General features: G+C 44.7%; 2 protein-coding genes across 6 annotated transcripts; one reads left to right on the forward strand and one right to left on the reverse strand.

Annotated features, from left to right (window-relative positions):
* Nucleotides 1–4067: 4067 nt before the first annotated feature.
* TMEM217 (transmembrane protein 217) lies at nt 4068–10131 on the reverse strand. 4 transcript variants are annotated; one of them, XM_081914506.1, is made up of 3 exons: nt 9994–10131; nt 9455–9554; nt 4068–4994 (listed from the first exon to the last, which is right to left on the reverse strand). In XM_081914506.1, the coding sequence occupies exons 2-3, from the start codon at nt 9455–9457 to the stop codon at nt 4401–4403; spliced, it is 597 nt and encodes a 198-aa protein (XP_081770632.1). In that variant the 5' UTR covers nt 9458–9554; nt 9994–10131; the 3' UTR covers nt 4068–4400. The 4 variants fall into 4 exon arrangements, with proteins under 4 accessions (XP_081770632.1, XP_081770633.1, XP_081770634.1 ...); XM_081914507.1 differs by lacking the exon at nt 9994–10131 and adding an exon at nt 9672–9965; XM_081914508.1 differs by lacking the exon at nt 9994–10131 and having other exon boundaries at nt 9455–9664.
* A 344-nt stretch (nt 10132–10475) lies between these two features.
* On the forward strand, nt 10476–50676 carry TBC1D22B (TBC1 domain family member 22B). 2 transcript variants are annotated; one of them, XM_081916156.1, is made up of 13 exons: nt 10476–10742; nt 14124–14180; nt 17846–18147; nt 19792–19971; nt 21029–21099; nt 21763–21891; nt 22452–22517; nt 26834–26948; nt 45793–45899; nt 47023–47098; nt 47582–47709; nt 47960–48055; nt 48585–50676. In XM_081916156.1, the coding sequence occupies exons 1-13, from the start codon at nt 10687–10689 to the stop codon at nt 48711–48713; spliced, it is 1512 nt and encodes a 503-aa protein (XP_081772282.1). In that variant the 5' UTR covers nt 10476–10686; the 3' UTR covers nt 48714–50676. The 2 variants fall into 2 exon arrangements, with proteins under 2 accessions (XP_081772282.1, XP_081772281.1); XM_081916155.1 differs by lacking the exon at nt 10476–10742 and adding an exon at nt 12529–12608.
* The last annotated feature ends 20579 nt before the right edge of the window (nt 50677–71255 follow it).

Raw genomic sequence — 71255 nt, forward strand, 5'->3', positions numbered from 1 at the left:
TTTGCTACAAATCTGTAGGCTGAGCTGGAGTGGGTGGGTGGGAGCAGGCTAGTACCCAGACAGACCCAGTTTTAAAATCATCACCCCACAATGCAAACAGCATGCATGCATTTGAATTCCTTCATGTTTCTTCTTGCCAGCCAGCTGCAGTGTTTCAAACTGCCAGATCAGTTTCAGTTGTTGCAGCCTGTTCACATAGACAGAACACTCCAGTGAGGCCAGCTACCTGTTCTCTCCAACTCTGTCCATCATGGCTGAACATTTTTGTAGGGCAAAAAGCCCAGAATAAAATTTAAGATTTTAACTGATGCAAAAGATAGAGGGGGCTTTGCCCTGCCAGACTTAAGACTCTATTATGAATCAGCAGCTTTTTGCTGGTTGAAACACTGGTTACTTCTTGAAGACACAGACATTTTGGATTTGGAGGGGTATGATAATAACTTTGGTTGGCATGCATATCTATGGTACGACAAGGCAAAGGTGTATAAAAGTTTTAAAAACCATATTGTCAGGAAAGCATTATATAATGTTTGGACTCGATATAAAGACTTGTTGGAAAGTAAAACTCCCAGGTGGTTGTCACCAATGGAAGCTAAGGCAGTGAAAAAACTTAATATGGATTCTAAATGGCCAAAATACTGTGAAATCCTAGAACAAGATGGTGAGAAGCTTAAACTTCAGAGTTATGAGAAATTAAAGTTCAAAGTTCGAGATTGGTTACATTACCATCAGATAAATGAGACATTTAAGCAAGACAGGAAAATAGGATTTCAGAAGGAGAGGTCAAAGTTAGAAACAGAATTGTTAGAACCCAATACTAAGAATTTGTCAAGAATGTATAACTTGCTGTTGAAATGGAATACACAGGATGAAACGGTGAAATCAGCTATGATTAAATGGGCACAAGATATCGGTCATGATATTATGTTTGCTGACTGGGAACAGTTATGGACCACTGGTGTTAAGTTTACGGCATGTAATGCCTTAAAAGAAAACATAATGAAAATGATTTACAGGTGGTACATGACCCCAGTCAAGCTTGCAAAAATTTACCATTTGCCCAATAATAAATGCTGGAAATGTAATGAGACTGAAGGTACCTTTTACCACCTTTGGTGGACCTGCCCAAAGATTAAAGCCTTTTGGGAAATGATCTATAATGAAATTAAGAAAGTCCTTAAGTGGACTTTTCCTAAAAAACCTGAGGCATTTCTTCTGGGCATGGTTGGCCAATTGGTGTCAAAGAAGGACAGAACCTTTTTTATGTATGCTACCACAGCAGCAAGAATTCTTCTGGCAAAGTATTGGAAGATGCAAGAACTACCTACTCTGGAAGAATGGCAGACAAAGGTGACAGACTTCATGGGATTGGCAGAGATGACCGGCAGAATCCGCGACCAGGGGAAAGAGACAGTGGAAGAGGATTGGAAGAAATTTAAAATGTATCTTAAAAATTGTTGTAAAATTTAGGAGTGTTAAGATGTCAAGGGGTAAGAAGCAGAGAATTACAGCTGTAACTAATAAGTTTAAGGAAATTTAATGAAAGGGAACTAATAGATAAACTGACTAATGGGTTGCTAAAGAACTGCAAAATAAGGATGCAGCGAAAGGGAGGTATGGGGAAGTCGGAGGAAAGAAGGTGTATGAAAATAAGATTATGATTTAAATGTTTTGTATTTTTCTGTTTTGTGTTTTGTTTATTTCTTATTATGTGTTTGAAAAATGAATAAAAATTATTTTTTTAAAAAAAAGAACATTTTTGTAGGGGCAGGGATTGATTGGATGAATCCAGGTATTGGTTAATGTTTCATTATGAGAGGGAGTTATGCCCACCACCCAAGGAAAGGTCGTGGTAAGGCTTGAACTTGAAGAAACAAGGGTTTTAAGAAAACTACTATTCAGTCTCTAATAGTCCCTTCTTGAGCAAGGTGGCTGACAGGGCGGCCACTGGCAGGTGCAGTTATGCTTGGACAAAGCAATTATCTAGATTCATTTCAATCTGGCTTCAGCCTCCTTTTACCACTAAAACACCCGGTTCCCCCGACTAATGACAGAACATCAGGAGACAATTGGGACCATAGCCTTGTTGGTTCTCCCCAGTCTCTCAAGACTTTTGACACCATTGACCATGGTCTCCTTCTGAACCCGGGGGGGATGGAAGGTGCAGGCATTGTATTACAGTGGTTTAACCCCTACCTGCAAAGTCATGACCAGAAAGTAGTACTAGGGGGGTCCTACAAGGTCCATTTTATGTCCTATGCTATCAGACACCTATCTGAAACCTCATCATCATCATTTTATTTGTATGCCGCCTTTCCATAGTTGAAACTATGCTCAAGGTGGCTTACAACATGACAAGATTTACAGAATTAGAAAGATAACAGAAGTCATAAACAATAAATAAAGCACATCAAAAAGTACACAACCAAATGTAAACAATTTCCACATAAATTGTAAGATCTAAAACTAAAGATACAACAATAATATCAATAACAGCAACAGCTCTCTCAACCCCCTGTAAACAATACTCCAGCCCAAGAATCTGTTCAACGGCTTCAGCTTTTGTAGTTGGAGTCAGTCAGCACTCCACTCTCCCAGGCTAGATGGGAAAGGGCCAGCAAAGCAAGGTGCAGGTCTTCCAGTTGAGAGCTGTGTTGTCTAGGCATTTGTAGTACGGTGCCATCAGTGTGCAAATGACACAGTTGTACCTCTCTGTCTCGTTTTGATGTAAAGGAACCTTCCACAACCTGATCATTGGCTGTGCTTGATGGGGCTAAGGCGCGTTGTAGTGCCTCTGGCCTTTGTATAGTAGGCAACATTCAAGTCATGCACAATTCAGAGGTTTCTATACCCTCTTCTCCATCCAGGTAAGTAAGAAGCATTACTGCAGTTCAAGGACACATTCCAGCCAGGTGAGAACACACAAGGAGTGAATGGAGTAGGGCCAGTGAGGAGTGGGGCCTGGGAAGGGATGTGGTCTGGTGACAATCCTGGAGGACTGCAGTTGGCCCCCCAGGCCTGAGATTTCCTAGCCATACACTAGAGAGTAGTAACTAATAGAGACTAATAGAGAAACATGTCCCTTGTGGTTATATTTTTGTTTTTTGAATTATGCTCTAATTTCCACAACTATTAAGATGAATTATTTGGGTATGAAACCAAGTTGAACTGTCACCTTCCTATTTTTCAGTGCCAATTACAATATTGTTTTTTTAAACTGTTGCTAAAATGTTGCCAAATAAAACGGCAGTTGTGAAGAGGCAAGTGGACCTGACTGCCCAAAAACATCATTTGATAACAAAACCATGTCTATGAAAAAGATGGGGGAAATCTGTACCTCCAGACATTGCACCACTGTTCTGCTCCTTCCCCAGCCACACACACACAAATCCGCTTTGGTTAAGGAAATGAAAGAAGCTCAAGAAAAACAACTACTTGACTTACACCAAACTTTGCCAAAGTGTGTTTGCTGAAAAACGTGACTGTGGGATTGTGAGGTAGGCATTGCCAGGGAAGGTGTGTGTGTGTGTGTGTGTGTGTGTGTGTGTGACTGCTCTATCCTTCCTCTTCCTGCCACTTTCTCCCTGAACTCTCCCTAGGCTGACTTTTCTGCCTCACCAGGTTTCTTTTCAATCTTGGGACCAGCTAAAATCAAGCCAGCTACTGGGAAAGAGTTGTGAGTGGTTAAGCACTACCAACTGCTTTCCCCCTGCAAAGTCCCCACCTCTGCATTTGTATTATGGTATTTAGTAACCTTGAGGCAGTGTGTCATTCTGGCCAAAGAAAGGGAGCAAACACTACTTTAAAAATAATAATCTAGCAATAAATAATCTTCACTGTGACATTTCACATCCAAGCACATATGTTATTAGAGACATCAGCTTTTTCCACGGAATTTCATGATCCCAGTTTTCCACAGCCATATCATTGTGATTATAGGAGTTAGAAAGGAAACTATTGCCTTGCCCAAATATTCTGATGATACAGTTCACATGTCTTCATAACTCAATCGGGCAAAACAAGATTGTGTGTATGGGGGGGGGGAGGGGGAATAATCCAAAATACAATGGAGAGGAAATATATGTTTATTAAGGACATCAGGTCAATCCAATAAGGTAATAAGAATTTTTTTAAAAAAAAAAAGTCAAACCACATGCAGCACCACTTAGAATGCATGAATTTATACACCAGATTTGCAACTCTGGCAAGACAAACCCATGTTTTGCGGCCCTGCTGAGTGTTTGACAATCCCTCTGTTCTTGCAGTTCCAGGCAGGCAACAATAACCAGAGGCTTTTAAAGCTCCCAGTGGCCAGCAATACAAGGTTGATGAACTGTACTCATCTTGCTATGTCCCAAGCATTGCAAGCCTGCTAGTTTGCACAAATTACCTGACAACTCTTATTGAACTCTCCTAGCATTGATACCCAGCCTAAACCTGGGAGGCTCTGACACACGTCTTGATATCCGCCTTGTCTTCAGTGACATCCTCCCTGTGCTTCTGCCTTCAATAAGCATCAGAAGATATGTTATGATAAAGAGAAGCCAAAAGCAGTCTGTGGGGATTCTGGTAGCCAATCCAAACCATTCCAAGTCACTTATTGAATAAAGAGCTGCCCTTGCTGTTAGAACTACGAGAACAATGTTGGCTAGATCATAGAAGATGAGCCAAACAATGTAGATAAACAATCCTACAGTGTCTCGCCTCTGGATGGATAAGAGGAAGTAGAAACATATAGGATAAGTTATAACAGCCAAGCCGATTGCAGTGTAATAGTAATATGGGATGACCCACATCATTCCAATTGAATAATTTTCTTCCTGATGCAGTTGTATCAGAGTTAGGGAGCGATTTAGGTGACCAGCCTCAAAGATCAGGTACATATTGGTTGTCAGAATCATATAGACACCAGCTAGAAGAGATCCTGCTTTTGGAGCTACACCACAGATACCACCTGCAAACAGGATGATCATCTTCTCACTTCCAAAAATCCCCTGAAAGGCAATTAAACTGAATTAGTAGTGCAGGATATGGAAAATGTTTCCAGAACTCTCTGAGAAAGCTTAAAGATATGTTTAAACTAGAGATGAATACAAAACATCAGAGTAGGAGAGAATGCAAATATATTGATGCACACCTAGGTTGCTTCCAGACTGTCCTGTCTTGTGGGTGGAATTCAATTGTTTACCAGAAATACATGTTACAAAATTTAAGTACATTATGCACTCTTTGTCAACAAATCCACTTACACACTCACCCCTTTTGCTGTAAGGAAAGTGATGGGAACTTGTGGGATAATAGCAGTTGCTTAACACAATATTGTATAACCTTCCAGCAAAGAAATCAGAATGAATGTGCAACGAACAGTGGATGTTTTATAACTGCCTCACAAAAATTGTGCAAACAAATCAGGATGAAGGCTCAGTAAGCAGGTCACATGAAGGTGACCTTGGATGCACAAGCAACAGCAACATATGAAATTGCATGTTTGCAGCATGACTTCAAGAATCCAAAAGAGTGCATAGATATCTGCAGAGGCAGAACCATCCCACCAAGTGTTATGTAGCACCTCTAAAAATATCCAGCTATTGCTATGATAGCCTGCAACTCAGAAATAAGTTTTGATTTTGGCCTGGAGAGGTCTTCCTTACAGAAAGTCAGGCTCACATATTCCAAACCAGCCCAGTTGTAACAGCGCCTCTAAAATGTATTGTTTCCTTTCAGTGTAAATCTCTGCCATTCTTTCCTTATCATTTGTAAATCAGAAGTAAGTAAAAGACCAAATCAAACTAAGCTATTGGCACCCAGCTATCAAACCTCCCACTCTCTCCTCAAATTAGGAAGCAATAAATTCCAATAGTCTGAGGCTTTTGCTTGAAAAGTCCAAAAGATATGTCAAACTCCATCTCACCAGAGCAGAGGAATAGATGCATTTCTTGAAATCATTTTGCAAACTTTTTAAAAACAAGCTCTTCCTGGCTGACATTTCTTTTTTTTAACACCCATTCACAGTGTTAGAAATTGAGATATGAAAGCTAGGAGCTAAATGGTACCTTAAACCTAGATTATGGGCACAACAATGGAATGTCTAGGTGCACTTTTTTATAACAAGAATACAAAGCTGAAAATGAACAGCAGCTAAAATATTATGCTCATTTTTCATGTGGTTTAGTCCTTCCCCTGCCCACCCACCCTCCTAATATTGTAAGAGCGTCTCTTCTCCAGTCTTCAGAGAATAGCTGGAAGTGGGGAGGCAGAAAAAGGTCGTCCTTTCCTTCTACTCTGCAGTTTTAATCTGAAATCTCAGACACAGTACTGCACCCAGAACTCAGAAACTGATCACAATAATGAAATTCCCTGTTGCAAAATGGTATAATGGCCTAGAACAATGGGAGTTTCAAACACTGCCAATTCACTATCAGGAAGAGAGAATTTGTTTCTATGCTAATTTTTGAGACTAACTCAGGCATAACAGGTGATGCTTTTCATTTTACTAGCTAGGAATCCTTTGGGTACTAAAGGGATCTCACCTCATTGTCAAGGAATTTTCTGATAGACTCCCCCCACCTACCCACTTTTCCTTTCCCCCTATCCCCTTTGTTGCGTGGCGAGTTCCCGCCCCCCGCCAGGATAAATAAAGACACGAGACACCAAATTTAAGGTTAATTGGGCGAATTAGGCCACAACTTTATTGAATTCAGGAATGAGAGGCATTGGCATAGGCATTGGTCCTAACGACTATCCGGCTCCAGCCCATTTGCTGGAGACACGGGGAAGGGTTAACCTTATATCGGGGGAGACTCCCGTGAGGCACGTCGACTAGGAGCTCCCCCGGGTCACCGCTCTGGGGCGTGCCTTTGGCCCACACCTCCATAGGCTTCGGACAGGGCCACGCCCCCCGGGGTCCTTTAACGGACCACCCTTCGCTCGCTGGGGGGAGGTGATGGCGTTCCTCCCCCCCCACACATCCTCTTAACCCCTTCTTACCAATGCCTACCGCCAAATGCCGAGAAGTTGTGACGAGTTGCTACGAGGTAGGCGAAAAACCAAAAGGCCAGAAATTGCCAATTGGGAAAAATTCCTACCATGCCCCTTGCGGCGACAGACCGAAGTCCATAGCAAAGTCAAAGACCTACCTAAGCCTACTTAAAGGGAGGGAGGGTGGGAAAACGTGAGGGCGAGCCGGCGAAAAGAGGGCGAGCCCCCTCCGTGCCGGCTCTAAATAGGGCAAACCACGCCCCCCCAAACAGCCAGTGAATGGCTGGCTGGGGGGGGGGGGCTGGCCCGGCCGGGATTCCCCTGCTCTCGCGGGGGCTGGGACCAGCCCCCGCTCATGTGGGGTGGGCGTGAAGCCCGCAACCCCACCTCCTGGGCAGGCCAGAAGTGGCTTTGCTGAAGAGGTACTCTTGCTTTCAACACACTGAACCTCAGGCTCACAAAATAAGGAAAGGAATTAAACTTTAGAAAGAAAGCCCATCAGCTGTCCAACACCTCCCTCCCCTTCTACCTTACACTTTGAAAACCAATCAGATTCCTCTTTCTTGGGGATACCAGTCTCTCCTTTCCCCCTTTGTCACGCTAATTTCTTCCTCCCTAATTTTCTCACCCCAAAAGCTCAGATCTCTCTATGCTTAGTAATCTGAGCCACTGTCCCAAAGTCTTCCATTTTTCTTCTGATTTTCACCTAAAACTCCCCCAAAGCCCTTCCCAATCATTCCTCTGACCCCCCCTTTCTCTTCTGCAAATAAACAGCTCTAGCCAGCTCCCACCCCCACATTCTATTACAACCTTAACCTCTTCAGCCAACAACCCCCCCCCCCCGCAACTCTCCTTGCCTGACCACATCATAGTTTGATAGTTTTCCTATGTGGTCCTAGGAATACTTCTAAGAATAACTCTTGCGTGATTTTAACTTTCCCAAGCCTCATTCTATTCTTGGTGTGCTGTTTATTGATTTTGTTTAAAATGTTTAGTAAATGTGCTGTTTCCTTTCTGAGGCAATTAGTTAATTCCCTTTTGATATAATAAAATTGACTTTTGATTTATCTCTGTTGCCTGTATTAACTCCTGGGATACCAAACTCTTGAGTGTATCCAGGTCACAACCTCAATAGATTCCTAGAAGTGTCAGGTTTAATTTTCCTCTTTCTTCTGTGTGATTTTTAATTCTCTTCTCTATTTCTGTAAATCTAGGTTCTAATTGTTTTACTGAATTTGACAGACTTACTGTTTTATTGATAATCTCCTTGTCTCTTTCCTTCAATGAATTTGTTATAACGTATTCTACAGCAATCCATTTTCCTCTATAGTTTTTAAAATAGTTTTGTGCTTTTAAAAATAATCACCTTCAAATTCTTTAGTAAAAAATGTTTTAATTGTTCTAGTATTGAGCATGCCACTTACTCTATTTTAAAATCTGTTTTACCCATTTTGAAAGCCTGCATTTCCCCCAGTCTTAAAATGTGCTTCCATCTCATTTGTACATTTTCTGCTTTCTTTTCCAGCACAATTGATTATAATATCCAGAAAAGTAACTAATGCAAGCTTGCTGTTATCATTTAGTTATCAGCAAAGAATGTTGAACCCAATAAAAGTTAGAAAGGGAGAAGAAAAAAGGTAAAAGGGGGGGGGGAGGGAGAAGAAATCACTAAGAAATTCATTAGTCAAATAGGAATTAATTATTAATTATTTAAGCAATTTCATTACTATATTGTTCTTAACAGACTGAAATCTTACTGTTTCTAAGAAGAAGTTCTGGCAGAAAAATAAAAAGGGGACGAGCACAAGGAATACAGCTGAAGAAATGAAAAGGTGCCAGACACTGTGACAGGATTCTTTTGACCTCTGGTGGTGACTGATGCTCTCTTTAGTTCAATTCATTGAACCTTATTTTCTAAATGGTTGGTTATGTGTTACTGCCTTATTATTATTATTATTAGTCCTTAAAAATAGTGTTGCAGTTGCACAGAACAGCTATCAATCACTCTCAGTGGTGCAGCTAGGACTGTGTCTCAAGGCTGAGGTTCAGTGCCCTGCAGTCCGGCCCAGTCCCACTGTGCTCAGTGGCAGATTGCTAGTGTGGTGACAGACAGGCCTTGTATAATCATCCTTTATTTTTCATTTTTAAAAGCACATTTTATGGCCACAGGATAGGCCATGTACATGTTTTGAGGTTAATGGGAGATACAGTTCAAAACATTTGAATGGCTTGTGGTTGCAAAGCACAGAATAGCAGCATTGATGGGGAAGAAGATAAATGCTAAAAATGTGTTTCCCAATTGAAGTAATACACATGACTGAATTGTGGCAATGTGGTCACCACTTCCCTCTCTGACAAGCAGTAGAAGTGCAATGGATGAAGAGCACAAGGGAGCAGGTATGTTCTGTACTTGCTCTGTACTTGTATTGATGTTAACTGCTGCCAAAGGTAAATCATCCTGCACATTTCTTCTCACCATTTTGAGTCTGTTCACTTGATCTCTTGTGACCCCAGTTGTTTATCTCTTCCAAGGATTACTGCTGCATCAGAAAACAATGCCACTTATAGCAAGCTTCCTGTGAATAAACATTAGAGGAGTAACACACTTGGAATATCTGTATGCTGATACCTTATCTGTCCAAGTGGATAGACAGCTGCCTCCCGCCTCAAGTAAATAAATACAAATACTTAACTAAAAATAGAAATTGTAGAAAGATTTTGACAGATTTTTCGGGGCACTTGGGGGCAAAAGGAAGTAATTTAAAACAACTTGTCATTGAGACATTTCATTCCGAATCTGCTAGACAGAGCCAGGCAGATGACAGGTTGCCCCTCAGCAACATAAATCCTGACTGTGCCCACGACATTAAAGGAATGAACATGCCAAAGTTAAATAAGTTCTTGCATTCTCTCTCTCTATTGAATAAGCCGGACTCATTTTGATCTGATGGGTGTTCTGTTCGCACCAATGTGCAGTTTAAAATCTATCCTTGTGAAGAACAGCATAATACCTACATTAAAAGGGAGGGCAATCTGAGGGCTTCTGAGGAGTTTCAGGTAGGAGCTGAAGGTGACTTTGCTGAAGAAAGCACATAAAAGTAGCGCCTCTGCAAAAATTGTCCTCTTTTTAATGGAAGATTCGAACCATCAGTCTCCCAATAATTAATGAAGACTGCCTAGATTTGAAAGTGTTGTTTATTATTTTCCTCCCTGAGAGAGGGGGCAGCCCCCAGCCTGCCTTGGTTTCCCTCACTGGCTTTCCGCTCCCGCTTCTCCGCGAGGACCGCCACTTTTGACAGTTAAACCGCCTCCCGCTTCGACCAAACTGCACGTGGCTCCCCCCGCCCCCTCGCCGCAGCCTTCCTCCTCCCCCGCCCCCTCCTCTGTGCAGCACTAGGTGAATCGCCCCGCCTCTCGCGCGTTGCGCGCGGCTCCTGGTCCCGCCCTCCCTTTGGCGGCGCCCCCCACCTCGCTTCACGTTGCTTTAGGAATCTGACTCAGGATTGGACAGCTAGGGGGACTCTGGCTCAGGCAACCAATGGCTGGGCCCCGCCCGCCCGACTCCAAGATGTCGGCGCTGAGGCCTGGCAACGGGGCTCCCGGAGGGAGGCGGTGAAGCGGCCTCGGCCGGAGGCTTTGGGCCCCACCGCTCCGGCTCGTCCCCTCCCTCCCGGAGCCGGCGGGGTGCTCGGCCTCTGCCCCCCAGCCATGGCCGCGGAAAGCAGCAAGCAGTTCTGGAAGCGGAGCGCGAAGCTGCCGGGCAGGTGAGCGGCCGCATGAGGCTCAGTCTCCGGGGTGGGCGCCCACCAAGCAGCCGTGCCCCGGGAAGGCGGGAGCCGGTTGGCGGCGCCGGTTCCAGCGGGTGCTTCCCCGCCGCCATTCATCGCAGGGAGGTGCTTCGTGGGGGCTTGCGGCTCTCGTCCTGAAGCCGGTTAGCAGCCTCCCCGCATCTAGAGGGAGCAGGGCAATTGGGGAGAGGACCTCTGTGGGTCCCCCGATGCCCGTGAGGTGAAGCTCGGGATTGCGGTCGCGCCACGATTGCTCTCCGCTGCGACGCCGGCTGGCCCGGTTAGTCAGCAGCAGCTGCAGTCAGAAGCCCATCGCCAGCCGGAGAGGCGAGGCTGGCGATCGTGGGGCAAATGGGCTTTGCTAGGCTCCCATGTTCCTAAACCATTCCGTGGGGAATGACGAGACTCGCGGGTGCCTCCGTCCTCCCTTGTCCCGGGGCCGTTTGTATTTCGGAGCCAGCCAGGTTGCTCAGCGGACAGGTGCATTGGGTTGCTACTTTGCCCAGGAGCAGAAGTCACTTCCTCATTTGCATAGGTTAATCGGCGTGGGTCCGTATGGGCTTCCTTATCGTGCTGGCGCTTACTGCCGCTAAACGCTCTGATAGGAGTGAACTTCAAAACCGGGTGGCGAAGAGAATTAACCAGGCTTTAAAAAGCAAACACCAGCTAATTACGCCTCTTGCAACTCGGCAACTGAGAATCTTTGCTTTGTTATACCAAGAAAACTCTCTTGAGAACTTCAGGACACACAAGGCTGGCTTTCTAAATATGAAAGCAGAAGTCCTAGACTTCATATTCCGGAGACGATTTCTCCTTAATGTGCCCACCCCCAAAGCTGGTGAACAGGGAGTTTGCAGTGCTTAAAGTGGCAGGATGCTTCCCATATTTATCGCTTTTAGCATTGTTTGGGGATGTGTGTGATTTGGTTAAAATGGATGAAGTTAGAGGTAAGGTGTGTGGATTTTATAAAAGCCCCCCCCCCCCAATTCTTCCATAGTTTAAACCATGGTGGTCTGTGCATTCTTTTGATAAGTCTATCAGTGATGGCTATAACTTATCTCCTGTATCTGAGGGACCATGCGTCATATTCTACTTGTTTTGGAAGACAAATGCTAGAGTATCTTTGCCCTCTTGTCCTGTGAGAGCCAGTATGGTGTAGTGGTTAAGAGTGATAGACTCGTAATCTGGGGAACCGGGTTCGTGTCTCCACTCCTCCACATGCAGCTGCTGGGTGACCTTGGGCCAGTCACACTTCTTTGAAGTCTCTCAGCCTTACTCACCTCAGAGTGTTTGTTGTGGGGGAGGAAGGGAAAGGAGAATGTTAGCCGCTTTGAGACTCCTTCGGGTAGTGATAAAGCGGAATATCAAATCCAAACTCCTCCTCTTCTTCCTTGGGCTTCCCATAGGCATCTGATTGGCCACCAGGAACAGAATGCAGGACTAGATAGGTCTGACCCTGAAAGGCTCATATGTTTCTCTTTAGCACCGCTCCAATCACTTTATTATTTGGAAACATGGCTGCTGGGGAAACTGTTGTTGGTGGAGGGTTCTGGCTATTGTTGGACAGGGTCAAGCTGGGATGATCTGCTATCAGCCTTGAAGAGAGATTTCACATCCCACCCATGTGCAAACTCTTATACTTTTAATACTAATTATATTGGAATACATTCTTTCTCTATATACTTAGTGTTCAATTCTGATTAGGTTTCCTTCCTCACTCATTAAGAAGGCACTTGAAAGCTTGAGGAAACTCTGCACAATTGTTTGACCACTCTGAATGAGATTGAGCGATAACTTTCCTCTTTTGATGATTCAGGAGCATGTGCCCCTGAAGAAAGTGAGGTAAGACCTAAGAGGTGATCTTGGCCTCAGGTTTGGGATAAAGGCTGTATAATTCATGAGGCTGTTGCATTAGACTTCAAGCTTTCTAGAATACCAAGGTTCACAACCAGAGTTAAGTGCAAAAGTTATACACTTGGGATTAAATAACTCTGAGCTAAGGAATTTGTTTGGAATACCATCCTTCCACACAAAAATCCACTTGTGGTTACCCCCCACCCCACCCTTCAGCAGTGCAATGCAGAATCATTTTGCTGTTCCCATTGTTAAACAATTGGGAGTCATAAATCCTTGCTGATCTACTTCAGATCTCTCAGTAGATCCTAATTTATCTTCTGCTCACCCCTGTGTTACATTGTTCGCATGCTCTCTAACCTCATATTGACCGTGCTGTCCCAAGCCAGTTCACCACCGCGAGGCCTCTGGAATGCTTAGCTGGCTTTAAATCCTGCCAGGCTAGTTAATTCTCTGTTTCTCCCTCTAATGTCATCCATCTCTCCGCCTGTCAAACTCTACCAACTTTCTGGGGTAGTTTGGATGTGTGGGAAAAGTACAGCTAAAGGTCTTATAATATGTACTTGGGAAGAAAAAAAATAACATTATTTCTGCAAGTGTGCTGGTGCCTCACTATCTTAACTTTCTTATCTCATTGCCACATCCTGCTTGCTCACTTGTGTGTTTCTGCCTCTCTAAATCAAGATGTTGTTTCCATCTATAGCTAATTTAAACAGTGAAGTTGACTAAACCTGGTAAACCGGTTTTGGGAAAAGAAATGATCCAACTTGAACTTCAGCCCAACCAATGAACTTAAGCTTTATTCACTGATGTGTACGTTGCCTGCCAGTCAATAGGCTGCTGTGATAGCTCAGGCCAATGGAAGGGGGAGGTGGGTGCACATACTGTTTTATTTAAATAGCCTGTAGCCCACGTCTTGCCCTCTACCTATTTCTGTGTTCTGAAGCACATGTAGCTAGAAGATGAGTGAAATGAGGGCTAAGTCCTGGGGCCCCTTCCACATAGCTTTCCCCCCAGCTCAGTTGTCTGAATTGTTTGTTAGGAGTACAGTTTTCCTAACCTGTGCAAGTAAAGTTGTCCTTGTGACCAATAGCTCTTACGACCCGTTCTTCACCCCATGTGTTGTATAATCCATGCTGAAAAGAACAAGCACTAAGCTTGTATGTAGTCATGTGGTTTGGCCTCTGTTAAGTCTGCAAAGAATGATGGAGATATTTTGACCGGGGCCAGAGGGCAGAGGAAACTCTCAAAGAACTGCTTATTGAAATGGGAAATCTTTCTCATGTGTGTTCTTTGGACTGGCCAAAGGGGATGCCAAGAAAAGAATTAGGAGGGTGGGTTGTCAACATTGCTTTTGCTTTTCTAGGTAGCAGATTGTGTTTGTTCCTGTGGTTTTGATACCTGGGAGTTATTGACATTGCTTGTATGCCGCCCTTGATACATTCACTGCTGAGGCTAGAATACTTGCTCACAAATCACTTGAGTCTCTTATTTCCCCTTCAGCATTCAACCTGTCTATGGAGCTCAGCATCCTCCACTGGATCCTCGGCTTACTAAAAAGTGAGTAGCTTCCCTGGTTCTCAGACCTTTAGCACTCATCACCACATAGTGCTGCTTTGCCCTGGGAAGAAGTCTGTTTTGCCCGTCCAGTTATTTTGCTCTCTCCTGTGGATTACCAGCCTCCAAGGTTTAGTTGGTGATCACAGGAGCTATTGCAAAAAGAGAAAAGTGGGATGGAGAGAAACGGAGCAGCACCAAAAATGCTGAAAGTGAAATTTAATGGCTTAACATACACCATAGCTGTCAAGTGTCCCTTATTTGAAGGGACAGTCCCTTATTCCAGCGCCATGTACCGCTGCTGTCCCTTATTGATGGATGTCCCTTAAATGATGTCCCTTAAATTTCAAAGGAAGCAGCTCCTCTCCCTCCCTCCCTGCCGGCCAGGGAGGAGGGAGGCTCCAACTGTGTTGCTTTGCTGTGTTGCTCAACTAATAAGTCTAAGAATGACTGGGGGGTGGAGCTTCCATGCCTTGTGTGTGGCTAGTTAATGCAAGCTGAGGGAGTTTTTGAATGCTGGACGCCATTTTGTTGCACGTGCTGCTGCAAACTTTGCAGTGCAAAGCCAGGCCAGGGAGCCATTTTAAGTTGAGGCTGCGTAGGCCTTGTGGTCCGTGTGATTCAGATTCTATTCAGTTGAACCTCTGGTTACAAAGTTGTTTGGACAGTGTTCTTGAAGCTACCCAGCCAGAGTTTGACCAGACTGCAGGAGGACAGGAAGACTGGAGTGCCTGGAACAGGTGAGGCTGCAGGTCCCTTATTTTGGCTGCTGGTCCCTTATTTTCAAGGCTGCTGGTTCCTTATTTTCAAATCTGTAAGTTGACAGCTATGACATACACTGCTGTGTTGTTGGAATTTTGCTAAGTTTTACTTACAGTAGACCCACTGAAATTAACAGACTTAGTCAGGAGAAGACAAGGCTAAGGAGTAAACCCTATACAAATCTGGAGTGGAGTTCCCAAGACAGTTGGATGGCACCTTGTACTCCTTCCAGCCAAGCTGGTGTCAAACATATTGCTCTGCGGAGTCTTGTTATCTGGGCAGCCCAGGATCTCCATACGCATTGCCCAGGCTTGTACCCCAGGAAGGTCACTTAGGTGCTGAAAATGCAGCGGTTTGACGTCACCCGTGGAAGTGCACTCCATTGTCTCTTGAGACAGAAGGATGCCAACAACAAGTCATGTTCTCTAATTTCAGTTGGTTTACTCTGATGAAAACTTAATTGACTACCACCTAGTGTGTGTGAGCTAAACACAGGCTGTGGGACCAAGAATTACAAATGACACGATGTCCTTTGTGAACTAAAACTCTTAAGGAAGAACTTTTTAGAGTAGGAGGACTTGCAAGTATTGCCTCAATGAGGGATGTTTTGTTTAAATGCCTTGGATGCTATTTGGACCAATAAATTCCCCATCAGGCACCAATTTGAGCTTTACCTGTTTTTTGGTCCTTGAGTACTGGGCATGTAATGAGTTGGTGGCTCCATTATTAAGTCACTATGGGAAGGCATTCCCATCACAATTGTTGCTGTTATATCCCAAGGGATTCATGAGTCATGGAGTCTAACCTCCTTGTCAGTCTCTACAGGGGATTCCCCAAGGGGGAAAAGGAGGGCAAAGACTTTAATGCTGCTCTCCAAGCTATGCAGAGCTACCCCAGTTTATGTGTTGCTTGTCTTTATACATAAGCAATTGTGGCAGTTTACGATTATAAATCTAACATGTGCCTTCCCCTGTGCCGAACATCTCGCTCTCGTCATGCTATTGTGGAGTTTGTAAATACATTGTTCCCTAAATCACAATGTTTGCTAATACTGATGCATTTTGATAGCGGTTTTCAACTGTTGACTATCACAATCCTATATTCATTCAAATCAATGACACTCTAGCCCAGTCTGTTTGTTTTTGAAGGGGGCCATTGCAAGATGAATATAAAATTATAGAACAACTTTGGAGTCATTTGTCTATTATAGATTCTTCTTAGTTAGTGCCAGTTAAGATGGAGGGATATCTTGGGAGTGAAGACCACTTCTCTGGGTATCTTGGCTAAAAACCTTTGATGAGAATATGCTAGATTAATTGAGTCTGATCTTAAATTTCTGTTGTTTTAAAGAGTGTATCCCCTTCCTACCTTGGGAGGTGGAGAAGGGGTTTTTGCAATCTGCCAGTGAAGCCCTGTTCCAGGTGCCATCTCTTTCAGACATTAGATTGTTGTCAGCTAGGAGCAGAGTTTATTCTGGGATGGTCCCTGAATTCTGGAACACACTCTCCCTTGAGGCCTTGTTTTTAATTTGACTGCTGTTGATTTTAGTGATCAGCTAGGGTAGGCTTAGTATTGTTGCATCTGAGTTCATTCAAGCCTCTTACGCAAATAGATTTTGTCCTGATTTACTACTTCCCAATGTGACTAAAATCCCCTTCATCAGAAACATTACTTTATGAAAGTTTTACCATTTTCAAAGCATATCTCATGGGTCTGAAGATCTCACTGCTCTTTCTGCGTTTGAATGTATGGCTTATACTCATTAATCTCTTTTCAGTGCCTATTTGGACTGACTATATAAATCTATAAATTTAAATTAGTGTTAATGAAACATTCTTAATGTCAGCTTCTGCTGATGATATTTTATTATTTTGGATACATTTGCAAATAAAAATTTTAAGAAAATGTGTAATTTGGATGTAAGTGGTCCCCTTCAACAAAGACATCTTCAAGCAATAGCATTAGTTTTTCTGTATTACCTTTGTCAAGAACATGCTGTTCTTGACCAGGCTTTCTGAAGTAGTTTTGAGACATTTCCATTTTCTTTGTTCTCAGCTTCTCTCTTGGTCTCCTTAACCTTGCTGGAGTTCATGTGCTTTCTGAGTTTCTTGTTCGGACATGAACTTTCTCTTTATAGCACAAGGACTTTGACTCATTTGACTGAGAACAAAGCAAATGCAGCTTATGAGAGAATAGTTGTGCCTGATTATGCCTCTCCTCTATGTATATGTTAACCTGATAGCAAAGCAGTATGTTATTGTGGCTACTTTCAAATTGTATGCCTGCATTTTTACTGTTCTCCAGGATTCCATATGTGCTCCCTGAAATTGAATCCAGTCTCCTCCTTCGCTTTGCTTGCAATACTTCAGACTGGCAACCTTTCTTCATCGAGGCATTTGGCAGAAGCATTTCTCCTCACTGTCCCATGTGCCAAGACTGCAAAGCTCACTGGTTCAGACATTGAACTTTGCACTTGGTGGAGAGCTTATAGGAAGACTTTCCATTCCTTCTCTTTACCCTGACCAGACGAGAAAGGAACTGTACCATGGAATGGAGAAGTGGCCATTTCCTGCAGAGGAAATGGAATCAAGTACAGTGGTACCTTGGGTTAAGTACTTAATTCGTTCCGGAGGTCCGTACTTAACCTGAAACTGTTCTTAACATGAAGCACCACTTTAGCTAATGGGGCCTCCTGCTGCCGCCGCACGATTTCTGTTCTTATCCTGAAGCAAAGTTCTTAACCTGAAGCACTATTTCTGGGTTAGAGTTCGTAACCTGAAGCGTATGTAGCCTGAAGCGTATGTAACCCGAGGTACCACTGTAGGGCAAATTAGGTTATAGGCAGGGGAAGGTGAGATGCAGAGCTTGACCACATTGCATTAATGCCAGCTTCCTTTATTTTGTAGCTTCATCAAGGAACGGTCAAAGATCAGCGCGCTACCCATGAAGAATAAGAAGGCCAGCAGTTTTCACGAGTTTGCCCGCGACACCAGTGACGCCTGGGACATTGGGGACGATGAAGATGAGGACTTCCCATCTTTCCAGACTTTGAACTCTAAGGTGGCCAAGGCCACAGCAGCCCAGGTGCTGGAGAACCACAGCAGGCTACGTGTGAAACCCGAGTGGCCCCAGGTGGCTCTGAATGAAGCACCAACCAATTGTAAGGTCATCAAGTCCAATAGTGAGGCCCAGCTGTCCAGAGCGCCTGGTAAGGGCCCCCTGGCCTTTTTACCCTATGTGATCTTGTCAAAGCTGTGTGGGTTCTACAGGTCTGCACAAGGGTCACTTTGGGAGTCAAGTGCAGAACTGAGCATTCTGAGGATCTTGAATTCTAGCCAAGGAATGTGGATGATCTCTCTCTCATGGCTGAAAAAATAGATTTGAATATGCGTGGTCAATTCCTGTTGACACCTTGAAAGCTGGTGAGGGGTTGAGTTAGTGCTTTATGGAGCTCCCTGTTTGCCTCATTTTAGCAGGAGCAGAATAAATTAATGCTGATAATATGTGACTTCTCTTGATTTTCATAACTCTCATTAGTGGACACTGTTGTTGGTTGGTTGCTGGGATAGGTGAATCCTTCGTCTGATCTAGTAGCATCCTTCTTATTCAGCTAGTAGAAATTTGCTTTCGTTGGCACAGACTATATAGGTTACCTTGGTGTAGTTTTACAACACATATACCTTTGCAGAGTATGCACAGATCTGGTATACTTCCATGGGATAAAAGCCTAGTGTCCTGTCAAATCAGGCCCACTATTGGGCACAGTCCTTGTGCTACTCTTTTTGCAAGTGATTGGGAAAGCTTTCTATGAGTAAGCCTTCTTAGTTAACAACGAACCAATCTGAATAGGGTTTACTGGATGGGAGTGGGTGGGACCTAGAGGTTTGCAGTGAGGACTTTGGAACAGGCATGCAAGACATACTCAAAATAGTTTAGATAATAAGGACCAGACCTTTTTGTGATGGTGCTAGTGGAGTAAGCAAAGCATACTCTACTTTTTAGCTCTGAGAATGAGCCTTCCTATCACAGAACCACCACCAGATGGCTCCAGAGTCCATGTCTCACCTCCAGTTATCTGCTGGAAACTAACTGGCCACTTGGCATGGAGGTGTCAATGGAATTTAGGATAGTAAACTGCCTTTGTGTTTTTCTGCTTCCTCCCATATGTGTTGAGTTGTCTGTCCAGCATGTTAGAAGAGGAAGGAAGGAAGGAGAGCATGAAAATTGGAGGAAAAGGATTGACCTTGAGGAGATGATGGATGGAGAGCAGTGAGAGCCTAGCTGTGTTTATTGTTGGAGGACAGGTCAGATGAATCTTTGCCTCAGTAATTATGCAACAAAAATGGTCTGAGAGCCATTCATGCAAACCACGGAGTGATGCCTATTCTGGATAATGTGGCGTTTTCTATTCACCACTGTTTGTTAGCCCAGAAAAAGTGAGCAGGACTCCTGGATCACTACTGCCCTGTGCTGCTAAAGCATTGTTCCAATGGAACTGAAAGTCCAAATATTCAATTAATGGTAGGAAATTCTACCCAGGGATTCCTTCTGTTCCACAGAAGCAGAGTAGTTTCCCAGCAGGAGTGCATGAGTTTATATTTCCTGCTTGTTGAGGTTGCATTTGTATCTTTTTAATAATAGCGTGGCAGGAAAAAAATTCAGTTGGTGGAACTTCTGTCCCCATTCAGTGATGGGGGAGAAACTTCACAGGTGTGGAGCCTTTCTTTGTCGTGCATGTTTGTGAAGGTGTGCAGACCTTTTTGGGAATGGTAGTAGATTCTGGAAGCTCCAGACAGTGCTTGCCGCTGCCCAGTATGCTCATGGCCTGATGGACCTCTTTAAACTCTTTTAGAGGATGCCTGTGTGCGCAACCCCCTCCACAAACAGCAATCCCTCCCACTCCGACCCATCATTCCGCTTGTTGCTCGCATCTCTGACCAAAATGCTTCAGGGGCTCCTCCCATGACGGTGCGTGAGAAAACTCGCTTGGAGAAATTCCGGCAGCTTCTGTCTAGCCACAACACAGATCTAGGTGAGTCCAGGCAATAAACTCAGAGGGTCCTGTTAGTTTCAGGGATACCACCAGAGGGAAGAGAAGTGTGCTCCCTGTTTGGTTCCTTTCTCTTGTTTAGAAGTAGTTTTGCATTGAAACTGTACTCAGTAACTTGGATAAGTGTGACACATGTCTTGTTTTGTTGAGTGGATAATAAGCACTGCCTAAATTGGGAAGTCATCCCAGGCATTGCGGAATAAAAAGGTAAAGGGGCCCCTGACCATTAGGTCCAGTCATGGCTGACTCTGGGGTTGTGGCACTCATCTTGCTTTATTGGCCGAGGGAGCCGGTGTACAGCTTCCTGGTCATGTGGCCAGCATGACTAAGCCGCTTCCAGAGCAGCGCACGGAAACACCGTTTATCTTCCTGCCGGAGCGTACCTATTTATCTACTTGCACTTTGTGCTTTCGAACTGCTAGGTTGGCAGGAGCAGGGACTGAGTAATGGGAGCTCACCCCGTCGCGGGGATTCGAACCACCTACCTTCTGATCGGCGAGTCCTAGGCTCTGTGGTTTAACCCACAGCGCCACCCGTAAATACAGCTCCCATAATCTGTATGGCTAGTTGTCAAGGATTATGGGAGTTAGGTATCATGGCATCTGCAGGGCACCGTATTGGCTGCCCCGGTTTAAAGAGTGGAGTGCGACTCTGAATCAATGGAATATATATATATATAACTTTTCCAGTGCTCCAGGCTGCTTATGCCATGTATTTAGGCCACAATTCTACACCCCTTTATCTGGGAGAAAGCTGTATTGTAATCAATGAGACTTACTTCTGGGTAGACACATGGAATTGCAGTGCAAGTTACATAAATGTTTGATAAAAATACAATTAAAAACCTATAATTACAAAAAAAGCAAAAGAAAAAAGGAATCATAGACACCATCACCATAGAAACCTACATATCTAGCAAAAAAGTCTTTCTCGTGGTTCTGGAACCTGCCAAGCTGACAGGAGTTGCTTTTCCTCCCTAGTGTAGAAATGCCAGCCAAGATACTGTGTGTGAATAAACTTAACTGCTCTCCATTTGCAGATGAATTGAGGAAATGCAGCTGGCCTGGGGTCCCCAGAGAGGTCCGGCCTGTGACGTGGCGACTTCTATCAGTGAGTGCTGCTTCTCTAAGTTGGGGCAACTTGCGTACATTTTCAATCTATAGAATACATATAAACGACAGAGCTGGATTCTAGGGAAACATGTCAGCTATACTAGGCCCCGGTTGAGTTCTTCAGGTCTTTTTCAGCCTAGGCACCTGGGATCCTTTAACTGGAGAGGAACGTCTCCCTCCCATAAACATGAGAGAATATTACCTTTTAAAAACATCAAAGCAATGGAGACAATGCCTGTACATTGTGCTGGTTATACCTGGAAAAAACAAACATGCTGCTGGATTCCAGAAAGCCGCTTCTGCAAAAAGTGAGATACGATGATTGGCTTCAGAAACTTTTTTTTTTTTGTAGCAGCAAGTGTTAAAACTAAGGTTGTTGGATTCCATGCAAGGTAGCCTTGAATGTCCCTAAGAGTGATGGGGGGATTCTGGCAGGTGCCACTTCTTCCACCACACTTGGATGGAAGGACTTGCCTTTGCTTAACCTTTTATGACATTTTTACAGGGCTCCAACTTTTCTTGTACTGAATCCTGCACTCCTGGTTAGAACAGTTCTCCTGCAAACTACTTTCAGGCATTCATGTGTGTAGGGAAGTTGAGGACTTTGAGCACAGCAGAGGAAAAGGAGACTTGCCTTGACAGGCTTTTCTTTCTCCTACAGGGTTACCTCCCTGCCAGCATGGAGCGGAGGAAGCTGACTTTGCAGCGCAAACGAGAAGAGTATTTTGGTTTCATTGAGCAGTATTACGACTCCAGAAATGAGGAGCACCATCAAGATACATACCGGCAGGTACCCAGCCCCCTACTTCCTGCTGCCTGCCCTTTCTTTCACTTAGCATTAGGATTCCATGGCACAGGGCTTAGTCATTCCACTAACAGTGGCAACAGTGTGCTTTTTACCTGTAACCTCGTCTCTTACCGTGGCAGACCCATCCTACACAAAACAGTGTTTGTGGGTGTTAGTGGTCAGAAGTGAGCAGATGTTAACTCTTGACCTGCCAAGAGATCCTAGAGAAAAAATACTTTTAAAATTTACCCAGGTATTTGAAGTGGCCTTTAAAAGGTGTTCTGCTTTCAAGCATTCCAGATACTCTGCTTTGTGTTCTAAATGCAGCCTCTGTTGAAAGGATTTTGGATGATAGGCTAGCATGTTCTTTTTTATTAAAGAAGGAGGAGCAAAACAGTTCTTCGGGATTTCTGAATGAGTCAATATCATCTCTTTCATCTTAAGTCATAGTTCTGCTTTGGCTTGAGCCAGAGAAATATTGCCTCTAGTGCTGCAATTGTGCTGATCAGCTTGGCAACCATTAATGTTCTCTGATACATATATATTTTACAATTGTCTTTCAGATCCATATAGACATTCCACGGACGAACCCCCTCATCCCTCTGTTCCAGCAGCCACTAGTACAGGAGGTAAAAGGGGCCTTTTCTTTTTAGCTTTCCTGCAGTATGAGTTGCCAGCCTGTGTTAATGGGCAGGAAGTTTCTCCTCCCCCCCACCCCAAATATCTAGCATTTCCCCCCAGAGTCAGCTGCTTTCTGCTGCATGCATGGGCTTTTCTAAAAAAGAAAGTCATAGCTGATTTCAACCTCAGCAGTGAAATTTTTGTACATTTCATTCCAAAAGCAGAGTTGCCACCCATTTCTTAATTTGGTATCTTGTGCAAATTCTGTGCTCGAGCTGAACTCTCAGATCGAATGCAAGTTTATTTTGCAGGAGCAAGCTCAGTTTGCATGCTTTACTCACAGTTCCCTAGGGGTGGCAGGAACTGCCCTTTCCTGCGAGATCCACACCTATTTGGAAACGACAGAACTAGATGTTAGAGGTGATGCGTGGCTGTGCTTGAGATTCAGCCCTGAATCTCATTTTCCCTCTCTTTGGTAATATCTGGTAATAAAAAATATGTGACAAGACTTCACCCCATTATTTTTCCTTATCCCCCTACACATCGTTGGATGCTGTTTGCAGGCATGTAGAAACTCATAACATGGTGACAGCATGTCCTATATTTTGTGTTACTAGATGATGCAGGGAACAGAGGCAGGAAAAATGTGGGACTGCTGTTTCCATCTGCAGGTATGCAGTACCCATAATGTGTAATTCTGGGCTCAATTTCATAAGATTCCACAATTTGAGTTGATGACTCCTAGGAACAGAGACTGCCAGCCTTTGCGCCAAGTGTGCTTATGGCAAGAGATCATCTCAGTCCCAAAGGCACACTATCAGTGTGTGTGTTGCAGAGTTGTGCATGAAGTTTTGCAGCAACAATGTGACTTGCCAGAGGCTAAATAGTTTGTTAGTGGCAGAGCCAGGAATGAGCTACAGCTTCTGTCTGAACCAGACAGAATTGCAGGAATTAATAATGAAAACTGACTTTTGCGGTATAGCTCAAAATCCTTTGACCGACCTAATCCTGTTGAATATTTACTGATGCTTGCAGAGCATGCCAGTTCAGTCAAGTCTGAGTGGACTTAATCCAAGTCCCTTCTGCATAGCGGAGAGGCAGGGTTTGCAAAGAACCGGTAATTGACTGATGTTGGAGTTTATGAAAATTGATGTCTAAAGCCACAGGCCCTGCTATCATGCAAGCTTGATTCACATTTTCTGGTTTTTGGAGCACAGAAGCCCAGTGTGTCCCATTAGGGGGGGAAACTCAACAAAGTCCTGTGCTGTTGTCTTGAAATTAATAGGTTCATGACTGTTCTGAGCTACATTGTCATTGCTACTGTAATATGGCTTGTTTGCTGGTGTATGCCTCCTTTCTCCTTCTAGCGGACAATGGCTCATAGATTGGGGGTTAAAGCATTGTTCAGCCTGTGGCTTAAAGCATTGTTCAGCCTGAAACCTAGAATACTTTATTGTTAACGTAGGTGGTAGTGCTGTAAAGCAAACTGTCATGCTCAGAGTATGATTAACGAGAACTGTCTATTGTAATTGTGCTGAACGCCATTGCAGACCAATCTGCTAAACTGTAAAATGAATATATGCAGGCTCCTTAAATAATTTTTTCCCCCAAGAAGTGGGGGAAGGTAATGAGGATGGCACCCGTCCTTATAACAGTTTTGCAAGGTTTTTTTTTTGCAAATAGCAACAAATGCCCTCCGGATCTGTTCTCTTGTGTTTTGTTAGAGGACAAGTCTTTAAATCTGACATTTTGCTTGCCTGCAAATTTTGATCCTAGTGGATGCAAATGGAATGAGGTGCTCCAGCCAGCAGCCCACCAGTGTTCTGAAGGCAGGACTCCTCATCTTTTGGAAGTGCACATGTAGGAATTGTATGAAACTTCAACCATAGCTTAGGTTCTTGTGGATTTCAGCTTTCTTAAGTGAAGAACAGCATGTTCCTTGCCCATGGTTGTGGACATAACATTTCAAAAACTGCAAGCCAAGGCAACTAAAAACAAGAAGAAAACAAAATCCCCACCCCATTCCAGTGTTCAGAATGCACACCTTGTATGGCTGCTAGTTCCCCATTGCCCGTTCCCCATTGTACCTTCTTACGTTCCATTATCCATAACACCTACTGCTCCTTAGCCATGCCTGATTCCTGCCGTTACAGCCCTTTGCATTCAGGTAGCCAGCTGAGAATAAAACATACAAAAAGAACATCTTCAGGTGTAATTTTTGTAACTTTGCTGTGATTTGTTCTCACTCAAATGATCTGTTTTCTTTGAAGAACTTGGACTTGTGTTTCCTGACACGTGTGGTAGCAGATGACTAAGGGTTGTATTCATCATAGTGCCAATGAGATAACTCCACCAGTACCACAAATTACTGCTTACCCAACAAAACAGTCTCCCCTCTCCTCTCCCTCTGCACTGTCTTGGGGGTTCTCCTGAAGTCCCATTGTGGTGGCTTCTGCTAACAAAGCAAATTGGCTAAATACAGTATGGCCCTAAATATATTGGCAGTGATTTGGTAAGGCTGACTTGCATGCTAGAGGAGGGTGTAGTGTGTTGAACTGGGAACACTGGGCTATTACCAGGGCAGACTTTTTATTCACTGGGCATTATTTCTCTGACAGCAGCTCTCCAGGGTTTCAGGCAGAGGTATTTCCCACTACTTGCTTACCTGGTCCTTTTTTAAACTGGAGGTGCCAGTGACTGACTCAGTGGCAGATCACAGTGGCATGTAGTCATTTCTCTAGTTTAACCATCTCTCAAGATATTTTCTGCAACAGAGTGGTTTGAATTATAGAAAAATGTGGCATGTTATGTTTAGCAAAATCAGAGGGAGGAAGCCTAGGTAGTGGGTGGATTCAGCTCTTGAATCTCGTAAGTGGAAACCGAAATGAGGGCTCCCACTAGCGCAACAGGGCTTCCCCACCCCCTCCTCCTGTGTCCCCAGCAGCCCCTGAGATTGGCTCTGTGGGTGTCAGGAGAACCCCAGAGCAACCTGCAGGGGGAAAGAGGAGGGGACCATTCCATCTGGCAAGCTGTTGCACTGATGGAACACTTGCTGTGATGCTGTGTTGATTTCCTCCCAGTTCCACCTACTAGAAACACCCTTTAACTAGTTTTGGCAAAGCATATTTAGCAAGCTAATCCATCCAAAAGCTGTAAGGTCTGGCAGCTAAAAGCTGCTCCAGTTGCTGGGCTACGAATAAAACTGCACTTTGAAATCCTGTTTATCCATGGCATTTTTCCTTATGCAAACGGGGATGAACCTGTTGCAAGTGCTTCCAGCTGGAGCAGGAGATCTCAAATAGCCCGTAATTTGGGTAACATCTCACTTGTTCTCTTCAAGCAAGACCACAGATATGAAGGAGATCTTGAAGAAAATCAAATAAATGAAAGCTGGCAAAAAAACTGTGTGGCATTGTGTCAGGGCAACACTGGAGAAATTTTTATTCTACTTATGCTTGTCACCCTGGGATCCTATGGGATAAAGGGTAGCTTATGAATATAAATAAATAGAAGCTCCCTTTTTACTCTGTGCTTGGATGAACTGCTGTCTGTATGTTTCTCTTTCTTTTTTGTTTAAGAGATGGAAACTTACAATGCTTTCTTTATGCAGAACTGAAAGTTTAAATCTTTGGGAGGGGCACAGGGCTTCCCTTTCCTCCCTGTGGCCACAGTTATTTTGGGGAAAAAGGGAAGGAAAAAAACTTCTGGCCTACCATCTGCCACTATGTGAACATGGTGAAAGCAAAGTTAGATAATCCCCAGACTGCATCTCGTTCCCCTCTGTTTTGATGGCAGAGCAATAAACGGAAACATCTTTCTGCAGTTGTTTTCAGGGCAGAGAGCTCTCATGTAAAGGATGGCAATTCTGAATTCCCACTGGCTACATGCAGCATCTTATGCTGGTTCATGTATAACCTGGCTGGCAAACCCCCAACATGAAGGTGTTACCTAGCTACCCAAGCAATCTTTCTGCCCCTCCCCCCCAAGATCCCAGCAGTTTGAGTGGCAGTGGCAAAAAAAGAAGCAACAACCCTGTGACCTCTGTGTGTGCACGCATGTGGGAGTTTAAGGTGGTCATATCCAACACTGGTATGTGGTTTTTGGAGAGTTCACCCAAGATTACATGTGGTTCTTGGGCCCCCAAAGTGTAGCCACTCTGGTTGTAGTCTATACTTCATACTGGGTCTCTCTGCACCTTAGGCTGTGTGCATTTCTAACTCTTTATCACACACTCTCCCCCCCTTGTGCTTGTCAGCCTTTCCACTTCTGTCTTTCCCCTGGGCATGGCTAACTCGAGCACCTGGCTTTCCTTCTCCCTCTCTAGATCTTTGAACGAATCCTGTTTATCTGGGCCATCCGACACCCAGCCAGCGGCTACGTGCAGGGGATTAATGACCTGGTCACTCCATTTTTTGTCGTGTTCCTCTCTGAATATGTTGGTAAGCGATGCTGGATGGCTGCAATGTGCTCTTAGTGCTTGCTGATGAATACTCAAATTGTCATCATTGGGTAAGCTCTGTCATGCCAGAACTGCTTTGCTGTTGGCTGCTGTAGAAGCTAGTAGTGCATATTAATCTGTTCTCACTTCTGCCCTGGATTGGCTTTTGTCAGTTGTATACTGTGCTTAACAGTGAAAACAGGTATGGTTTTGAATGCATGTCTAACTGGGATTTCTAGAAGGGCAAAACAAGCCATTAGTGTCCGAAATGCCACTAAGAGTAATGGCTAAGCTGTGTCAAAAATATTTAAATACTTTGCCAAGGATGCCAGCATCTTTCAATCAAGATGCATTATGCATTGAAACGCCTGCATTTCTGTGGTCCAAGGCAAGCCGTTCTCATTCTCCTGTAATTTTTAGAAAGCTGACAAAATGACATAATGGCCAAGATTATTTTTCATACTTATGCACCTCTCATACTTTCATCCCAGGCATTTTTATATTGTGACACCTGTAGATGTTAACTCATTTTGTCTTGTACAACCACCTCATATGGTTAGCCAGTTACCATGATCTGTCTTAGGAGCAGAATGTGTTGTCTGCCCCCTCCCCACAAAAACCGAATTAAAGCCATGTTTTTCAAATGTTTTGAAGGGGGGCCTTCCTGTACACTTAACCTTCAGGAACCACTTGTGTACTACTAACACCACCTTTGAACCTTGCCTTCACATTCTGTTGCAGAAGCAACAAAAGAACATCATAATGTTCGTAGTTAACATCCATTTTCAATGCTAAAATCATTTTTAATGTTAAATCTAGAGGTGTAGGTATTTGAATAGAATTTCAACCACCAACAGGATCCTAATACATAAAAGTGTGTTCATTAATAAATATTTGGGCTTTGTTGGTGATAGAGTTATTTTGTGGGAACCCTTATTGTGTTAAGAATTGTATCCTAAAATTTAAGCATGACATGAAGGAAAGGAGTGAATGAGCCTGTCTAGTAACATGTCTTGCCCCACACATGCCCATTCGACTGCTTTGATCAGTGAAACTTGGACTTTTACAAGTGCCGCAGAATGTTCGTTCAGCATTTATGAGGACTCTTAATTTTTAGCATGGCAGCAGCTTTGCTTTGGGATGTCCTGCCTATTGACATTAGGCAGGCATCCTTGCTATATTGTCTTTGATGCCTACTGAAAACGTCTTTATTTCAGCAAGTCTACCCAATCATGTAATTGAATTACCAATATTTGTTTTGAAAGATTTACTGGTTTTACCTCTCTGTAGCAGTGATAATTAGTTTATATCTATTTGCTTTTTAAGGTTTGTGAGTTTTAGCTGGGTTTTATCTAAAATTCTGTTATGTACACCATTTAAAGAACTCTTTGATTATGTGGTGTGTGAAGCTTTCCAAATACAGTTTAGAAATAAGTTAAGGAGGTTGCATAGCAGTAATAATTTTTGGAAGGGGGAAAGCCTCTGAAAATGAAGGAGAACCTCCATGTTGTGTGACCCACCTACAACCCATCAGAACCTACCTACCTGTGGCTTGGGCTCCTCAGTTTGAGAATTTCTGCTTTAAAGGCTTGAGGGTAGGAACGCTAGATTGGGTTTTGCATCTGAAGCAAGGAGCTGGCTAAGAAATATTGGGACAACAAAGCCATGCTAGACCGGTACTCTTACCCCTTTTGGGCTCGACTGCATGCCATTCCCTGTACTTTTGCTTGTGGGGCTCCTCCTTGACCTGCTAGTCTTGATAGCTGTCATGAACCACCTTCTGCTGCACACAAAAGACTAGCCTTTTATAACCTGGAAACCCAATTTCTGTAGCTTCACAGCGAGAGCAATAAATTATGTATTTTGCAAATATTGTGCAAACATCTGAGCACAAATGAGGCCATTGAATATTGGTAGAGATGAGGATTTGAGGCCATGTTAGATACTCCACCCTAGTTGTAATCAGAGGAGAATATGAAATGGAAATGGAACTTCACAAATTGCTGTTTGGTAAGTAAAGGCAGGGGAGTTGGTAACTTCGGCAAAAACCAATTTCCATGGTTATTGGTGCAGTTGGCCATACAGTAAATAGGCACCCTTGTTGATTGCTAATGCTATAAATGTGGATACTAAAAACATCTTCAGGTTTTCATTATGTTCTTTCCTCCCTGTTTTTTATATTGTCATGCTGACTTCACTCATTCCAAATTCAGGGATGAGGAACTCATAACTATCCAGATATTGTTTGACTCCCATCAGCTCCAGCAAACATGACCAATTGTTAGGATTGATGGGAGTTGTAGCTCAGCAACATCTGGAGAACCATAGGTTCCTCATCCCTGATATAAATGTTGAGAAGCATGGGAGACAAAATAGAACAGAATGGAACCCCATAGCATTAATGCTGTAGGTCCAAGCAGTATCCCCTCAGCACCACCTTCTGGAATCAGCATTCCATATATAAATGGAACCAGTGGAATACTGCACTGACAGGACCCAACTTGGAGAGCCTGTCTAGGAGGATATCCAGCTGCCAAGAGGCCCAGAAGAATTAACAGTCACATTCTCCTTGTCTCTCTCCCAATTTGGTCATCATTAAGCAACCCAAGCCTTTCTGTGCTTGATCCGGGCCTGAAACCAGATTGATTCTGTTGATCCATTTTATTCTCATCTAGCATAGCATCAGAATTCAAACTGGTGCTCCTAAGTTCCAAATACCAGCCGCTTCCCTGGCAGCTCACAGTAGCAACTTTTTCTTTTTTTCTTTTGGCTACTCTTTCCTGTAACAGGCTTCCTTAAATAGCTGCTTCTTATCTGTGGTTTGAGCTGTTTCTGTACACATCCATCCCCTAATGGCACAGCCTGTAGCATAGATGGCTGAGTCAGCAAGCCAGCAGGATCTCCCTGGGGAAGCATTTTGTGTGGGAAATGACTGCTTTGTTTGGAGTTCTTAAGCCCTTATCTCCAAATAAACTCTTGCTTATGCATTTGTGCTGACACCTGTGCCTCTTAATATTGGATTTACTGGTCTCTCATAGCATCTGTCCTCAGCAATGCATTAACCTTGGTCTGCCAGGTCACTGCCACTCATTAACCCCCCACTGCTGGGGGTAAGTGTTGTGTTCCCAGCTGATGTCCTCAGCCAGTTTTTTGCGATGGATTGAGAAGTGTCTCATTGAAAGGTCTGCTTCTCAATACATGTGTATGGCCAACTGTTGCTTTTTGGCGGGGGGACAGTCATTCAAGAGCCATACAAGGAGTTTGAAGCACACACAGCTGGGCAACACAGTTCAGTTGACAGAAGATGGCATTTTGGAAAGCACCCAAAGATATTGGTTTTGTGGAGCTTTTATCAGTGAGATATTCTGCACTGAGAACTGGGCACATCTGGATGCCCTCTTCCAAAAAGGACCGGTGAAGATCCGGAACAAGGCAACGGAGCCATTGTCCTTAGACACGACACACGGAAAGGATTCTAGGAAGTTCTGCCCTACAATGTAGACAAGTGGCCATGGCTGCTTCCACCTTTCTGAAATTGCCTTTCCATGATTCCTGGTGAGTCGCCTGACCACTGACCTGCAGCGAACTCTGTCCCCTGCACATTTCCTCATTCTCCTGTATCCTGCCTCTTCCAAAGGTGAACACCATTTGCTTGCTGCAGAAGCCCAGCTGTCTTTGTGAGATGGCAGAGCACTTCTGGGCCTCTGCCAGGGACAGATCTATATATGGAGTGTCTGATGCTCCCATCAGATCAATGGTTTTAGCCGAAGATTGCTGAGCACTGCTTGTTTTAGCTAGTGCTGTCTGACAGGATGGCTTATGGGAGTTGTCAGGGCTGCAGCTGCAGAGGATATTTAGCATCCTACAGGTTGAGCTAGCGCAGGCTGCCAAAGGTCCTAAACCAGCAGGATAGTGGTCATTTGGAAGAGATTTTAGAGTTGCCTTAAAGAGGCGTATACAAGTGATCTCCAGCACAGACAGCATCTTGCCCAGCAAAAGCAAGGTAGGCCTGCTGGGATATGTGTGTGTTGGTGGGAATCAAGGACTTGAGTTAATGGGCATTAAAATGGCAAATGGTAATTCACTATAAGCAAGTGTAAAGTAATGCACATGGGGGGGACCCCACCCTTATTTTGCATATATGCTAATGGAGTCTGAAGTGGCAGTGATTAACCAAGAACAAGACCTTGGGTTTTCAGTAGATAGCTCAGTTAAGATGTCAATCCATTGTGAAACCCATTATGAAAAAGGCAAATTCCATATTAGGGATTGTTTAAAAAGGGATTTGAAACAAAAGCGGCAATGTCATTATGCAAACCTATGTTGAGGCCACACTTAAAATGCTGTGTGCAGTTCTGATTTCCTTATCTCAAAGAGGATCATGCAGCGAAGGAAAGGGGGCACAGAAGGACAACCAAAATGAGCAAGGGGTTGGAGCAATTCCCTTTTGACGAAAGGTTACAGCATTTGGGGCTTCTTAATTTAGAGAAAAGGTAACTAAGAGTCAACATGATAGAGGTGCATAAGATTAGGCATGGTGTGGAGAAAATGGATAGGGAGATGTTTTTCTCTCTCTCTCTTAATACTGGATGCCAGGGTCATTCAGTAAAGCCAAATCTTGGAGGATTCAGGACCTAAATATAGGAAGTGCATAGTTAAACTATGACATTCGTTCCCACAAGATGCAGTGACAGCCACCAACTTTTATGGCTTTGCAAGATGATCAGACAGAATTGTGGAGCATAAGACCACCAATGGATACAAGCCATAACTGTTTTACCTCTATTGTTGGAGGCAGAATGCATCTGAATAACAAGTGTGGAAAGTGCTATTGCACTCGGCTCCTGCTTGTGGGCTTCCCATAGGCATTTTGCTGACCATTGTGAGAACAGGATGCTGAACTATAAATGACTCTTGGGCCTGATCCAGCAGGGCTCTTTGTATGTCTTAAAATGTGCCTAAATGTAACACTCACTTAATTCAGCTGTCTGATCCTTGGGGAAGAGTACAAAATGTCCAGGTTTTCTTCCCCCAAAGCAACAATTCAAAGAATCAGGACTCTCTTAATGCCCTTTTAATTTACAATAATTAAATGCCAGTGCAGTTGAGAATTAATGGCTTTTTGTGTGTGGTCCATGTTCCCCTGACTCCAGATCCCATAAATTCTCCAATGTCTCTATAAAAAAGAGGAATATTTGTGACCGTGCAAGATGCGAGATTGCGTGGCGAGTTCCCGCCCCCCGCCAGGATAAATAAAGACACGAGACACCAAATTTAAAGTTAATTGGGCGAATTAGGCCACAACTTTATTGAATTCAGGAATGAGAGGCATTGGCATAGGCATTGGTCCTAACGACTATCCGGCTCCAGCCCATTTGCTGGAGACACGGGGAAGGGTTAACCTTATATCGGGGGAGACTCCCGCGAGGCACGTCGACTAGGAGCTCCCCCGGGTCACCGCTCTGGGGCGTGCCTTTGGCCCACACCTCCATAGGCTTCGGACAGGGCCACGCCCCCCGGGGTCCTTTAACGGACCACCCTTCGCTCGCTGGGGGGAGGTGATGGCGTTCCTCCCCCCCCCACATCCTCTTAACCCCTTCTTACCAATGCCTACCGCCAAATGCCGAGAAGTTGTGACGAGTTGCTACGAGGTAGGCGAAAAACCAAAAGGCCAGAAATTGCCAATTGGGAAAAATTCCTACCATGCCCCTTGCGGCGACAGACCGAAGTCCATAGCAAAGTCAAAGACCTACCTAAGCCTACTTAAAGGGAGGGAGGGTGGGAAAATATAAGGGCGAGCCGGCGAAAAGAGGGCGAGCCCCCTCCGTGCCGGCTCTAAATAGGGCAAACCACGCCCCCCCAAACAGCCAGTGAATGGCTGGCTGGGGGGGGCTGGCCCGGCCGGGATTCCCCTGCTCTCGCGGGGGCTGGGACCAGCCCCCGCTCATGTGGGGTGGGCGTGAAGCCCGCAACCCCACCTCCTGGGCAGGCCGGAAGTGGCTATGTAAAAGAGAAGAAAAAATAAAATAAAAATTTTTCCTCAGTCAAAGTACTATAAAGAAGAGAATGTTGCATTGATTCGATCTTTTGTTTTTGGGTGGGGTGGGGGGAAGCTGAGGGACACTGTAGTGTATGGAAATTACTTCCTATTATGCATTTCTACCCTCATTGTTACCTCCAGTTTGCTCTAACCACCTAATTGTGTCTATAATTAGAATCTGAGCACTCTTGAATTACATTTGAAAAGTCAAATTCTACTGTTCTTTTCCTCTTTCTGGTGCCTTGGTTGGCACAACTATCTGCTGCTGGTGTACAGGACAGGTATTAATACTAGAATGACAGCTTGCCTGCCTGTATCGCTGTCTCGGTTCCTGCCCATTTGGCAGCATCCTGAGCCATCACTTTTGTTCAGCACTTTTGTGCTGAACTGAAAGTGAACAAAGCCAGCTGAGTTGATGCCTTCAAAATGCGAAGATCATTTTAAAAACAACATACGTATCTGTGGCGATGTCATAGTCTAAATGAGCAGTGGATGTGTTCCCAGTAAGGCAGGAAGAAATACAGTACAACCTTTCTTTGGCAATGCCCTGTATGTTTTAGAAAGCTGGGCTCTGGTTCTAGTGTCAGTTAACTCCACTTGCTAGTTCCCAGTATGATCTTTGGGCTTGTTGGTTGAATCTGAGTCCAAAGAGCTTTCCTCTCCCTGGCAGCCACGTACATTGTGAGCCAGAGATGCGGATACTAATTTACTCCTAACCTGGCTGCAGCGTGCCCTGTGATGTGGTGTCAATCATAGCCCCATTAGACACTTCTTCATGCCAGCCTCGAGTGACTGCTGCAAAGCTGTTGGCTGCCTTTCAGCTCCTGTCGGAGCCATATGTTGGATATCCAGGTTCTTTATGTGGGACCTGTCGAAGGTTCTTACAGAACAGATGTTCGTGTTGAGCAATATGCTTCAGAGAATTTTCCAAAGCTCCTCATTTGCCAGGACTCTTGGCTCAGGTTTTTCAATGCTGATTGTGCTCTTTGCACTGATGGCCTCTGTTGGGGAGTGGGGAGCTCAGATGGAAGTGAACTGCAGCATTTGTCTGTCTTCCATAAACATCACTGTCCCTACTTTCAGATTTCACACCAAACCATGGTGGTATATCATGAATAAGGCATCTAAGTGCTGGGTGGAGATTGGAAGGTAAAGACATTCCCTGCCTGCAGACTTGCAATCTAAAAGACACAATACAAAAAAGGTAGAAGCAAGCAAATTGAGGCAACCTGTTCTGAAAGTAACAAACATTAGCCAGTAGCATCCGTTCTGGACAGGTAGATCTCCCTGCCTTTATACTCACATGCACAAACAAGTAGCCCTTGAACCCCTAGCAGATGATAAAGGTCCAAGTTGGCTTCGGCTCTCAAACCAGGGTTTGCAAATGGCTACCAAATTAAGATATCAAGTCATGTTTTGAAGCTGGTTAGCAAATGCTGGTTTGCATGAACTGTGGTTTTCCATTCTATTTGAATTCACAAAGCATTGACAAACCACATTTATGACCCGTTCTCTGTCTCGAGAGGCTACTGCATCATGGAGAGAGAGGTGTGAACTGAACAAAGATGCATTCTGAGCAGAGAAAATGAAACCAGACAAGGAGCTCTCCAAGTAATGGTTTACCTATTGTAAGTTTAGAAGCTCAACCCATGAAGTGGGGTTTTAACCACCGTAGGTGTAGTACAGCCATGTACCTCCTTGTTTTGCTGACTACCTCTTTGTACTGATAACTGGCCCATTTATGTTTTTTTGATAGATGATTCCATTGATTAAGATGAAGAAGATGATACTGGCCATGTTTGAATAAGATAGGCACAACATTTTTGCTTACATATGCAGCCTCACCTCTCCTCCCCTTGACGCTTGTAGGAATCAAACCGGGAAGTAATTTGAATCAAGAAGCCCTGGTTACTGGATTTGGAACAAACCAGGATATTAAATCTCCAAGGCACAGTTTGACTACATGGTGGGTAGAGGTCTGTGGAGTTCAACAACATCTAGAGGGCCACCTCTGATCTAATGGTTCATTTTCACACTACACATTCCAGTTTCTTTTGTCCTGTTCAGCACATTCTTAGATTTAGCTTCTGGGCAGGCATCTTCTAAACTGATACAGAGGATATTTATTTACCTACTACCATGAGGAATTTTGAATTTAACAGGTGATCCATTAAATCAGGGGTGGACCTCTAGATGTTGTTGGCAGTTGAAGTCAAACCCTTTTCTTTCAGACGTAATACTTTGTGTTTGATTCAGCTCTGACAAACTTGAAAAGTCTGGAAGAAAGGGATTCCACATTCCCTGGGAATTTTAATTCATTGCAGAGCTCTCCTTAACAGTTAAGAAGGTTATATGCATACATGCATATCTTTATCTGTCTATGTAAATCTGCTTTATAATTTACTCATTTTCTCCTGTTCACTAGAGCAACATTTGAGAACAATTGTTACCCCTCTTCCTCTGAGATTCTTAAATACTGAACACCCAAGCCACTTTCCTTAACCTTCTTTTGTGTTCTCAGGCTTTCTGCTTAAGTAGTCTGAAAAGACTGTAAAAGGAAAATGGCTTCATTTCTTTTCAGTGTTCTTTCTAGTGCTTTCTCATAGCTGAAACATTTTCAAGTTCTCAACGCCTTTGTTAAACTGTGATCCATTATGGTGAACACAGCACTCCAAATGAAGCCTTAACAGTGACAAATGGAGTGAAGCCGAGTTCTTGAGGTGTAGAAACCATGTTCCTGTTAATGCAGGCTAGCATAGCGTTGGCCTTTTGAGCCAATGCACCATATTGTTGGCTTGTGTCTCTGTGCAAGTTTTTGTTTCCAGGAAAGTATAAAATGCAAAGTAGTAGCAAAGAAATCAGTATGTCTTAACCATTTGCAGCTGGAATAAAAATAAATAAAAATGCTTCTTCTGCTCCTGTTTAAGATGTTATTCCGAGTTCTGAAACCAAAGTTTCTAAGATACTGAACATTTTTTATTTATAGTCACCTTTATAGCTGTATTCTTTGTGTACAAATTCTTAAATAAGGCAGTTCTCTATTTAGAATTAATAAACTGTTGTGTAAACCATAGTGCAGAATATTATAAACCTTGAACATTATTGGGTTTTAAAAATAGTGATTTAGAATGCTCTTAGTGCTCCCTACAACTGCAGCTCAGTAATATTATCCCCATATTTCATATTGGGGATGGTAGTGTTTAAAACTAAGCATGGAATTCAAAGTAGCACTAAGGAGATCACTCCATGCTAGCATTTCTGCTTGTCTGACGGAACTGTCACCACTTCCTCCCTCCACAACCTGTTCTACCAGTTCTGCAAACACTCCAGAGCTGATTTGGTGGGCAGGGGAATCCCTGCTGCGCTAGTGGGACTCGTTGTGCTGGCTCCTGCTAGCACAACGATTTAATTGAATCTGGTCCAAAGAGACTGGTTTACCTGAGATCACCTGGAAGGTTTGTGGCCGGGCTATGATTTGAACCAGGGCATCCTAGTTCATGCTTTGGCACTATTTTACACCGGCATGCAACTTTTGTTCACTTGAAGAAGGCTTCATATGATCCAAGCTTCCACCAGAGCTGGACCCTAAAACTCATGAAGAAACAAGCGAATGCGCAGAAACCCTTTTCCTTACCAAATGCAGAGCCAATAAATCCGTTAATTAACCACTGCCTCCACTTTTTGAATTAAGGGAGATTCCGGATAGGGGTGGACTCTTGAGATTAAGGGCTGCTCCACTTGTGTGTGCGTCTCTATGTATGTAATGTGTGTATAAAGGGTTAAGGAATGTGGCACACATCCCCTGCACACTTGGAGATGCAGTAGATACGCACTAGGGAACTGGGAGCATCCGTGGCTCCCTGTCAAGTGTTCATGGAGCGATTGGAGATGCGCAGCATCACTTCCCACCTCCTATGTGTTACTTGTTTCCATGACAAATTCTGCTATACTTCAGCAGCCACATAGGGCATGTGAAGCCTATCTAAGCTTTACAGTCCTACTGCCACGGGGCTTGTTAATTCAGGATTGTTACCTTCATTCAGGTTATTGATAAGCTGCACCCCAGCTTTGGGGGTCCCAGAGTAATGTAGCAAGTGTAGGTCCACAGAGCACAGGGGACTTGGAGACATACCGTGTGATTTATTTGCACCCCTGGGGGTCTTTCTCCCCATAGATTGTCAGGACATTCTTCCACACATCACGTCAGAGGACTAGATGAGAGATGGGACCCCAGAGCGCTGGGTGCATATTGCACAAAGTGCCATGTGGTCCCTGTCACATGGGTTAATGGAATAAGCTATGAGCGTGCATCATCTGTTCACCAATGTCATTCCTTGGCCAATGATGCTGCAGTGAGAAAACAGCCCTTGATTATTTTCTGGCCCAGTTCTTACAGACAATAAATGTGGCAGTAAAGCTGCAGTGGACTGAACTACTTCAGGCTACCGTTGGGCTCACATGATGAAATGCTTGCTCCTTCATTATTATTTTTTTAAAAGTTAATATTTGTCAATCATACATAGCATGTTGGAGGTAATATTCCTGGGCATGCTAGCTTTCTCTGTGTAAGGTTTTGCCATTTTATTTTGCATGGAGGGAGCATTCCATCATTTGGTTTCCTTTTCTGCAGTCTGAAATGGTACTGTCCAGACATAGTTTTCCTCTTTGCCTATAGTTTGCCGGAGCCCACGACTTAACTTTAACCTTGGATTTGCCTGTATAAACAGTTGTGATTGAGTGTATTATTTATTAATTAAATTTATGCACTGCCCTTCATCCAAGGATTACATAACATAATAACAAACAAAACAATAATGCACCCCAAACACACACAGTTTAAAAGGCCATAGAAAGGCTTCAGAGAAGAGGAATGTTTTTGCCTGGCTCCTAAAGATATATGAAGAAGGTGCCAGGCGAGCCTTCCTAGGGAGAATATGCCACAAACCGGCAGCCACTGCAGAAAAGGCCCAGACCTTTGGTGGTCATCAGATGATTGCTGGATCTGGGTTGGTTCATATGGGAAGAGGTGGTCCTTGAAGTATTGCAGCCCTGACCCTTTTAAATGATGCTGAATGCCTAAAGGATAGTGGTACAACTTTTTCCTCTTCTGAAGCCCCATTTAGAAGTTATACTCAATTCAAAAGAGCAGTGCACGAAAGTGAGGTTGCACTGAATAGCCTTGGCTCCTATGTTGCATACCAGCTAGTTCCTACCTTATGGCATCCATGTATGCAGCACAAATGTCTGAAGAAGGGAGCCTCCTGTGCAAAGAGGATGCCAGGGGTGTGTTGATGCCATGTCATTGTTGGTGTGTATTATTTCAGGCAGTGGGGCTCCTGACATTAGTCCCACAAGTGAGTGTAACTGCTGAGCAGTGCTTGGAAAGTTCGTCTTAAAAATAAATTGGTTCCACTTTACCTCTTCTAAAAAGGAATTAGTTCCCATTCCAGTTCCCCTCCTCCAGAAAGGAACTAGCTTCATTTCCCACCCATTTCATATCCTTTTGCATTTCTTTTCAGCCTATGGAATTTTACAAACTGTTCTGCTAAAGTCTAAAATATACTTCAGACAAGTAAGAAAAACACTCTGTAATGCGATCAATTGTTTTATTTATTTCCCCCCAACAATTAGAATTTTTAAGCTTAAACAGTAGCATCACTTTTCAGAGAGGTATACAAATGGTAATAGCAGCGAGAAGACAATGAAACTCTTACATATCTAGATTTACAGTACATAAAATTATTTACTCTCTAGGCTCAGTGCTTTCTTTCTGGGGGGACGCATACCCCTAAACATTTTGTGAATATTTGTACTTTTGTCCATTTACTGTATTTATTTCCCCCGATTTGAACTATAAAATGGTATTTTCTTGAGTCAAAAGGAGAGTACCCCTAAACATTTTTTTAAGAAAAAAGCACTGTCTAATTACAAAATTTATCAAATAAATACCTAACATACCACCTTATCAGTCATTTTTAAGCCACTCTACAGGGAGGCTTACCAGCAGTAGGCCACAAGGCAACTGAGAATCTACTCCAACCTTAAAGGGCTAGAAACAGCAGTCACATCTGCACCATACATTGAAAGCCACTTATATCACTTTAACAGTCATGGTTTCCCCTCAAAGAATCCTGGGAAATGTAGTTCATTAAGGGTGCTAGGAATTGTATTCAGTACTCTTAACAAACATCATTTCCCAGGATTCTTTGGGAGGAAGCTATGACTCTTAAAGTGGTATTAGAATGCTTCCGGTGTGCTGCTGGCATAGAATGATAATTTGCTTCTTAGCCACTGCACTAACTACTAACCTGAGTCTGGCTTCATTCTGCAGGAACATCTGACCAGCAACAGCCAAAGGTTTTGGTCCCAGACTCAACAAGGTGTCCTTAAACCACTGTGGGGTCCTGCCCATTGAAATAATTGAACCAAATTTTAAGATGCCCGAAGTTCTACTTGATAACTAAGTGTGCAAACTTGAAAACTGCAAACACAGAGATCTGTGTAAATTAAAAGCTTTTGCATGATTTCCATAAGACATTTCAGTCATCACATCAATTTTCTCTCTCTCATTCACCATGACAACTCTCTTTATTTCACAAATAAACAGAGAGGAAACAGTATGAGCTAAGTACAGTAGAGTATAGAGTGTAAACCAAGAATGAGAAACAAAGAAGTTTGTGATTTGCTTGAGATCAACACATAATCATCCAGTGGGGAAGTTCAGCTTTCAATAACATCCTGCCCAGAATCCTTCTCTGTTAGGTTTTACTACCATCTCCAGCCTTTTCTCAAAAGAATAGGACAGTTTTCCTAAATACTGTTGGTCATTTCCTGTGTTACATATGTAAGAGTCTCCAGTCTCTTAGCTGATTAAAATAAACCTTGTAGTGTGAAGTTGCCAAAGTTTGTTCCGCCCTAGAATTTTGATTTAAATGGGAGCTTTTTTTAATTATTCAGAGGGCGTCAACATTAATTGGAGTAGATTTTTAATCCATGGAACTGTAAGCAAAGGGTGCACTTTTTAATTTTGTGAGACCACTTTGATTTAGGTATGTTATTGTATTAGGTGATGGAAAAGAAAATATTAAAAATGTCCTTCCCTCCTTAACAGTGAGTGGTAGGCTTTTTGAATGAAATCATAGTGTATGTTATCTCTCAAGTGCTTCGGCTTTCAAAATGGCACCTATAGTGCTGTATTGATAATATTAAAAGGCAGTCAACTGATCAAGTGCATTGCTGAATGGCAGGCAGCCGCAAGTTAAACCATCCCACCTACCTCACAGCAGACATGCATTTAGCCACACTCCTTTCTTGAGCTAGCTCTGCTCCCTTTGACTCTGCAAAAAGGGCTCTCCTCTCCTGCTGGGGTCCAAAATTAACTGGAGCTGAAAAGACTTGGAAGAGCCTGTTTCAATGAGATTCTTTAATGCCGCTAGGCTGGTTGCGGTGAATGGTGCTTTCCTTTCTGGTTTGATGGGGGAAGCGGAGGGGTCTCTTTATGTGAAGACAGTCCATCATCACTGCCGACACTAATTGCTTAGAGCTAGATTTAACTTTCAGACCTTTGATGGGTAAGAAACTGTTTAAGAGCTGTTACGCTTTTGAGAGTCTACAGAGTCTTTTCGTGAAGCTGCAATTAGTGTTGATGACAATGTGCGTTTCAAAGACTCAGGGTGGGCTGCCTGGAAGAATCTCCCATCTCTCCTTCCCTGACTGCCATTGCCAGTTAGTCGCCTGCTGCCATCTCCATTACCCTAATGTGACTCATACACTGTTTGCTGCTGGGCTGCCACAGCATTGGTGCCTTCCTGCTGTTCAGTGATAGCTCCCACCCCCACCCCCACCCTGAAGCTGGAATGGTGGTGTCTGGGAGAGGTATTGGTCTGAGGGTAAAAACAAAAGCTTGTGGCCCTCCATCTACAGCAATTAATACTTTAAGCTCCAAATAGCTTTAAGCTCTAAATACTGCCATTGAGCATCTCTGTGCAAAAGACCCCAAGTTTAATCCCAGACAGCTTCAGATAGGGCTAGTTAGCGGTCCCTGTCTGAAATCTTGGAGAGCTGCTGCCAGTCAGTGCGGACATTACTGAACTTGATTGACCAATAGTCTGCCTCTATATAAGGCAGCTTCTGACACTCCTATGTTGCTTCTTGAATCAATAATACCGTTGCTCCTTCACGCCATACCAGACTTATTCCAGTTTTACTCATTGTTCCAGGGCCAGTCCTACCGTTAGGCAAGGCAGCCTCCTCAGGTGCTTTCCTCAGCTATTCGCCCTGAACCCCCTCCCTAGCCATATTCTTCTGTAGCCGCACACCCTGTCCTGACCTTCAAGTGCAGTGAAATATGCTATCCAAATTGCCAGTGTTGGAAGGAAAATTTAGCTGCCCACCCAGTCGATTTCTGTATATGGAATGGGAAGCTGGCACCATCTTGCCTTTCACAACAGGTAACAAAATACCTTGGCCCAGCCCTGTAAATTAGATTGTAGGACCTCACCACAGTGGCCTCACTGACAGCTGCAGGAAAGAGTGTTTAGCCCTTTCCTTCATGATTATTTTCCTGTTTACCCTACAGCAGGGGGAGACAGAAGTAGTGTATCTATTTTTTTCCTAAGAAAGGCAAAAGGTGGCTGGGGCCGGAGCTGATTTAGATAAGCAAAACAGCACAGGAGGGGAAAATTGGAAGTTCCCTTCTTCCTACACCACTGCATAGATCAAATTTGAAGATTCCTATGTGGTCGCGTGTAAGTAAAAATAAAATGGAAGATCCTATCATGGCTCTCCCATCTAACCGCTTGGAAAGTGTGAAAATTGTGGATGTCTAGAAACCTTGCATTTTAGCTACTGAAACATGCTTTCTAAAAAACATTTTATGCTAATGGACTTTCCAGATTAAAATGCCTTCCTCTTAGGTTAGAGGGTAACGAAGACTATGGAGGAGGGCAGCTTATTTAAATGAATAAAGGTAAAGGACCCCTGACAGTTAAGTCCAGTTGCGAACGACTCTGGGGTTTGCAGCGCTCATCTCGCTCTATAGGCCGTGGGAGCCGATATTTGTCCGCAGACAGTTTTTCTGGGTCATGTGGCCAGCATGACAGCCTCTTCTGGCGAAACCAGAGCAGCGCACGGAAACACAGTTTACCTTCCCGGCGGAGCATGCTTATTTATCTACTTGCACTTTGATGTGCTTTCAAACTGTTGGCAGGAGCTGGGACCGAACATCGCGGGGATTTGAACAGTTCAGTGGTTTACACCACAGCACCACCCGCATCCCATTTAAAGGAATAGCTCAATGCATTTCCTCCTGCAAGGATTTTATTTTTTGAAATGGAGGCTAATCCATTCCAAAACTAACTCCCATGGGGCTGCGAACTCTAATGGAAGGAACCAGAGCCCAAAGCTGACTTTCACAAATCCTGCTCTGAATTCAGCTTGTAGAGTTTGGTGCCTGCCTATCTGCATCCCAAAGCAGCTGCCCTTCCTGGGCTCAGAGCCCTCAATTCCTTGAACCAGAGAACTAGGCCAGTTGCTCAGCAGTAGCTCTTAACACTGTAGGAGGTTTGAATGGCTTGTCCTTGGCTTTTCAAAAGAATCATGGGTGAAGCGTAACCTCCTGTTCAACGCTGCCAGCCAAAGCATCTCTTGCTAGGGACGTTCTGTGATATCCATTAGCAAGACAGCCACCACTGAGGCAGAGAGTGGCCAGTTTTGTACAGTATTCCTCTGCTGCCTTTTAATGGATTTGACAATTGTATCTTGGCATCAGAGAAACCACGGAACGCTTGCACAGATGGATGGAGCAAAAGGGGGTGGGGGTGGAGAGCAATAGGTCTTGATTGACAAGAAATGTCAATTTCTGGCTTGAATCCTGCCCTTAAAAAGTAGGAAGAATTTGGAACTCTATTTTAAAAAACAATTCCAATTCTGTAACTACAAAATCAACTGCTATTAAAAATGTACGTATAAGGATGCAGTATCATTTCACTATGGTCTTTCAACATATTGGTTGTTTGGATATATTTTTTGGGAGAAGGGGGTACTATAGAATTTGGTTTCAACTACCATTGGCCTACATTCCCACCCCACTCCCAGGCATGAAATGGAAAATTGGAACTTAGAATGTAGAAGGGAAAGGGACCGGCCCTGTTGAGAATCAGAACTGGGCAGTGCTGCTGAATATAATATCTGTCTTTAGAACCATAACATCAGAAGGGTTTATATAGAAAGAGGAGAGAAAAAAAGGGAAGATTATACCTGCCTCATTCATCTCTAAAGAAAGACCTATGCACTCCAGAGTTATTTCTGTAAAACTTGATCTATGTACAGCTCTTTGTCTTTTATCAGGTACATGCAGCTTTTATCAGGTACTTCCAGAAACTTATGTAACTCCAGGAGTTCTCATGAGCCTTAAAAAAAAAATAATCACATGTGATTAGACTTTATGCCTTTAGCAGGAACTGACCGTAGCATTCCAGATTTTGCTTTGTAATCATGACTCATCAAGGCTCAGGCTGGAAACCTGTCATAAATGCCACACTACAATCCTGGAATATGTGAAGTAATAAAAAAGAGAGCCCCTGAACACCTACAGTGTGTTTCCCCAATAACATTGAGCCAAGCCCATATACACCTGAAATTTAGGAGGGTCAGATGCTGAGAGTTATAGGTTCTCTGTCTTTTATTGGAAATAAAAGTTCAGATTCTCCGGATTCCATGGCTGTTGTTTGAAAGAGCGAATATACACAGATGCCATCCTGACCCTTGGTCCCTATTCCCCCTATCAGCAGCCCAGTCTTGTCTCACTTTTCTTCATTACCAGTGTGGGAGAGATGACAAGTGCAGAATTAGTGTGTTAAAGAGATTTGCAAGTTGGCAGCAGAGCTGCCCCTGTGAACTTGTTGTGCACTCCATTCTGTCCACCTTTTGAGTTGGAGCTTCCATCATGGTGATGATGGAATTGGTTTGACCATTGCTGGTACAAAATGCTCTAGGAAGCCATATTGTTATGTGCCTTAGGGCGACCTTGGTCACAGGTAGGACCATGTGAGTTCTGCGTGTCACAGTGAGCCTGGACCTGGAGGTTACATGTTTGAGGAGGTGGCATTTCAACACCACAGAGCCCCATATCTGGGGTCCCTGGAAAAAGGGTGAAAAACCGTTTGGGCTCCACAGGCCAGATCCCTATCAGGCTTGGTCTGGTGAGCCCACCTGTCAATCACCTGACATCACAACAACATCAGGTGTAAGATGCTTTGGAGTTAGGGCTTTATAAGGTGTGTCCCCCCCCCAATTTTATCAGGGGATTCCAGTGCAGACCTCTTCTTGATTCAAGAATCCCTTGCTAAAAGAGAGGAAAAACCACCTTCATTTTAGCAGGGGTTTCCCTGCCTAAGCTTAGTTAATGGATGCAGAAAGATTGGTGCAGCCCAGCAACTGAACAGAGGTGTTCCAATAAACAGGAATGCAGGCACATTTCAGGGGAGACTGAGCCCAGTTAATGTCTTGCACCCTTTGTGTGCCCCACTTTAAGTCCCGCAAGACTTTGAGTTGTCTCCCCAAGGGGCATTAAGTGCCATTCTTGCTGTCTCACCTGGTCAGGATGCAGTTAAAATGGTCTCTGCCTGCTCAGCCTCCAGCTCTGACCTTGGGATTAGCCAATTGTAGCTGCAGCACTCAGATACCACCTGAGTCTCAGCCCTCCCTTTTCAAAAACCCCTCCCTTTTGCTCCTCCCTTTCCCTGTATTCACTGACTCCACCTCCCCTTCCAGCTCACACCTAGCTTTTAATCCTCTCTTAGCCTCTTTACAGTACTGGTCTTTGTCCACCACCTTTCCCTTTGCTCAGGGTTTTCCTTCAGGATCATGCTGTAACTCTGGATCAAACTTCTGGGTGGCTCTCTCAGCTGGCAGCCCATATATGCTTTTTTAAAAAGCAAAGAAGACAGATATTCCGCATTTGGCATTAAGCATTTCATCAGGCTGTGGCAAAAGCAGATATGGGAAGCAGGGCACCTCATTGCTCTTCTGAGAGACCAGCTCCCTTTGGCTCCTCTCCCAGAATTGTTTCCATCCCAGCTGGTCAGTTGCAATGATTAATTTTATTTCCTAAGTTGGTATACTGCCCTTTATCCAAAGATCCCAGGGTGGTTCTATGTAACTTAAAACATAAGCACCCGAGTTTGCTTTCCCCCTGCATATAGTCTTTAAGCCACTCTGCAAGCCTTTGCAGCTGAAGAGAGCCAGTGTAGTGTAGCCTTTCTCAACCTAGCGTCCCCAGCTGTTGTTGGACTACAGTTCCCATCATCCCTGACCATTGGCCTTGCCAGCTAGGGATGATGGGAATTGTAGTGCAACAACATCTGGGGACCTCAGGTACAGAATGGTTAGAGGAATCAACCTTGGCCCTCCAGATGTTTTTGGCCTACAACTCCCATGATCCCTAGCTAGCAGGACCAGTGGTCAGGGATGATGGGAATTGTAGTCTCAAAAACATCTAGAGGGCCAAGGTTGAAGAAGCCTGGGTTAGAGTGTCAGACTAGGACCTGGGAGAAACTAGGGTCTGAATCTCCACTTGGCCATGAAGCTCACTGGGGGGCTTTGAGCCAGTTACTCACTCTCCGCCTAACATACCTCACAGGGTTGTTGTGGGGATGAAATGAGGGGGGCGGGGAGAACCATGTAAGACACCTTGAACTCCTTGGAGGAAAAGGTTAGATGTAAATAAATAAGAGTGGGGTAGCTATTAAAAAAAAATCCCTAGGCCTTGCTCTCTCCCCAAAGCCTGCCTCCCTTTGTTTTTCAGAAGAAGACGTGGAAAATTTTGATGTAACAAACCTGTCTCAGGATGTGATGCGGAGCATTGAAGCAGACAGCTTTTGGTGTATGAGCAAACTGCTAGATGGGATACAGGTAAGGAGTTTCCTCTTATGCACCACTTATTTTGCCTCTCTGCATCTCTCCATCTTTTGATAACTCCATCTTTGCATTCCCCATCATCTCAGTACTTATCATCCCGATCATGTTTCCTTCTCCTCCACTTCAGGAGGAGCATCCAAACATGACTGTAACCTTTGTATAGTAAGCTAGTTTCTAGCTCACTCACACAACCCCCCATCCTCCATCCAGGGAAGGAACAAGTATTATTGCTTAGGGATTATTAGGGATGCACCCAGGCCAGACAAAAACACTCAAAGAGGGTCCGCCATAGGGCCAGTGAGGGGTGTGGTCTAGGGAGAACCTCAAGGGCCTCATAGAGGTCTAAAGGGCCATATTTGAGCCCTGGTCCAGAGATTCCCCATCCCTGTTTTAAACCTTCCTTCCTTGGCCTACTTCTCAGGAGTGCCCAAGACACCTCCCTTTATTTTCATTGAGGATTCTCCCTTCCCAGTAAGCTTCAAGCTAAAGGCTCCTGCTTCCTTTTCCTGTTTATGCATTCATCCAAATGAAATTTTGCTCTGTGAGCTCTGCGTCATTTTCCTCAAGCTCTCACAAATGTTGGCATAGATTTCCTCCTTCATATGATTGGGCATGTTTCCACCTCAAAATGGCTTTTTCTGAAGCTGTAATGGTTCCCTTTCTTTGTAGATCTAGAGGTCACTTGCCAACAGAAAAGAGCTTCCTCACTTTCTGATGAGGAATGGAGCTTTCCAGGCAGACTTGCCCCCAAACCAAATCAGCCTTGCCTCTCTCATTCTCCTTCCTTTTATCTTGCTGTGTTACTTCAACAAACTCCTCAGAAAATGGGCTTGTTACTGGAGAGAAAAATGGTTGTCACTGCCCCCCTTTTCTTTTTTCTCCTTCAGGAACCACTGCTCCCATCCAAATGGTTCTTTCACCCTGCAGGAGATTTCTAGCACCTTTGTTTCCTAGTTGAGGAAAAGTTGCATGTCTAAGGTCCCAGGTTCCACCTCTTGGCATTTCTTGTTGCCCTCAGAAGGCATTTCCACCGTGTACGACACTGGGCTAAGAGAAACAGTGGCGCATGTATCTGCTGGACTTGCTCCTCTTAAACTCACCATGTGTTTTGCTGCAGGACAATTACACATTTGCACAGCCGGGGATCCAAAAGAAAGTCAAAGCACTGGAAGAACTTGTCAGCCGTATCGATGGTAGGTGAAATTCAGGCTACCAGAGGGGAAGTCGAACTTGCCAAGTTCTTAATTGTTCACATCTCCAACCGAGTTGCAACGATTGTGGGCTCACATCGGCGTTGAGGGCAGAATGCACAAAGCGGAAAGCAGGCTTTGGGAAGCTTCTTTAGCCAGGCGGCAGCGCTAGGTGGTAGTCAGACCAGGGGGTCAAATCTGTTAGCTTAATGCCATTAAGGGATGTTGGAAATGGGACACTGCTGGGGAAAGGGGGTGGGTGAGAGGCCATGAGCCGAGAGGCACACAAGAGAATATGTGATTCATCAGAAGAAGGGGGCTGAAGCATCTGAACGGTGCCTGCGGGAGGCATTTGGCGTGGGCTTGTTATGTGGGAGGGATTTGGTTGGATGGAACAGAGACTGTGGCTGAAAGTGGAGCTTCCTGAGACGTGGCGTATGAGCCACACTCCATATTCAGACGTGTAAATGGCATGTGCTGTTTCAGAGCAGGTACACAATCACTTTAGGAAGTATGAAGTGGAATACCTGCAGTTCGCCTTCCGCTGGATGAACAACTTACTGATGCGGGAGCTTCCTCTTCGCTGCACCATCCGCCTTTGGGACACTTACCAGGTACGGGTGGGTTGGCTTGTTTACTGTCCAGCCTTGTGGTTGGAGAATGGTGCTCAGTAGGGATTCTCCCAGAAAAAGTCTTATACGGGAGCAGGCACTACAAACCAGCTTTTGTGTGGCAGCATATTCATGTGAAGACATAAAAGAGTTCTGTCACATCCATACAGCCCCATAAAACTGGGGAGAAGCCGTGATAAAAAAAAATCCATGCTAACCATTCTTTTTAACCCCAAGTGTCTTTTCCCCCCAGTCTGAGCCAGAGGGATTCTCTCATTTCCATTTATATGTCTGCGCTGCATTCTTGATTAAGTGGAGGAAAGAGATCTTGGATGAAGAGGACTTCCAGGTAAATCTTCAGAAGGCAGCTACATTTGGGAAAGGATGAGGCATAATTATCCTGCTTGAGGATGTATCTGTCTAGAGTCAGGCAACAGATGGCAGCATGAGGAACGCTATCTCTGGCATGTGATTAGGGGCATGAAATTCCCTAATCCAGAGATCCAGGCTTTTTTAAAAAAATGCTTTCCCTGACTGGGGATCTAGTAAACTTAGTGCGTCACCTGTTAGAGGAAGACCCAAGTATTCTGTGTTTGGATATTTGAAATATACTACATTCTCCCCTGCCTGTTGTCAAAATCACCACTTTTTCTTTCCCCCTAAAGTGAAAATCAGTAAATTAGTAGCTGTGATTCATACTTAATTGAAAGAAGACTGCACAGATATAGGTTTCTGCCATAGCTGTAGAGATCTCAACACGTGAAACCACAAAAGAACAAAAAGGGCTTTTGCTTTTTTTAAAAAAACAAACAAACACAAAAAACCAAGAGCCACATCTTGCTTCTCTCTGCGTACCCAAGTTTCTGTCTTAATTTCAGGGCCTTCTAATGTTGCTACAAAACCTTCCCACGATACACTGGGGCAACGAAGAGATTGGACTCCTCCTCGCCGAAGCCTACAGACTCAAGTACATGTTTGCAGATGCGCCCAATCACTACCGCCGATAGGGGCCAGGGATCCGCCTCTGCTCCCCATCATGCTGGCCCGATCCCAATCACTGTGGCATTGCATCACCCGAGTCCTCGGAGCCACTGACCAGGAGCCACTCTGCTGTAAAAAGCTCACATTGGACCTCTGTCTTAACTTTTGCGTGTGCCTGCCTACCACTCTGTGCGTGGATGTGCCACTCAAACTACCATTTGTGTCCTGTGCTGTGACGGTGACCTGAGCCCAGGGTGCAGGGCGGGCGGGCAGGGGCTGTAAGAATAAACTGAGCCTCTGACTGCCTTTCCAAGCTCCAGCGTGGGTCATCTAAGCCTTGCAGCCTCTTGTTAACCCGCCTAAGCACAGACACACTCACACACTCCCAGCTGGGCCTGTGTTCTTCTTCTCCTTCTTCAGATGCTGTTCAATCAAAGTCCCCAATGAAGATGCCTTACAAAGAGTCCTGCCCAGGGGATGGCAGTGCCGTTGGACACAAGAAGCTCTCAGGGCTTAGCTTCACTCCACATGTCTGAAGAAGTGCACCATTTCAAAAGGTTAACAAGAGACACACGCACACACACTTGTGTAACACTCCACTCCTGCGCAATCGCGCCTCTCTGCATACGGGGGCTCGTATGTGTTCAAAGGCTGTCTTGTCCACGCACAGTTGTGAATGACACAAGTGATAGGACGCCTTCTGTGATTGACTTGATTGACTGATTGATTGACTGATTGACTGATCTACTGTGTGTGTTGAACCGGAGGGCGTCAGGGTGGGGGAGCTGTGCTTCGAAAAGGAAATCCTTTCTGTGACAATGACATTCCTCCAAGGCATTATGTGTATATTGTGTTCTTGTGTATATGGGTAAAAGATGTACAATATAAGTCTTCTGTTTGTAGCAGATATGATTTTATATTTATAACGTGCGTCCCAAACGTATAAAGGCTGCCTAGGTTGCAAATAACAGTGGGCCTGCTGCGTCCCCCGGTCACCAGGGTCTCAGAGCTGTCGGCACATCTGCACTAGCTCATTTCCACCCCCAACCCCTGATATAAGCATTTTGTTTCTGTCCAGAAAACGTGACTCCAAAGTGAAGCAGCATTGCACGTCCTCCAGTGCCAAGGAAGTGAAGGGTTTGAAGAGAGAGGCACGTTCTGCTGGAACAGGCACCGTGGACCAGGTGGAAGTTGACCTGAAGTGCACCCACCTTACTCCCTCCACACTCCAGCATGCCCTTATAACAAGCATGGCAGCCCTCTGCTCTCAAGTAGTGCAGCAGCAGCGGAGACCAGTCTTGTACATTGCTGTAGCAAGTCTCCCTTGCACATTGCTGTAGCGAGGAAAAGGGTCCTCACCAGCACCTCCTGGCTTTCCTTCTTCCAGCCCTAGCGAGAATCTAGTCCTTTGCTTGAGCAGCGGGGAAGACAGATGGGCATCTTGCTGCAAGGCTTCCGAACTGTTCAGAGGAGCTAGGAGATGGCTTCTCTCCTAAGCTCCCTTCCTCTATCTCTCTCCCACCATTGTCTCAATGTGATTTTCATTGGGGAAATGGAGAATGTTTTTCATTTTAACCGTTTCTTCCAGCCAGCAGGCGCAGCCTCATTAGTGCCAAGCCTTGACCTCTTGGGGCAGATCTGCTCCCTTAGGCTGAGGTCCTCTCCTTGTGTTGGGCCAACCTTTGCTGTTCTTCTCATCAGGCTTCAGACTACGCCCACCTCTGTTTGTTTTGTTTTGTTTTTTCCTTCTGGGCCGAGAAAGAGAAGCCGTCCAATGAAGGCACCAGAAGGCATGAGAAGGGTGAGGGCCTTTCCACCATTCAAACACCCAGCAGTGTCTCTCAAGTTGCTTCCCTAACCTGGAATTGTTTTCTCAGGCATTCTGATTTGATTTTTTTTTCTTTTGTGTGTGTGCCTTTTGTTGTTTCCTCCGAGACAGCGACCTGGTGGTCATTAGTTTAACATGACTAATTAAAAGAGAAAACCATCCCTTGTTGCTGATCTTTATTCTTGGTGGGTTTGTGGATGAGGAGCGATGAGGCTTTTGAGAACTTCCTCACATTCCTGAATCAATCTCCCATTGCTTTCCTCTTTCTTTTTGAGAGGTTTCAGTCTAATTCTGCCCTTTCTCCTGAAGCAGGAATTCCCCAATTTATGATGCTTAGTTCTGTCACCTTTTAGAACATGGGTAGGCAAACTAAGACCTGGGGGCCGGATCCAGCCCAATCACCTTCTAAATCCAGCCCGCGGACGGTCTGGGAATCAGTGTGTTTTTACATTAGTAGAATGTGTCCTTTTATTTAAAATGCGTCTCTGGGTTATTTGCGTGGCCTGCCAGGTGTTTTTACATGAGTAGAATGTGTCCTTTTATTGAAAATGCATCTCTGGGTTATTTGTGGGGCATAGGAATTCATTCATTCCCCCCCCCTCAAAATATAGACCAGCCCCCCACAACATCTGAGGGACAGTGGACCGGCCCCCTGCTGAAAACGTTTCCTGACCCCTGTTTTAGAATTACCACTTTGAGCTCAAATTCTGGGCACTCCAAAAGCACAGTCTGGATGTAGGACATAATTAGGGAGAGAATTGCGAGGAGAGTAGAAATTCAAACTGCCTTCCCTCACGGGAGTCTTGCCAGGGTGATTTGCATGTGAGGATAGCATCTTTGGGGGCCAGAGGGAAGTCTGGTTTCTCTGTCTTTGCATTAGGTCAGCATAAATTATGCCAATGAGGTGGGTATGTTGCAGAGAAGTACTCAGTATAGCCTGGGGCTTTCCAAGGGTGTGATCTCACACCTCCCTGAGCCAGTCGCTTGGTCTTCTCAAGTGATCCTGGACCACAGCCTAGTTTCAATAATGTTGCAGCAGCAAAAGGCCAACTGGCTCCTCAGGCAGGTCTGAGACGTTAGTGCAGCACGTAAAAGTGTTCTTACTAAAGACAGTTCTGGGGCACTGGCGGCCTGGCTGTGGCCTCATTCAATAGGGCCTCTGATGGGAAGGATGAACCCACTGATGGGTTGCCTCTTAAACGTAGCCACTGCAGTTGGTAATGGTTCATTTCACTGTGGATTTCCTTGCTCAGAATAGCAGTTCCCATTGATCTCATTCGTGGTCAGAGATGACACAAAGTATGATTCAGCCAAACAAGAGATCTAAACATCGTTGAACAGATGAACCAGGCAAGTCATTGTTACACTGTGGCAAACCCTTCTGATTTATCACCATTTAAAAGCCAAAAAGGCATTAGTTTCCTCCTTTGCCCAAGAGGTCTATTCCGATGAGTTCACAGCTAGAATTGGCCATCCTTCCGTTTTTCATGTGTGCTGGGGCCGGGCACAGCAGGTCACTCAAACTTTCTCTCCCCCACCCTAAGTTAATTACTATTAAAATAAAAAGTTCAGTGGAGTGGAACAAACATAATTACTTTTTGGGAGCCTAATTATCTGCATTTATTGCCAGTGCTTTGTTGTAATTGATTGCTAATGGTCTGCTTCACTCTGGAATTATCTAATTAATACCCCCACAGAAAAAATCAGGCTCCACTTTGAAATGGCTCTCCCCGCCCCCCAGCAGTCCTGATTGCAATTGTTGCTGGTTGGGTGCCTCTGTTGGGATCTTTTTGTGTATACCTGGATATATCCTTTGAGTGTTCTGAGTTTGCAGGCTTGATTGTCTTGCCAGCCAAATGGTGGTGTCTTCTATTTTTTCCTGCAAAGCAGATCCTGCTCACTTTCAACCCATTTCATTCCATATCTGTGTCATCTGTCTGCTCTTATCTTTGGTCTCACAAATTGCATTGTCTGGCGATGGTTGCCTACTCTCCTCTTTTAGCCTATCACTGTTTTGTTCCATCTTTAAGGTTGGTCTTCCCAAGCATTCAGTTTTGCTGTTCGAAGAGAAAGGAATCGGGTAAGATTGTGTGCTGCTGTTCACCTACTGAATTTCACCTAATCTGTGACCCTCCCCCAGGCACTACCAGGTCTGCCAGGTATGGGTAGTTCACATGTTTATGTATATAACTTGATTCTTCATCACTCAATGTGCAGCTGAATCTGTGAGCTGACGCCGTTGTGTTTGAGCAACGATGTGGATCTGGTTGGCAGCATCTGTGCTCATACATCTTTTCAAGTTTCCACTTGATGCTGCAATGGTCAAGTGTTGGTCATGCATGTGGGGAAAAGAACCCACTGGATGCTGAGAAATCCCTTGCTCCGGAGTAGCAAACCATTTAATCTGAAAAATGTGTGGGTGCTTTCTGTCCCTTTTGTCTTACTACAGAGACAGCTATTTTGGGAAATAACTTAAGAGGTTGCTTTCCCTCCAGAATAATCTTTTTCACATTGAGCCTAGAAAGGAACACTCTGTAACTTGGAGGAGAACACTGTAACTCAAAAGCTTGCTCACCTCATTGTGAACTCTGGTTGATCCTAAAAAATATATAGAACTTTCATTAGGAGTGTTCAATCTAAATACCCATCACACATTGAGGCAGAGTTGAGTCTCCCCTCACTGCCATCTGCCCCCCATCAGCTGTACATTTGATGAGTGTGAGATGGGGGCCTAATAAGGTATGCACATAGAGTTATTCAGTGAGAAAATGGAAGACCAGTTAAATCATGTTCTTTTAATCTCATAACTGATTAGATGTCTGCCACTGCTTTCCTTTGGCATAGCGGAGATCATTTTATAAAGAAAGGATTATTTGTACAAGGCCAGTGTCAGATAAAGAGGAAGTGAGATGAATGCTTTAGAGAGAACAATGTAATATTAATTGTTTATTTGAGAGAGTCAAAGTAGGAGCAAAGACACAGTGACAATTTAAATTGAGTCGCTTCAGAGGAAAGAAGCACAAAGTGGGTTAAGTGTTACTAGGAAAGATCATCAGAGCAGATGACATTAGTTGTGGGTTTGACAACTCCGTATAGAGAAGAAAAGGGATTGTACCATGTAGCAGAATCATGAGCTGAGCTGCATAGACTGGCCAAGGGCCTGTGGTCTAACACCTAATTTATCATGTTCCTATGTGGTATGCCCAAGAATGAGTTGGCCATTTCTCAAGGATCACCTCACTTAATGCCTCAGGTAATGTAAGCAGATCTGTGGCTAATTTGTGTGATGTGAGTAACGTATGGCGAATACAAGTTGAGTAGATTTTTTGTAGAGTTCAGCAGTTAGTGTTTGCTTCAGTACAGAGATCTACACCTAGATCAATACTCAGCCCATGTTTGTCTGGAAGCCAGGCCTTATGAGGGACAGTTGATGGAATTGGGTATGTTTAGCCTGGAGGAGACTGAAAGGCGATATGATAGCCATCTTCAAATATCTCAAGGGCTGTCACATAGAAGATGGAGCAAGCTTGTTTTCTCCTGCTCCAGAGGGTAGCACCTGAACCAATGATTTCAAGTTATTGGTTCTGGCTAAACATCACAAAGAACTTTCTGGTGGTAATAGCTGTTTGACAGGGGAACAGACTCCCTTGAAAGTTGGTGGATTCTCCTTCCTTGGGGATTTTTAAGAAGAGGTTGGATGGCCATCTGTCATGTATGATCTACTTGGGATCCCCGTATTGCAGAGGGTTGGACTGGATGACCCTTGGGGTCCTTTACAACTCTACAATTTTGTGATTCTCTCTAGTTCTATCCCCTTCTCCCCAAAAAGTATTATGGGGGTGCAAAGGAGTAGTCTCCACCTTACAACATGTTCATATTTCTCCTGAAGGACACAGTGAGGTACAAAACATATGCTGATCTTTTTGTTTTATATAATACTTATTTGTGAGTTTGTGGGGTCACACAGAAAGTGTTGAACAATGTACCATGTTGCAAGAAGCGTTCAGGTGATGGTAGCCCCTAGCAGTTCAGACTCTGGGTGACAGTAGCAGCTACCAGTTCTGACAACTTCTGGAGGTACCTGCAGAAAACTTCCTTCAAAACCATTTTCATGCCCCATTCTCACAAAATGCAGAAAAGGTGGTGAACCCCTGCTTGGACTGTAGAATTTCAGATTGCAAATGGGGCAATGCAGCTCCATGGGGGGCGGACGGGACATCATAGAAAGCTAGCATGACAAGGAGAAGGCTCCACTATATCCATGGCTACAACCCCATGGTGGGTTAAAATGGTTGGAGGGGCAATTTGCAGTGGGGAGTTGGAAAGGGAATAAGGTCCCCTGTCCTTTTACTCCTTCACTCTGAATTCTCCCAAAGCAGCTTCAAGGGCATTAGGACTCTCCTACACATAACTGCTTGTAATATGCATTTAACCCCTTAGGCTCCTGTTGATGCAGTGGTTAGAATGTTAGGATCTGGGAGACCAGGGTTCAAATCCCCACTTGGGCCAGTCACTGCCTCTCAGCCTAACCTACCTCTCAGGGTTGTTGCTCATTGGAGTAAAGGGTGGGATCGAAATGCAATAAATAAATCAGCCCAGGGTTTAACAATCACACAGCCACTTCAGTATATTTTTTGTGAACAACAACAACAACTCAGGCTCTATCAATCTAGTTTTGTGCATTAGCTGCCATTCTGCTTATTGCCAAGAAGAAAAACCTGGGGGGTGCTAAGAGATGGAACAAATTCTCCCCACTAAATTAATTCCCCCTACTCACTGCTCCCCAAAACAGTTGTCAATGGATGAAACATAGCCAGGATTGGAAAATTTATTGCCATCGCATTGGGTTTGCATAGCCATTGATGGTCATTGAGAAAAACATGATGCAATGCATGGTATAAAACAAAATAAAAATGTAATAAGGCAGTTTAAATCCTGTTGGAATGAACAAAATAAGGCAGAAAAGAAAGCAAATCTGCATTACCCTTCAGCTTAATGTAGCCCAAGTAGCACTCTCATTCCAGCTAATGAGACTTGATAGGATGTCATATGCATCCAACTTTATTTTTAATCTCCATTGCCCAGGGAGAAAAACTCACTGTCCTCCTTGCTTGCTGTCAGGCAATGGTCCAGGCTTTGAGTGCTCTCTGTCTTTGGCCCACAGGGGGCAGACTTAAGAAGACAGGTTGGTCCTGAGCTTGAGAAACGAGGGGAAACCTTATATATCCATTCTCCAAATACGGATCCGTATGTAACCAAAAACAGAACTATCAATGCACAAGAGAAAGCTATGGGCAGGGCTGGAGGTCCTCCCAACCTTGCAAAAGAACAGCACTGTAAGTCTTTAGACAATAAAACCTTAAAGGAGAGCAACTCTCCAGAATTGCCCAATAAGGTCAGCACAGTCAGTGACCACTGCTGGTTGCCTGTTGGAGGGGTGGGGGAACGGAAGAATGAGGGAGAGGAGAAATGGAGTTTCCTGGAAGATGCCATGGCTGGTTGGCTGGAACATCTTGTTGCAGCCTGCCTCCAAGAAGCTCAGGGTCATGTGCCTAGTCCTCCCCTCTGCCTTTATTTTCAGTATAACCCTGTGAGGTAGGTTAGGCTGACAGTGAACGGTCCACCCAGTGAGTTTCATGGCTGGTATCGCAATCCAGCACCAACAGGGCATTTCGTGCCTTTCCACTCAGCTCCGCCAGCTAAGCCTGACTCCAACGGAGGCCAGAAAAAAAGTCCTTGTTGTAAATTCATGGAAGATAAAAGGCTATCAGTGGCTACCAGCCATGATGGCTGTGCTCTGCCTCCGCAGTCAGAAGCAGTCTGTTTCTGAGAGCCAGTTGCTGGACACTGCAGGAGGGGACACATCCTTGTGCTCACATCCTTCTTGCAGGTTCCCCACAGGTTGGCCATAGTGACAACAGGAAGCTGGACTGGATGGGCTCTCTTACAAAACCGGGTATTCTGGTGGGGGTGCCAAACCAGCCCAGTATCTGCTGGATCTTGAGCTGGTTTTGTTGCCGTCACCTGCCGTTTACCAGGAATCGGGCCCAGCCATCCTCTTCCACCCCACCTTCTTCTGCTGCTGCTGCCATGGAAGGTTGGTCTGTGGATGTGGCTTGCTAGCTGGGAGTGGTGCTTTAGAGATGGCGCCCTAAGTAGACTTTGAACTCCGATCTTCCGAGACCATTGCTGTAAACATGTACTGGCTCTGTTGCTTTGCTTTTCTGTGATCTTGTTATAAACCTCATTCTAACAGCGGGTTTTTCTTTTTCCTTTTAACCGTCATCCAACAAAGGAATTTTATATTCAAAAGCAAGAGGCATCAAAGCAACTTACAGGGGCCAGGAAGGCCATCCACGGACAGATCGATGGGCATTTATCCTGAATGCTGGCTCTGAGATGCTTCTTTGTTCCTCACCAGTTGGTGTCTCATTGGTGTCCTGCTGCTGTGCATTGCTTGTGCTGCTGAACCTAGCTAAAATGCCTGTTTGTCAGCTTCCAGGTGACCTGTTTATTGAACACCCATCCTGATTCGGTTCGCACAAAGCCTGTCCAGAGGTTATGTGACATCTGTTGTTTGCTGGGCATGCATCCTGATTTGTTGGTGTGGCGGCTATATGATCCTGAACTTTTTAGAGCATTTGCCTGCCATTTTCCTTACCATGCAAACTCCCTAAAAAATTAAAAGGTCAACTTGTTGTGCCCAAATACTTTAATCTACATGAATTTTCCAGTATGTGATGGCAGATCCACCAAGCGTCTCTATTTTCCAGGGACAGTCCCAGATTTACAGAAGCCATCCCGGTTTCTGATTTGATCCCAGAATGTCCCATTTTTCCTTAGGACGCCCCTATTTTCTGCAGAGAAATGTTGGAGGGTATGCTGGACTAGACAGACCTGTGGCCTTATCCACCAGGACTCTTCTTTCGCTCTTACAATCTGCACGTAGGTAGGTTCTGTGCTGTTTTCTACATGGGAGTGTTTTGCGTGCAGGAAATCCATATTGTGAGAGGGAAGGGAATCCCTCAGGGAAGCTGGCATTATCCTGAGCCAGCCCTGCCACCTACCCAGGTGTCATCACAGGACAAACGAGCACTTCAGGGCAGAATGAGACATTCGGCAGAAGGTTACTCCGATCAAATCAGAAATAAATAAGCACAAGGGGACCCAGGGTGAACCTGCTCATACTATATCAAACACTTGTCTTCAGACTGCTGCAGAACACAGGATCAGAGCCCACTTACGTGGCACCAGAAGTCATAATAGCCTTGAAATTCCCTGCTGTGTAAGCTAATGCTCATCTTCCGGGCCTGGAGATGGCAGGTGCCCACCCGTTTCATTCTCCATTCCCATAGCATCACTTCTTTTGCCATTTCGGCCCGCGTCTTCCCCGCCTGCACTTAGTCAAGCAGGCTTGATATCTTCTGACATGCTAAAAATGTCAGCCTTGCTCTCTATTAAAGGTCAGATCCTGATGGGTGGGTTTCCAAATGCCATCCCTTCTATCTGGCACCCTCCCAGGATGATGCTGGCATCTACCTGATGTTTCCATGGCGGGGGGGCGGTGGCGTAAATGCCTTGGACCCTCACAGGGTCATCAGGGCCTTAGTGGGTTGGCTGAGAGTGCCTGATCTCACTCTTGACAGAGCACAGCAGGGAAGACCATATTCTGTCTGCTCAGCAAACTGCTGGCCATCTTCATGCTCTTCCCTCCCTGAAGGCTCCTGCTATAGTTTCAATGGGCTTCAGTGGACAGCTCAGTCTTGGCTTGTAGCCACTGCCAAGGGCTTCACGCCCAACTTATGCCTGCCTCCCATGCTACTTTTTCCAGCAAAAGCGTTTACAATTGAATGTGCAAATGGATTGCGTGTGAATGATAATGGCAGCCGCACACGTGTCTCTTTTGCGCCTTGGCTTTCTGGCAATGCATTACCGGCAGGATCCAGTCAAAGTGAAGCATTTTGTCAGATTGTGCCCAGTGAGATTTTCTTCCCCCTTTAATGACATGAGGGCTAATTTTCTTCATTGGAAAATTGAATATATGAAAAGACCAGGAGGGAAAAGCAGTGCTAGCGGAAGAAGGCTATGAAAGATAATACTGATTAAAATAAGCTAATCACTTACCAGGGGAGAAAATGATTGAGATCTCATGATTAGACCTCACAGCAAGCACTGGGGGTCCAGGGATTGCAGGTCTGTGGCTTGAGAGAAGGCAGTTACCCAAATGGCCAGAGAATTGTTCCTTAAAAACATTTAATGTTTATTTTAAATCATGCATTTATATATATAGAGAGAGAGTGTGTGTATTGGTGGGGGGAGTGAGTGTCCAGGCTGCAATGCAACAAGCAAATACAGTGGTACCTCAGGTTACGTACGCTTCAGGTTACAGACTCCGCTAACCCAGAAATATTACCTCGGGTTAAGAACTTTGCTTCAGGATGAGAACAGAAATTGTGCTCCGGCAGTGCGGCAGCAGCAGGAGGCCCCATTAACTAAAGTGGTGCTTCAGGTTAAGAACAGTTTCAGGTTAAGTACAGAACGAATTAAGTACCTGAGGTACCACTGTAGCTTCGTACTTTTAGTGATAATCAGAAGGCCTTACATGTGCATTTCAATGGATAAATGGTTCTGCTTAGACCTGAGACACAGCTGACTCCAAAAGCTACCCTCCACAAATGTTGTCATTGTGTGGTCTGAGACTGGCTGTAGCCTAATGATAAGGGATCTGCTTTTCATGGAGAACCCCTGGCATCTCCAAGTAGGACTAGGAAAGACTCCCTGCCTGAAACCCCAGAGATGTGTTGCCGGTTAGTGCAGACCGCTAGGTGGACCAATGGTCAGACTCAGCACAAGGCAGTTTCCTGCGTTCCTTTGGTCACCATCCCCGAACCTTATTTTCCTATCTGTGAAATGGGAATTATACTTCACAGGATTCTCATGAAGATAGGGAAGCTAGTTAACTTGAAAACAAGGTAACTGGATTTTTAGTAGTAGAATGAAATAAAACATCATTTTCTGGCAACTCTGGAGTTGCTTTAGAAACAGGAGGGGCCCTCCACATGTTGCTCCTATCAGCGCCAGCTGGCCTGGCCAGTGCCCAGGGACGATCGGAACTGGGGCAATCTCTGAACGGGCAGTGGTTGCCCACCGCTGCTTTAAAACAAGAGTTACACCTTCGTTGTGTGTGGAGGTAGCATTATGCACAGGGAGTGATGTTTCCATGGGAACACCACAACTGTCCAGGTTCTCCCCATTTTGCAGCTTCCTTGCAGGCAAAAAAGCTCCCGCAATCCTCCTGGGCAGGAAGGTCAGGCTGCTTCATTAGCCCTTGCCCAACTGTGTTAAGTGGTGCCAGAGATGCTATGAAGCAGGGACCATTTTTTGTTCGGAGGCGAGTCAAGTCAATTATTCCTGAAAGAGACAAGCTGAGAAAATAACTGTTCACACCTATTAATCCCCTGGTCCGCCCCTCTACGCAGAGTCCGACCCTGTCAAGCAAAGGATAGAGCTCCAGCCTGGGAGCGGTGCCAACATGTGTTTTACAGCCACTGCATCAGAGTCAGGCTGTGTTAGGCTCACAGCAACACTGCGGATTAAGTGTCTGGTCAGCACAAATTAGTGTAACGCAGTGCAGAGCCGGGTTGCGCTCCTGCCGCAGGGAGCTCCAGCCCTGGAAGCTGCTTGTTTTTGCTAATGAGAGATGGGGCAGGTAGCTGGAGATCTCGTTTGTTTGTTTATTTATTTAGTGTAATCTTTTCTCCCGCTTTGCAGGCAATTATTGTCTCCCAAAGTGGCTCGGATCCATTAGGAGAAAGAGACAGAGAGACAAGGCCCTGCCATCCGTCTCACAAAGATGCACAAAGGAAGGAGAATGGAGAGTAGAGGTAGAGGAAGGAGATCAGCCCAACTCAGGCCAGAATGCATTGGTGAGCTATAAATGGGCACTTAAATCCATCTTGGGATTCAAGGCAAGGCTAATCTTCCCTTGGCAGTGCTTGTGCCTGAATAGCCTTTGTTGTTCCTGGTTCCTTTGGCTGATCAGAGTGTCCCAGCGCAGTTGGAGTCCGGTGTTTATTCTTTATTTATTTATTTATTGTTTATTTATTGCATTTATATCTCACCTTTTTCTCCAAGGAGCTCCAGGTAGCACATAGTTCTCCCCTATCTCCCTTAATCCCTACAACGACCCTGTCAGGTAGGCTGGGCTGAGAGAGGCAGTGACTGGCCCAAGATAACCCAAATTCTCACATTTGTCTTTTGTTGGGAGCAGGGATTCTTTAACATGCACGCACATTTGTTGCGTGTAGCATTTGCAGAAGAGAGCATCTATTATAGACAGTAGCTGATCTCAGAGGAGCCCAAGGCAGTTTTGAAAATTACGCTATGGGCATTTCCAGACTGCTGGTGGTTTGGGGTGGGATTCCATCACATACCAGCAAATTCAGGCTGTGCAATTCAAGTTCAGGGGAGAACTGCTCAACAAACTTACTCCCCAACGGAGATCAGACTTTTTGCTGTAAGGAAAGTGACAGGGAAATATGCTGGAAAGTGTAGGATGCTGTTGGCTAACCTCCCTGCAAACAAATCAGAATGAAGTCTCAATGAAGAAGTTGTCTGGAAGCACCCCTGGCGAGCCAAATTGGCAAAGAGCTCCTATCTCGTTTCTGTGCTCAACTCAGAACAAAGCAGTTTCTTATAGGAAATGCTGCCTAAATGGGAGTTTGTCATATTTCTCTTTATCTCTGACTCACATTTACAGGGAAACAAGTGATGTGAAGGCCTTTGGCAACCCCGGGACTGAGGAGTGCTATAGAAAGCTGACGGCTACACAACAGAACTCAACATGCATTCAATCGACATAGTTGACAGGACCCTATTTTTGTTGTTGCATGTATGTACGTGTGTGTATGTGTGTTTAGTGGAATACTTTGATTCACTCCCCCTCACTCTTCCTCCCTCAGATATTTCCACTCTCCTCTGGTAGCAATTTTATCTTGTTTTGTTGTCATTTGAAACCATCCTCTGCTTGGGTTGTCATGGAAACTGGCTTGTTTGTTTTCGTGCACTACGAAGAAAGCTTAACTAACTCTGACACTCCCTAAGACTCAGCGTGTGGCCACCTTGGGGGGGGTGAGGGGGGTCATTCTGCTTGCAGACCTGGCCCACGGCCTGTCACTGGACATGCAAGAAGCTTCTCATCTCCTCTCACAAGTTATGCCATTTCATCCCCACACCTCGATTTCTCAGAGTCCCAAAGGCTAGAGCTGTGAACTTTTCATCTCTTGATGGGCTCCTGTTGAGTAATACTCGCTCATGGCTTTTGAATCTTACCTCCCTCTTCACAAAGATGTTCTGGGTTGTATCATTTCCATCAGAAGCGCTCCCAAATGTGTCTGTTCCTCATTTACAGGCCCTAAAGTTTAGGATCCAAACAGTGTTATACACCCCTGGTTTCTGAGTGGTGAGAAGTCACAGAGCAGGAAGGGATGTGGGATCGATGGCCTTCCAGACGTTTTTGGACTCCAGTTCCTATCATGCCTCACTATTGGCCCTTTTGACAGGGGTTGGTGATGAGTTGGAACATCTGGATGGCAACAGGTTCTGCCAGGGCTGGATTTAGGTTTGATGAGGCCCTAAGCTACTGATGGTAATGGGGCCCTTTATATGTCCAGCTGTCCTTTGTCAACAACAAATTGTCACTGTTTTTTGTGTTGAATATATGCCATATGGTAATTTATGGACCCATAAGGTATCTAAAGCCATTTGCACATAACAAAATATGTATTTTATCAAAGTAATTGTTGAACTTTAAATTTGGGGGGGGGAGCCCCCAAGAGAGTGGGGCTCTAAGCTATAGCTTATTTAGCTTATATGTAAATCTGATACTGGGTTCTGCACCCCTGTGCTGGTGACATGCTGCAGGGTTTGGATTCTTTTGGGTGACTGAGTGCTAGAGAGAGAGAGAGTATATTTCGTTTACTTATAGAGAAGCATGACACAGTGGAGGCAAGCAGGCACACCTTCAACAGGCAGCAGATCTCCATGGAGCAACATAAGCAGCCACATGCACAGATGCACACACATACACACACACACCCATTTCCAGCTAATTCTAGCTGGAAACTCTTAGCTCTGTCCCTGTTCATATTCCAAACTGTACTTCCTTACCTGCTCAACTGCAGAGCACTAGTTTCAGGCTCCACTCCTGCAGGTAAATTGCCCATTCCTGGGACTGCCCACAGCCATCCAGAAAATGGGCATTATTTTGTCAAGAAAGTTGACATTATTTTGTCATGTCCTTAATCGAGCTGGCCCAGTTCACCAGCAGTAATACTAACGGTGAAGATATAAAAAGCTTAGATTAAAATCAAACCTCCCTTATCTATTATGTAATAACAGCCTTCCATGTCTGCAGGGTGTGATTCTAAAGTACTTGTCAGAGACAGTTCAGGGATCAAACAAGCCCACATACTTCCTCGATATGCACAAAGGTAGCCGTTGGGTCAAATGTGCTCCACATTGCACACAAAACCCCAAAAGATTTCCTATTAAGGTTCAATCACAACGGGATTAAATGGGTTTGTGTGAACTTGGACGATACCCAATTGAAGGAAACTTGGAAAGTTCCAGGGTATGTTGGAGGAAAGGCAGAATCTGAAATGATGTTTAGAGAGGAGAGAGAGTTTGTGCAAGTGTCATGTGAACATGGAAGCTGAAAAAATACGGGGAGGGCAAACCCTTGAGAAAAGCCTTGCATTTCCAAGCAATTGTTGGAAGGCTGGAAGCCTTTTGCACCCTTGCTGTAGAAATACACCAACTGCAGATACAGTTAAAGGGGTGCAATCAGGGATGTCTCCAGTATTACATGTGATAGTTTCAATAACATACAAAAATGTTAGGTTTGCACAGTTAAGGTGGATTAAAGGGCTCGGTCACTCTGGCACATTAAATCCACATTTTAAAAAACAGACTGTTTGCAGTTAGGAAAGTGACATCAAAATACATTGAAAAACAAAAAATGAAAATCAGAATATATTCTCGATACAGGTCAGATAGAATCTAATCCCTGTGTAGCTTTGTCCAACCAAATCAAGATGAATGCTCAACAAATGCATTATCTAGAGTAGGCTCAGGTTTGTTTCATTAGTTCTGGAAAGCACAACAATTCTCTGGCAATATAGGAGGTCAGCAATGAACTTTAAAATATTTGTGGGCTCCAAATGCTTATAGCAGGGTTTTGTTTTTTTCTGAAGATACTAAGGGTATGTACCGACACACAATGTTATGTGCTGTTGGTGCTGTAAGGATGCATGCTTGCCCTTCACAATATGGATCCAGCATTCTTGGAAAGGGTACGACCTGTTATGGACTCTCCTGCCCAAGTCATTTCACCTGAAAGTGGTTTAGATGTATCTTCACCATGAAGACATAGATCAGAAAAAGTCAGAAGTGGACCTCACACACAATCTCATTGCAGATTTGGCTTTAAAGGGGGATTAGAAAAAAAATCATGGAGAAGACCGTGGATAATGGCCATGAATCATCAAGGCTATACCTGTAGGATCAGAGACTGCAGACTTCTGAATGCCAGTTGCAGGGAACAACAACAAGAGAGGGCTATTGCTCTCATGCCCTTTCCAGAGGCATCTGGCTGAGCACTCTTGGAAACAGGACGTTGGACTATTCCTGCATTGCAGGGGGTTGGACTAGATGACCCTTGGGGGTCCCTTCCAACTCTTCAGTTCTATGATGCTGTGACAAGAGAAGACTTTGGTCTGATCCATCAGGGCCCTTTTTATGTGCAAATTCCATGCTAATACCTGCCTGGGATACTTTGTAACATTAGAAGCAGCTTGCGAAAGTTGTGCCGCTGGGTTAATGAGTGCTTTGTTTGTTCCCCAGATGCGCCCTGATCTGTTGACAGGAGGTAATGAAGTTGACCTCCCACTGAACAGATCATTATGTGCTTTGGGGAACAGAATGGAAATACTTCCATGCTGTGGGCATGCTGTCCCTGGCTGGGCTGCAAATATAAGGCAAATGGTTAATTTGCACTTGGTCAGGTGTCCTGCTTCAATATCTATCAAGGAGATCTTACTCATTCTGCCTATTCGGTGAAAAGTGCCCCTGCTTTGTTCGCCTTTTCAAGTCATTGAAATGTTAATCTTTGCCTCATATCACAACATCCGCTTCATGATTAGCTTACCCATATGATCTTGGAAGGAGCTTTGGCCACTGTTTTGCAGGATCCTTCCAGGACATACACACACATACACACACACACCCCAGTTCCAGATGCAGCTCTATCTGTCTGCACAGTTTGGGATATTGATGGAGAAAGAGGAAAGCCACTTCCGGCCTGCCCAGGAGGTGGGGTTGCGGGCTTCACGCCCACCCCACGTGAGCGGGGGCTGGTCCCAGCCCCTGCGAGAGCAGGGAAATCCCGGCCAGGTCTGCCCCCCCCCAGCCAGCCAATCAGCTGGCTGGCTGGGGGGGCGTGGCCTGCCCTATTTAGGGCCGGCGAGGAGGGGGCTTGCCCTCTTTTCGCCGGCTCGCCCTCACGTTTACCCACCCTCCCTCCCTTTAAGTAGGCTTAGGTAGGTCTTTGACTTTGCTATGGACTTCGGTCTGTCGCCGCAAGGGGCATGGTAGGAATTTTTCCCAATTGGCAATTTCTGGCCTTTTGGTTTTTCGCCTACCTCGTAGCAACTCGTCACAACTTCTCGGCATTTGGCGGTAGGCATTGGTAAGAAGGGGTTAAGAGGATGTGGGGGGGGGAGGAACACCATCACCTCCCCCCAGCGAGCGAAGGGTGGTCCGTTAAAGGACTCCGGGGGCGTGGCCCTGTCTGAAGCCTATGGAGGTGTGGGCCAAAGGCACACCCCAGAGCGGTGACCTGGGGGAGCTCCTAGTCGACATGCCTCAGCAGGAGACTCCCCCGATATAGTGTTAACCCTTCCCCGTGTCTCCAGCAAATGGGCTGGAGCCGGATAGTCGTTAGGACCAATGCCTAAGCCAATGCCTCTCATTCCTGAATTCAATAAAGTTGTGGCCTAATTCGCCCAATTAACCTTAAATTATGGTGTCTCGTGTCTTTATTTATCCTGGTGGGGGGCGGGAACTCACCACGCAATATCTGGCTTGGAGGGACTTCCTTCACTGGGATTGCCCTGCTGCTGTGCCCGCTTTTATTCCCAAAACGGAGCTTTGTCAGCTTAACTTGTGCTAAGGAAGGCAAGGGAGTGTGAAATTGACAAGATCCTCTTCAAATCAGTGGAAATGGATTAGGAAGTGATGGAGTGGGCAGCATGAAAAGAACTTAACTATAACAATGGAAACAATTAACAAAGATCTTGAGCATCAGAGTTTCGTTGCAAGTGGAAACTCAGTGTTGCTGGTGCCTGTCTCTTTCTTTCTTTCTTTCTTTCTTTCTTTCTTTCTTTCTTTCTTTCTTTCTTTCTTTCTTTCTTTCTTTCTTGGGCTGCTTGATAGGGCAGAAAAGCTCTTGTGGGGCCCTTAGACCATCACTATTTTGCAGGATGGATTCAAATGTATACCAGAACTTTAGGTTTGCTCATTTAAAATGGATGAAAGGACCTTGTCGCCATATAGCACAACAAATCCACTTTAACAAAGAGCTGGACATCACTTTCTTAAGTGAGGAGGAAATACATTCAAAAGTGTGGGGTGAATTAATGACTTTCAGGAAGATGTATAAACATGTCACAAGCAAATCAGAATGACTGTTCAATAAAGACCAGGTGTAATCTAGCCCCTGCAAAAGCTTGATCAAGGTGAATGCTGAATAAACTGCCCGTCTGGAGGAGCCATCAGGCTCAAATAGGTGGAGACACATAGAGCATAACTTAGGAGATTGACCTGTTTGAAAACACAATTAGGAAAAAGCTTCAATCACTCACCATGGATAATGGCATAGGCACTAGCCAATAGGTGCTCTTCCCATGATACACTAGCTGTCAGGAAGAGAACTGCCTTTTCCCAGGGTCAATTTAATGTGGCTGGGAGAAAGGAAAATGCAGTTTCCCCATGAAAATTTCAAAGGGGTTCTTTTTTGGGTGGGGGTGGGGGGGACAATGGATCCCTGACAGCTACCAAGTGACAAGAGTGCAATTAATATGCTGTTGAAAATCATCTGGAAATGCCCCTAGGTGGTGTAGCGCTGGGAAGCTAGCCATGGGGAAATCACATTAGGTGAGTCTATGGAAACTGTTCTTCATGCTGAACAGGTCTTTGCAGTGTTGATTTATTCCTGACAATAACCGATGCTTCACTGAGTTGAGAGATGTGAACGCCTGCAGCATCACTGCTCTCATCCAAGCGTCTCTTACACCATTTGGAAAAGGTCAGCCCTGAAGTAGGAGCCCATCTTCCCAGATTCCCCTGTCATGAAACAAGCACCTGAAAGAATGAGTGTGTGTCTCATGAATGGGCCTACAGGTACGCATGCAGAAAAAAAGACTTAGAAAGGGAGAGTTCTTTGGCACAGGCAAATGTCATCTCGTCCTGACAAATAGTGAGGAGACCTGGCAAAGGCTTAAGGAGAGAGGAGTGCAATAGTTTAAGGGGAGCAAAGCAGCTCTCAGTGAGGGCAGCAGCAGAAATCGAATAGCTGGCCCCAGGTGAGTAGGAACAGGAGCAGTGTTGTCTGCAGGGCAGCCACGCAGGAGCATGTCAATCACTTGCTGCCTTATGGGAACAAGCGGAACAGCTTGTTTGATTCAGTACCTTTCAGTACTGAGAAAACAAGATGGAACTTTGAAAATGCATGGCTGCCTCCAGATTGTCCTTATTTTGTGGGAGGCGTTCACATCCATACCAGGTTCGTGGAATTAAAGTGGTTTCCCTACCAGAACAAATCCATTTTTAAAAACAACTTTAAGAAAAATGATGCGAAGTGCACTGAAATGTGTGGGATTAACAAATAATGAATGGGAAGATGTGTAAACACCTCACAAGCAAATCAGAACAAATGCTCATGAGTGTTGTATAACCGCCCCATTAACAAATCGGAATAAATGCTCATAGTCTAACCACCCTGTAAACTTTGTGTAAGCAAATCAGGATGGATGCTGAATAAACATGACGTCTAGAGAAGTCCTGTGACTCAGAGTAATAACAAAAAATGTCCTTAGGGCTCTCCCTCCATTCTGACATTTGAACAGTAAAAAGGTAAAGGTAAAGGGAACCCTGACCATTAGGTCCAGTTGTGACTGACTCTGGGGTTGTGGCACTCATCTCGCTTTACTGGCCGAGGGAGCCGGCATACTGCTTCCGGGTCATGTGGCCAGCATGACTAAGCCGCTTCTGGCGAACCAGAGCAGCTCACGGAAACGCCGTTTACCCTCCCGCTGGAGCGGTACCTGTTTATCTACTTGCACTGGCGTGCTTTCAAACTGCTAGGTTGGCAGGAGCAGGGACCGAGCAACGGGAGCTCACCCCGTTGCGGGGATTCGAACTGCCGACCTTCTGATCGGCAAGTCCTAGGCTCTGTGGTTTAACCTACAGCGCCACATTTAATCCTCAAAGCCTCGTAAGTCTTTAAGGCTGCGATCATACATTCACTTACCTGGGCATAAGCCCCGCTGAACGCAATAGGAATTATTCCTGAGTAGGCATGTACAGGATTAATCTGTAAATGTCTATTCTGCCCCCAACACGAAAGATGGGGATAGGTTCATTTAGGATTACTACTTTCCCCAAAGAATGTGACTGAACTAACCAGCCACCGATCACTTGCGCAAGTCATTGTTATGAATGCTGCGCAAATCTGTCAGCTAGGCCTGGTCATACCTTTGTCAGGCAAATTGCTTGGCTACTATCCCAGAATGGCTTTTTCCAGGAGCCAGGAAATAGCTGGGTCTTCTTTGAATGCTGTAGGGGCATAACTCTCTCCAGCTAGGATGACGTAAGCCAGATCTCTGTATGAGAGGAGCAGGTTGGGGGACAGTGAGAGAAGCCACAATTTTTGAGACGGAGGACGCTGCACTGGGAGATAGATAAATCTTTGAGCTCTTGGAAGATACTTTGGGACTGTCTCCCTGGGGAAATATAATGTGGGATAGTGGGTTTGCTGCTTGTAGGAGTGTTATGTTGCCTGTCACCCCCTATAGTCCTCGTAAATAAACTCAGATGTAACACATAAATGCCTTGAATTGTCAATCTCTTATGCTTCCTTGGCTAAAGGAAACCAAACCAAATTAAACCCTGTCCTGGAAACACTAATAAAACAACAACAGCTAGTCTGTTCTGAAGCCAGAAAGATACCAGGCATTTTAATTTAATAAAATTGTAGAGCTGGAAGGAATTCCAAGGGGCATCTAGTCCAACCCCTCCTGCCCACAGCTATCCCAACCTTATGATTAACAGCCAGACCCATTGCACCACTGGGTTCAGATGGTCATGAATGCTGGCAAAAGCTTACCAAATAGCACCTGCAGTCCAGTGTTAACCAAGAAATGGGGAGAAATGTAGGCGATGGCAATTTTCTGGTGTGAAAGTGGCCTGCGCAATTTTATTTGGTTAGCCATACTGTTTTTATGAGCTGATATTGCTATAAAGATTACAGGTGTGCTTTTTTTCGGCCCTAGTATTCTGTGACATCGCAACACTGTAAATCTGAATATTTTAGTGATTTCTCTCTCTCTCTCTCTCTCTCTCTCTCTCTCTCTCTCTCTCTCTCAATGAATAAACAGACTCTGGTGCACTATAAATACATACTATCCTATTTTTTCCTCTTTGGCATGGGGCATGAGGCATCTTGTCCACTGTTCACAATGTTATAGGTGAACCAGGTTTCATGCTGGCGCCTAATTAATTCTGGCAGAGCTGCCGGCACCTCAGGATAACCTCCAGCTAAGTAAAGCCAAACAGGAGCACCTGGGACAAGGTGTCCAGCTGCAAAAGGGAATGGGGCTCCTGCAACCTTAACAATTGTTCAGAAGAGGGAATTCCAGCAGATAAAGCATGTCACGATGAACTTCTCCTGCAGATACTCCTATTTCTATGGAGCTTCCTGTTTAAGGTTCAGGAGCCCTGGTTCCTTTTGCACCTGGATTCTCCTACTGAGACTGGTGAGGGCTATTAAATGCACTTTCAGAAGGAGGTCTTTAGGAGCCGATGGCTCTCTCAAACCAGTGCTGTGGGTGGGTGTATTGTGAACAAGCTAGTGTCTACTGGTAGCAAATGCTACCAATTGAAACATCTGTCTTGTGGTTGCTTTTGCCTGTGTGCAGAAATAGCCTGGGGTCTGTTTCCACCAATTACTGTTTTGGGCGAGGACTATTGGTGTAAGTTGCTGTATGTTGACCTTGGTGGTCAGAGAATTATACCTGCCAGTCCACAGGTGCTTGGGCAGTCAATAGCTTGGCATGACTCCTCTCATAATGCACAACTGCAACAACAGCCACAAGAATGCTCATGGCCCAGACCAGAGATGGAAAGATGAAAAGGTCCCATCCAAAGAGGAATGGCAAGTTAAACTGATGGACTATGTTGAGATGGTGAAAATGACTGGAAAAATCAGAAACCAAGAAGACTAAGATTTTAATAAAGACTGGAAGAATTTTTTATCGTATTTGGAAGACCACTGTAAACAGCTGAGCTCTGTAACAGGACTTAAATAACACTTGTGAGCTAACAGAGACTTAAGATATAAAGGTTAAATGGAATAAATGGAGGGCATAAAATATGCAGCAGGAAATGTTAAATGTGGAACCCATGGATGGGTAGAGGGAGGTCTAGGGATGCAAGGGAATCTTGTTTTTTCTTTTGTTTATTGTACTTGATTGAGAATGTTAAAAAATAATTGGAAAATCAATAAAATTTTGTTAAAAAACAAAATGCGCAACTGTGTCTCTGTTGGGTTGAAATGGGTCAGAAAAGAATATTCCCTATGAAGACATTGCCTAATGCTTGGCAAACAGAATATCCTGTAAGCATTATTATTTTTTAATTGCTGATGGAACAGCAGACTGCAGTTTGCACTTTGGAACACTAGGGGAGCTCAGCAGCAGGAAGAAGGGTGGACTGGAGGGTCTTTAACCTTTGGCTTAAAAGACCAGTGATGATGCCTTGTCCTCTAATTTAGTGAGTTGGGAGTGGCGGGGGGGGGCATCTACAACTGTCCGAGTCTCTGCTTCACATTCCAGTTTATACAAAGGCTCCGGGGCAAAGGAGTTTCCTCTGCCCCCCCCCCAATATCTTAAATTTGCAGTAGATTAAAAATATAGGACACAGGCACTGTTTCTGCAAGAGCGACAGGAAGCGTGCCTCCAGACTATCACAATTTTAAAATGTTCAATTGCATACTGGAAAGTCAGGTTTCCACAGATACAGCAAATTAAAGTGTTCTGTTGGCCAAAAAGTGTGGGATGAACAAATGATTAGTGGGGAGACATAAACACACCCCACAAAGCAAATCAGAATGAACGTTCAATATGGATTGGACATCATCAAAGCTTTGCATTACTTTATTGTTTTGCGGAAAGGATAGCAGACTCTCCAAATGTCTCTATTTTCCAGGGACGTCCCTGATTTAGAGAAGACGTTGCTGTTTCTGATTTGATCCTGGAATGTCCTGCTTTTCCTTAGGATGTCCTTATTTTCATTGGAGAAATGTTGAAAGTTATGGAGTTATCTGAACCCTGAGCCAACTGAAGGCAATCCTGTGTAGGGAAGTTTTTAAAATATTTAATGTTTTATTACGTTTTTATATATGTTG

The sequence above is a fragment of the Podarcis melisellensis genome (assembly GCF_964234715.1).
Source record: "Podarcis melisellensis genome assembly, chromosome: 6".
Lineage (NCBI taxonomy): Eukaryota > Metazoa > Chordata > Lepidosauria > Squamata > Lacertidae > Podarcis > Podarcis melisellensis.

Bases quoted from the DNA above. Each gene is read 5' to 3' on its own strand.
- TBC1D22B (XM_081916155.1), top strand. From the start codon at position 12,544: ATGAGATTGAGCGATAACTTTCCTCTTTTGATGATTCAGGAGCATGTG. The intron at 45,900-47,022 runs GTAAGGAGTTTC...GTTTTGCTGCAG, and splicing joins AACTGCTAGATGGGATACAG to GACAATTACACATTTGCACA. The intron at 47,710-47,959 runs GTACGGGTGGGT...TTTTCCCCCCAG, and splicing joins GCCTTTGGGACACTTACCAG to TCTGAGCCAGAGGGATTCTC.